Source organism: Colobus angolensis, unplaced genomic scaffold (genome assembly GCF_000951035.1).
Source record: "Colobus angolensis palliatus isolate OR3802 unplaced genomic scaffold, Cang.pa_1.0 Scaffold431, whole genome shotgun sequence".
In the NCBI taxonomy this organism is placed as follows: domain Eukaryota; kingdom Metazoa; phylum Chordata; class Mammalia; order Primates; family Cercopithecidae; genus Colobus; species Colobus angolensis.
The window spans coordinates 44,070-116,158 of NW_012117722.1; positions in this window are offsets into that span (position 1 = coordinate 44,070).

Sequence of the window (72,089 nt, forward strand, 5' to 3'; positions counted from 1 at the left end):
GCTTCGGTTTTAGGAGTCTTATCTGAAATGTACTAAATGTCACTCTAACTTAAAGGCTATTAGTAATCAATTCGTCTAAGAAGTCATATTTCACAACGTTCTTCTCTCAAATATCCTGGTTTCCTGGTTGCTAACAGCTTCCTCTTCATAATTGTCAGTATAACTTTCTCAAGAAACTAAAGAAAGTGCAAAGAAAAACACTGTATATGGGAAGTCTGGATTCTCTTTTATAAATGTTTTCTAGTGGTTGTTAATACAGTCATATCCTTCTAATCACACAGCACCTAGTTCAGTTCTCAGCATACATGGACACTCTCAACATGTCTTTGGTGACCAAGTCTTAGGAAGACAAAAGCCAGGACAACTTGTTCACATTCAGAGAGTTTTGCCTCAAAATAAAGTCTTTGATTGAGTTCATTGGGAAAAATGTGTGTAGTAGGCAATGCAGCCAAAGATAAAAGTAACTTATTACCTGGGAAGATTGAACATGGGTGTTTTTTTTTTTTTTTTCACTGCTTTAACATGAATCACTGTGCTCGACTTTGAACTGGTAAGTCCCTTAAGACTAGTGACTTAGAACTATCACTTAGGTATCAAAGGTCTTCCTTTGTTAACTCAGGTAGGGTGACTATGTCTCCTCGGAGACACTAAAGCTCAATGATGAGAAGAATGCATCTTCTGGGCTTTAGGGGTTTGACATTTGCTGTGCCAGCAGGAGCGGGTGGGTGGCAGCCACCTAAAAGCTCCCTGGGCTCTTTATCTTCTTAGGCGAAGTGATGATTAATATCAGGTGTCAACTTGACTGAATTGAGGGATGCCTAGACGGTTGGTGAAGCATTGTTTCTGGGTATGTCTCTGAGGGTGTTTCCAGAGGAGACTGACATTTGAGTCAGCAGACTAGGAGAGGAAAATTCAGCCTCAGTGTGGGTGGGCGCCATCCAATAGCTACCAGGGCCACTAGAACAAAGCAGTCAAAAGAAGAGAGGATAAGCAACTTGCTGAGACTTCTTGCTCTGTCTCTGTCTTTACGAGTGGGACTCTTGCTTCCTCTCTTCCTGCCCTTGGACATCAGACTCCAGGTTCTTTGGTCTTTGGACTCTGGGACTTCACCAGTGGCCTCCTGTGGGCTCTCGGACTTTGGTCTCAGACTGAGGGCTGCACTGTCAGCTTTCCTAGTTTTGAGACTTTTGGACTTGGACTGACGTGCGCTGTAGGCTTCTCCCTTTCCCCAGCTTGCAGATGGCCTATCATGGGACTTTGTCATGTGACTGTGTAAACCAGTTCTCCCTAGTAAACTCTTTTTTTTTTCTTTCTTTCTTTTTTTTTTTTTTTATTATACTTTAAGTTCTAGGGTACATGTGCATAACGTGCAGGTTTGTTACATATGTGTACTTGTGCCACGTTGAACTCTTTTTTACATATGCATGTATCTTATTGGTACTGTCCCTCTGGAGAACCCAAATGCAGGTGAGAATTATAAATGGTCATTCGACAGATTTATTTTTGGGTCTGCATGAGACCTGGGTTTTGGGACATTTCAGGGAGTAGAAGCCATTAGCTTAGATTGGAAAGATACTGGGCTTCCTGCCAAATTCAGCAAGGAGGCAATTGAGTTGGTGTACATTTGCTTTGGAACTATCAAAGAGGTGTGAAGATACTGGCTTCTTAATACTGCATACATTTCTTGTTCAAGAAGAAGGAGGATCGATTTAAAAATGCTAACTGATGACAGCGGCCCTCTTTACTCTCCTCCACCAGATGGGATATGCAGAGAAGGAGTAACTATTTTTTTTTAAAAAGGCCTGAAGTTTATTAATTCTTCTCCCACCCCTCCCCATGCCCTTGCTGGGATGCTGGCAGGAGTCACTAGGCCTCTGAGCATCTCAGAAACTCCCCTGTGCTCCAGAAGGTCTTCATCTTCTTGCTCATGGAAAAGATACAGCAGTCATGGCTGGCGTCGATTACCTTCTAGTGTGTGCAGCCTCCCCTGGCAGTGCTGGTATCAGGCCCAGAAGTGTGAGAAACACTCTTTCCGGGCATTCAGGTGGGACACCTACCTCTGATACAGCTCCAACTTCTGAGCAAGCAGAACATGCACCCGGCTCTCTGGTGGCTGATCACCGCAGCCCTTGCCTCATTTGTGCTGGTTGGTGACAGAGCTAGAGGTTGCCACCTTGCTTGTCAGAACCAAATTGTAGTGTGTGCATTCCCTATGCAGCAGCACAGCCTCAGGACAGCCCTCCCTCACCCAGGATGGGCTTCCAGATGTGCAGGACTGGCTTGGAAGCTATGGCCCCAAGAAGCACGAAGTGCAGATCCTCATACTTCCTGCAGGCAGCCAGGCTTTTGGCAGAAATGGTGATGATCACCTAGGGGACTTGGTGGCTCAGGGTAGTTGCACCCCCACAACACTGTTTTCTCATCTTCTCAGTCAGCTCCATTCAGGCCTGTTAGCTGTTGGTAGTTGGTAGTAGTGTTTGTTTTGTTTTTTTAAATTCATTATGAGATTTATTTATAACCTGTCAAAAGCCAAAATGTAATAAATCTCACTTTCCGGAAAGTCCTCTTACTAGAAATACACGAAGTGCATTCAGTACAAGAAAATAAATCAAGTTTCTCTGAACACCGGTGAGATGGACAAGCTGTAATTGGTACCCACAAATCAAAGTTTTCTCAGATTTCTTTCCAAACGGCCAGAGATGGTCTCAACCCAGGAAGGTTTGCGGTAACTTTTTCCAGAAACTACAATGAAAAAGACAACCTCAACGTGTGGGTTAGAAAAAGGTAATGTCCCAAACAGACCCAGTCTTCTGTAAGGAGAGGACAACAGCAGCAGTGTGCAGGCTGCAGGCCCAAATCACTGTTGCCATTTGCAACCTCAGTTACTGACTGGAAGAATGTTCATATTCAGATTAAAGATGTTTCTAATTAAAAACGGAGTCTAATTCCATATTTCTTTTGATCCATATTCCTTTAGGGAGTTGTAGATTGTGTTCTGTCTCAGTTCTTTCAGATTTCAGGCTTTCTTTTTATCTGTATTTTATGCCCAAATATCCTTGGGAATAGATTATAGAGAAAATCTATTATGATCTGAAATAGATTATAGAGAGAACGTATTATAACCCATAATAGATTATAGAGAGAAAAAAGAATGTTCCTGATTACTTAATTCTGACCCCAGCACCACTGTCTGTATTATCATGCAACAATAATCTATCTTCAGGAGCCCCTGGATGACTAAAGGCACCCCTTACCTCTCTTTGTTGCTGTTACCTCCACTGATAAAAACAGGTGATTCTGGGTTGAGTTTTATGGGAGGTCTAAAGGCATATATCTTCACAAGCATTGGGATGAGTAGTGGTTTTATATTCAGAAACACTGACAAATTCCAGAGAAAGCCAAAAATCCAAAACCTAAGTAGTGAAATCGTGGGTAACTTGAGGATGTTAGGAAGGGGAATCAGAGAATGGGAATCATATCTGCGGGGCAGTGTTAGCTGAGTTACTCTCCAACAGTTTGGGCATATATATGTGTGTGTGTGTTCACATGTGTGTGTGTGTGTTTATCAACCGAAGAAGTATCTGGTAATACTGAGATGTTTGATTATATATAAGAGAGCTAATTATAAGGTTTTTGTGTATGGATGGGATCATAGACCAGTAAACATTATAACGGGGATTCTGAAATGTTTGGATTTGTTGGTCTTTTCTCTAGGGTGGTTTAGCTTCTCTTGAGGATTGCTCACTTTCCTGACTGAAGGATATAATATTAGCGTACATCCTCTGGGGATCTGAGAAGCACGCAGGGGAAGAGGACTGGGCATGCCATTTCATTTAAGGAACCTGAGCATCCTCAGATGTTGGTATCTATGGGTGTCCTGAACTGAATCCCCAACAGATACTGACGGATGATTCTACTTATCCTGCCAATTATAAGATCATATTGCTGGATACTTTTCATTCATTTTATTGTTCTCTAAAATATGATGTTTAAAATAAGCAAATTAATTATAAATAGCCAAGTATTTTTAAGAAATTTAAAATTCATAATTTGGCAGTCATATCCCTTTACAATTACCTTAATCTGATTATCATTTTTAAATGACTGATATTTAAGCATGATAGTTACTTACCTGCACCCTCCTTTTCTGTGGACCCCATGGAAAACAACCCGACATGAATAGGAAGCCCAGCAAGCAACGGCAGTACAAATTCTCAGATGCATTGCTGTGATTGATATTTCTTGATCGAAGTCTTTATTGTGGGTAAATTAAGTTAAAATAAAATGTATAACATATACAACACTTCCATCAAAATAAATCTGTTTTAATCTGATAGCACACATTAGCTTTTTATCCTAATTTAATTTTTGAAGTACAATTAGAGATGTTTTCTGCCATGCGCCATGGCTCACGCCTGTATCTCAAGACTTTGGGAGGCCGAGGCGGGTGGATCACCTGAGATCAAGAGTTAGAGACCAGCCTGACCAACATGGTAAAACCCCCGTCTTTAATAAAAATACAAAAAAATTAGCCTGGCATGGCGGCGCACATCTGTAATCCCAGCTACTGAGGAGGCTGAGACACAAGAATCACTTGAACCCAGGAGGCAGAGGTTACAGTTAGCCGAGATGGCGCCACTGCACTCCAGCCTGGCTAACAGAGCAAGACTCTGTCTCAAAAAAAAAAAAAAAAGAAAAAAAAATGTATAGTGACTCCCATGTGCTACTTTGATTTTGGATTGGTAAGGCAAATTTACTTCTCGAAAATTCTGCATACAGTTTTTGTTGTTCACCTTTGGCATATAGAGAGATGCTGGATTCACCAGCAAGTCAACAGAACAAAAGAGCTCTAGGATGATGACAGCATGAGTGTTGGTGTTGAGAAATCCCTTCTTTGAGTTATCATGAAAAGCAATAAATAGTGAAAAATACGTTTCTGCTAGAAAGTAAAAATAAAAATCAATTATACTCTCAAATCTGTCAGTGCCTTCTTTCTCCATGCATTGGGAGCATTATGATGCAATAAAGTAAAGCAATTGCTAGGGTGGATATCACAGTTATCCCCAACAATTTCTTTCTTTACCTCAGGATGGAAAATGGAACCCTGAAATTCAGGTAATGGACAAATCACAATTATTCACATGGATTTATTTCCCTTTCATCTGAGCTTAACTCCATTTTAATACAAAACGTCATTAGATATAAAAAAGAACAAGTACTGATTCATACATCCTGCAATATGAAATAAAATTTCCTTCCCAGTGACTGGTAGAACCCAAAGAAATAGTATATACTGGACTGGAATGGTAGCAGCTGACCCAGAGATAAACTTTTTGTATACAAGCAGTTGTTTGCTAAATGGCCTGGGATGAAACATTCTACTCAAATGGGGTCAAATGAGACCAATTTTATTATCTTTCTTGGGAACATAAAATGGGTAAATAAAACATATGTTAAAAATTATTTTTTCCTGTTTCTTTTTACTTTTAAAATGAATTACTAGAAAATTCACAATTATATATGTCAACCCCCAAGCGAAATCCTATTATTTGTTAGTAGATGGCATTTATTATTTACTTATTATTTCAGTAGAGAAAAGAAAGCTCATTCAATGATTGATTATTAAATAGTTTAATAATTATTCAGTAATTACTCTCTAATAGATTTTTCAGTAAATAATGCCAGTGTAGTCCCACTCTCACTATCTTGAACGTAAAATAATTAAATGTTTATATGAACAACTATTTCAAGGGAGGATGTTCAGTGGAACACAGAGAAAGATTTATGACATCACAAAAATGGAGGTACCTGGCTGAACCTCAAGCTGGTGCTAACAGTCCTCCAAAATGTTACAGCATCCTAGAGCAGCAACTGCAAGAAGAAAAAGAGGGAAGCCACACCAAAAGAATCCAGGCAGATTAGAAGCAGAAAAGCAGAAGGCAGATTGTCAAGGTAGTCATAATTGCTGTGTAATGTAGTCAATCCTTTGCATAGAGCCAAATGCACATGCAAAGATTAAAACTGTAATGTGAACCTAGAAATGAACAGCCTACCACACACAAAATAGAGAATATAGTCAGGACAAGCAGAGAGATTATCCTCTTAGCCACACTAAGTGTCATCACTAGTTTCTCAGTGAGGAAGATTTAGAGACAGAGAGCTAAAATCAATATATATTCAAAAAAAGATTATTACATGTACATATATAGAACATATTGCATATAGTAATCCTTACAGTAGAGAGTTCAAATAGTCTGAAGGCATTAATTGGCTTCAAGTATTTTTAGGTTAATCAGTACTTTTGGATATATTGCACGTAGATACCTGAAATGGTGTATCTTTTCTCATTATTATAGTCAAGATCCTAGTGTACAGAATGGAGACAACAAATAATCATCTTCCTCTTAGGGAATTCTGTCTTATAGAGGGAGGCTGATTTCACAGGGCAGTGTTACATTTTCACTAGAACAAATGATCAGCTTTTTGAGACAGGCCTTATTTATTAGAAAACCTAAAGAATATAAAATCCCTAAAATCAAATTTAATGAAAATACAAGGAACATGTATTATAAAAAGTAAATGATTTACTAAAAAATGTAAAAGAAAACTTGCATCAATGGAGTGGCATACCCAATTCTGAAGGGAGATTGGAATAACTTTAAAGTGAAAAATTACTGAATTAATTTAAATTTTAAAAATATTTACATTCCAAATTTCAATCAGCTGTGTTTTCAACTCTGAAAAATAATTTTAGTGTTCTCTGGAAAAATTAATACATGTTTTAAAATTCTGACATAATAATGATACAGTGGTTACAATTATCATTCCTTTTTCACAGATGAAAAATTGAGATCCAAATAAGTTAAGTAATTTGTTAAGGCCACACATCTAGTAAGTAATAGATGTCTCAGAAAACCTATCTCAGAGCCCATGCTGTCTTTTAGGGAAATGGTCACTTAATGATTATTTTATGATCCAGAGCCTTCTCAGGGCATTATAAACATCTCTAACAATTCTTTCTGCCATGCGTTCAATTAAGGCACTTTTGTAGGAGAATTTTTTAATAGTCTGAGTGTTCAAAGCTGTTAAGAAATTACCTTCATCAAAATTTAAAACTTTTTCTCTTGAGGCTCTATTAAGAGAATGAAAAGTCAAGCCACAGACTAAGAGAAAATATTTGCAAACCATATACCTGACAAAAGACTTGTGTCCAGAAAATACGAAGGACCATCTGAACTCAACAGTAAAAGAAAAAGAAAACAACTAAATAAACTAATTAGAAAATCAGGGTGAGTGGAATGACTCCTGCTTGTGACCCCAGCACTTTGGGAGGCCGAGGTAGGAAGATCACCTGAGGCTATGAGTTCAAGATCAGCCTGCATAACACTGCAATACCCTGTGTACAAAAAATAAAAAAATTAGCCAGGCATGGTGGCATGTGCCTGTGGTCCCAGCTACTTGGGAGACTGAGGGGAGAGAATTGCTTGAGCCCAGGAGTTCAAAGCAGCAGTCAGCTATGATCATGCTACTGCACTCCAGCCTGGATGACAGAACAAGACCCTAACTCAAAAAAAAAAAAAAAAAAAAAAAAAAAAGGCAAAACTGTCAACGAACCTGATGAGGCGTTTCACCAAAGAGGATATATAGATAGCCAATAAGTACATAAAAGGACGTGTTACATCACTAGCAATTAGGAAAATGCAATTTAAAACCATAACAAGAGAAATTCAGTCTATCCTGGGAATGAGATGGAATAGATGCAATTCTTTCTATTACCTCTGCTAAGGAAGCTTAATACCTCAGACATTATATATTGAACAAACATTGAAAGAATTTGAAAAGTGGAGGAAAGAAGGCAAACTACTAGGCACTTTGGGACCTGAGGAACGACACAGTGGTGATGTCCCTGGATTTTCTTTTTGCTTCATATCCCTCAATGTGTGGTGGAGAACCAGGCACCTGGAAACTGTAAAGGGGCCAGACCAAATAAATAAACAAGTAAAAAGCCCTAAGAAAGGCCTTATCTCTCAAGTGAAATAACAAGAAAAGGGACAGCTTAGTAAGACAAAAAATCTTTTAGACGATAACATTTCTCCCTATACTAGCAAAACACTGGACAAAATTGTGACTATCTCCACACCCCTGATAGCAAAGAAAGACTGGGGAGACAAAATTTCCATGCTTGTGAAGCTGCAACATATTGCCCCCTCCATCACTGTGGTTGAATCAGTGAAGATGGAGTGGGAAGTGAGAAATTTTACTCCCTCCCTAAGACCCACCTCATCCTGACAGTGTCAGTGGAGGTTATATCCAAAGCAAAACTGAGACATTATCCCCACTCCAAGTCAGAATGGTTTCAGTAGAGGAAGAGAGTGGAGCCCAAACTCCCACATTCGCTTAGGAAAAGACATCAACTGCAGCTAAGTGCACGACTTGTACTTTCACTGCCACCTGGCGGTAATAAGGTAGTGTCCTCTTTTCCTACTGGCACAATGTCAGAGGAGGCCTGCTAAGACAAATCATTTAAATAAGATCCAGAGTCTCATGACAGCCAAAATGTCCAGATATAATGTTAAATGACTTATCATACAAAGACAGAAAAATTTTGCCTTGAATGAGAAAAGACAATCACAGATAATGCCAAGATTAAATAGATGTGGGAATTATATGACAAAGATTTTAAAGCAGCCATTATGAAAATGTTTCAATAGGCTTGAAGCAATTGAAAAAAATGGAAAGTACCAGCAAATCAATAGACAGACTCTGCAAATAGAAAGAATTAATGAAAAGAATATATATATATATAAAGAAATGAACTAGAAATTTAGAACTGAAAAACATAAGAACTGAAACTTAGAAGGTCAGTGGATAGGCTTATGTATAAAGAAGATGACAGAGGGAAGAACTTGAGCTTAAACATAGGACAATGGTAATAAAACAATGGAGATTACTCAACTTGAAAAACAGAGAAAACAGACTGAAAAAAATAAAGTCTTAGGGATTTGTGGAAACTCTAATGCAAGATTTATGCTAACAGAGTCCCAGAAGGAGAGAAGAAAGAGAGGTGTGATTGAAAAAGTATTCAAATAATGGGTAAAATTTCCCCAAATTTGGCAAAGGACATAAACCTGTAGACTCAAGAAGCGGAGAAAATGTCAAACAGGAAAAATCAAAGGACTGTTTGGCAAGACACATCATAATGACATTTCTGGAAACTAAAGACAAAGAGAAAAATCTTAGAAAACACCAGGAGAGGAAAAAAAAATCTTTTCAACAAGGGGAAAACAACTGGAATGACAGTGAAATTCTCATCAGAAACCATGAGGCTGGAAAAAAGTGAAACAATGTTTTTCCATTGACAAAGGAAAATTTTTTAGCCTAGATTTCTATAGTCAGTGAAAAAAATCTTTGAGAATGAAGGGGAAATCAAGACATTTTATGATGAATAAGAACTAAGAGAATTTATTACCAGCAGACCTAATTTAAAAGGATGATTAAATGATTTATTTTCCTAAACAGGAAGAGAAATTATTTATTTCTCCTAAACAGGAAGAGATGATTAAAAAAAAAAGATTTTAGAACAAAGAAAAATAGAAAGCGCAAAATCAAATAGACTTTCCTTTCCCTCTTAATTTTTGGAAATTGTATTTGACTGTTGAAGAAAAACTGTAATGTTGTATGTTTATAAAGTACATAGAGAAAATACTTAAGACAAATATATTATAAATGGGGTACAATAAGGGGAGATGAAGTTTCTGTTCTTTACTTGAACTGGTAAAATGATAATAACAATAGACTGTGACGCATTATATACACAAAATCTACTACCTACAAGAACCACTAAAAAAAAACCTATACAAATAAACACACTAAAAAAAGCACAAGATGAATCAAAATGGAATTCTAAAGAATATTCAAAGTAACCCTCAAGAAGTCAAGAAAAAAGAGAAACAGAAAAATAACAAAAGAACACAAAAACCAAAATGCCAGGCTTAAGCACTGAAACTTTGATCATCACATTAAATGTAAATGATGTAAGTATAGCAGTCAAAAGATGGAGATTGGCAGAGTGGATTAAAAACCACAACTATGTGTTGTCTACAAGCAAATAACTTCAAATATAGCAATACAGATAAACTGAAAGTAAAAGGACAGAAAGATATATCATGCAAACATCAATTAAAGCAGAAATGGCTATATTAAAATGAGATAAAGTATACTTCATAACAAAGAGTTGACCAGGGACAGAGACAATCGTTAGTGATAAAGGAATCAATCTACCAAAAAGACATCGCAATTTTAAATGTGGACATACCATAAAACAGAGTTGTAAAATATGTGAAGCAAAAAATGATAGAACTGAAAGGAAAAATAGACAAATTCACAATTATGATTAGAGACTTCAGCCCTTTTTTCAACAGTTGATAGAACAAATACAGAGAAAATTAGTAATCACATAAAGTCAACAACACCATCAAACAACAGAATCTAATTGGCATTTATAGAACACTTCATTCAACAACAGCAGAGTTCACATCTCTTCCAGAATTCATAAAACATTAATCACAGAACATCATATATTTGGCATCTACAAAACAAATTTCACCTCATTTAAAAGAATTGAAATCATACAGAATGTGTTCTCTGGTGGTAATGGAATCAAAACAGCAATGCATAACATAAATATTACAGAAAAAAATTCTAAACTCTTCAAAACTAAGCAATGCATTTCTAAATAATTAGTTGGTCAAAAAGGAAGTCCTGGCGGGGCGCAGTGGCTCATGCCTATTATCCCAGCACTTTGGGAGGCCGAGACCAGTGGATCACCTGAGGTCAGGAGTTCAAGACCAGCCTGGCCAACATGGCAAAACTCTGTCTCTACTAAAAATGCAAAAATTATCCAGGCGAGGTGGCATGCACCTGTAATCTCAGCTACTCGGGAGACTGAGGCAGGAGAGTCGCTTGAACCCAGGAGGCGGAGGTTGCAGTGAGCCGAGATGGGGCCACTGCACTCCAATCTGGGTGACGATGTGAAACTCCATCTCAAAAAAATGGAAGTCCCAAAGAAAACAAAATACATTAAATTGAATGAAAATGAAAAAAGCAACATATCAAAATTTGTGGGATGTAACTAAAGCAACACTGAGAAGAAAATTTCTACAACTAAATGCTTATATCAGAAAAAAAGAAAAGTCTCAAATCAATCATCTCATATTTAGAAACCAGAAAAAGGACAAAACAAACTAAGAGCAAGCATAAGGAGGAAATAATAAAACTAGAGCAAAATTTCAAGAAATTAAAAGCAGAAAACAATTGAATAAATCAACAAAACAGAAAGTCAATTCTTTGAAAAGAATAATACAATTATCAAGCCTCTAGCAACACAAACAAATAAAAATAGAATCAAGACGCAAGTTACCAATATCATGAGTAAAACAGGGAATATCACTTCAGACCCTGAAGACACTGAAGTGTATAAAACCACAATGAGATCTCACTGCACACCTATCAGAATGGCTGAAATGAAATATAGAGATAATACCAAATCTTGCCAAGGATGCAGAGAAACTGATTGCTCATATATTGCTGGTAGGAAAGGAAAACGGCCCAGCTATTTCGGAAAATAGTTTGGCAGTTCCTTACAAAACTAAACATGAGTATGTGTTATGATGTTAATAATTGCACTCTTGAACATTTATATCAGAGAAACAAAAAGTATGACCGGGCACAGTGGCTTGCGCCTGTAATCCCAGCACTTTGGGAGGCCGAGGCGGGTGGATCACAGGGTCAGGAGATCGAGACCATCTTGACTAACACGGTGAAACTCCGTCTCTACTAAAAATACAAGAAAATTAGCCGGGCGTGGTGGCGGGCGCCTGTAGTCCCAGCTACTCGGGAGGCTGAGAGGAGAATGGCATGAACCCGGGAGGTGGAGCTTGCAGTGAGTGGAGATCGCTGCACTCCAGACTGGGCGACAGAGCAAGACTGTCTCAAAAAATAAAAATTAAAAAAAAGTTATGTTGACACAAGACCTGTAAACTAATGTTCATCGCAGTTTCATTTGTTTGTAATAGTTGAAAACTTGAGACAACTCAACTGTCTTAACAAATGGTTAAAATAATGGTGTCACCTCTGTGTTGCATACACCAGTTGGATGTATCTCAAGGGAAACATACTGCATGTAAAAACCCAATCTGAGTGATTTTCTTTTCTTTTTCTTTTCTTTTTTTTTTTTTTTTTTTTTTTTTTTGAGTCTTACTCTGTCGCCAGGCTGGAGTGCAGTGGCACAATCTCAGCTCACTGCAACCTCTGCCTCCTGGATTCAAGCGATTCTCCTGCCTCAGCCTCCTAAGTAGCTGGGACGACAGGCGCACGCCACCGCGCCCAGTCAGTTTTTCTATTTTTAGTGGAGACGGGGTTTCACCTTGATAGCCAGGATGGTCTCCATCTCCTGACCTTGTAATCTGCCCGCCTCGGTCTCCCACAGTGCTGGGATTACAGGCATGAGCCACCACGCCAGGCCTGAGTGATTTTATTGATATAACATCACTGAATAGAGATAGGGTATAAACTCATGCTTGTGTATGTTGAGGGGGTAGTCAGGGAGGGTTGAAGAAGGTGGATATGGCTAGAGAGAGGCTGCATGAGAGAGCATCATAGTGAAACTGTCTGTGTCTTGACTGTCATGATGATTACACAAATCTACGCATGTGATAAACATTCTATAGAACTATACACACGTGCACATACACATACACATATGCATGCATACCTGGCAAAAACTAAATATACTTTATAGATTGCACCAATGTCAGTTTTCTTGATTTGATATTGTACTAGAGTTTTGCAAGATGTAACCACTGGGGCAATTTGCATGAAGAGTACACAGGACAACCCTACATAATTTTTTGTGACATCCTGTGACATAATTTTTTGTGACATCTGCTTGCTAGACCTCATCTTTTTGGGGGATATATAATGTCAATAGCTTGCTAGACCTCATCTTTTTGGGGGATATATAATGTCAATAGCTAACAGTTATCAAGCACTAACTATATGTCAGACACTCTGTTATGGGATATACATGTAGTTTCTTACATAATACCAACATTTTGAAGGTAGGTAGGATTTTAATACATTTTCAGATGATAAAGTAGAAGCTCAAAGGAGGTTAAATTACTTTCCTATGTTTTCACAAATAATTCTGTGCTGTATTTTACAGGGTAGGATGGAAATTGAAGTGCTTTCTGGGATAGTGGGAAGGTCTGCCTGCTTCTATAAATACGTCTTTCTCTTATCATTGATGCTGATATTTCCTATATCGGAAGTAAGATCTTTCAATTTCTTATTAGAAATGCATCTGATTCCATGATGGAAGGAAAAGGGACACCCTACAGAAGGAAAAGGGAGAAGATAAGGATATAAGGCTATCTACGACATATCAGATCCACTTTGTGACCTAAACAATAAATGTTCTAGTCTCACCTGAAGGGTAGGACTTTTCTGAAGACAAACCTTGCATACTTAAAATTTCTCTCAGCATTGGCCTTAATCTTGATATGTAAAACTGTAGTGTAGGAAATTTGATCAAAATCAGTCAAGACATTCGAAAGTTAGTAGGAAACAAACACATGTAAAACACTAAAAGGTCCAATCGATTTTACTGTGTTCAATCAATGTTTGTTAATGCCCAGTTCAGCGGGCAGCCTTCTTTTAAACATCCATATAAACCAAGAATGACTAAAAAAGCATTCGATTTTACCACATACTGTTAGCTGAAAATTAACCACAGAGAGGCAGAAGACTGAATTTTTAATAGCAAATTATTTCTCTTTCCAATATAAAATAGGTCTCTTCATATGGATCATGTAAAAAATAAAAGCTGTCTGTAATTTAGATATTAAGAGCTTAGGTACATTTTTTGTTTAATTTTTAATGAGTCCAATTTTCCAACTAATGATTCTTTTCTTGGATTAGAGTGATTTTGTGATTGAGCTTCAAAAGCAATTTACATAGCTGGAATCATTAATTTAATATACTTCACTGACTTAAATGCTAACAGTTTCATTTCTGATCTTAAAACACTAATTTTTAAATCTTATAATAATGAAGCCTTTATTTTTTATTCCTAAATTGGGTGGATAAATCTCAAACCCAGGTGTCAAGAGTAATTCTTCTCCTGATCCTGCCTTTTTTGGTAAATTCTATTTGTTCTTTCAACAACACATTATCCAACATTTATTAAGTGGCAGGTATTATGTTAAGTGCTGGAACACATCAAGTTGAATTACATGAAATTGTTATTATATGACCTGACCATTTTTAAGCCTAAAAAGAATAATGCTATACTATTCAATCTAACAGAAATAAAAATGTAGGTTCTTCCATGAAAACTTCACACTCTGATAGAAGGAACTTACAAATAAACAAAATTATAACTTGGAGAGATTCTGAAAGATGTCCTGAGGAAGTGCTCATGCTGATTCTGGAAGAGATGTAAGAGGAACCAAGTGGAGAAGGCGTATAGGAAAGAAGGTCTTTTCTATTAGAAGCAAAGTGTTCACAGAGAAATTCAGACTCTAGATGACAAAAATTATGAGTCTTGACTGAAGAGAAAGATCAAACCACAAAGCCTTTTATGAGATGAGATTTTTTTATGGCAATTGAGAAACATTAGGGAATATTTGCATTTTAAGAAGGTCACTCTAGCAACCTTATGAGTGTTGGGGTGTTGGGGGAAGGTATACAGGAGTTAGGACTGGAGCCAGGGGAGTGCAGAATAACTTCTGCACTCAGAAGTTAGTGCATCACTGTAAGCAAGAGTACAGTAAAGCAATAGCATTAGAAATGGTTAGAAGGAGCCAATGCAAGGGAAACAAGGGTGATGTTATTATACTGGCCTCATGTAGAATGAATCTGTGGGAGAAATTCAGATGGAGAGTTTTTGTTTGGGAAACGGTATGAAAAACTGAGACAGAAAATATAGAAGAGTCAGGTCAGGGTGGAGGCAGGGAAGAATGTAATAAATCCAGTTTCACACATTCTAGTGGACATACATGGTTGGGATTTGACATTGGGCTTTGAGACCACACATCTGAACTCGAAATACAGATGACAGAGTCAACAGAACACACATGGTAGTTCAGCAAATAGGAATGTATGGAGTAACTCAGGAAAAGAGTGAAGTGAATAGCCAAAGGTCAAGGGCAGAGTGCTGGCAACACCAACAACTAAAAGGTGGGACAAAGGAGGGAAGTCCAGAAAAGAGGAGGGATACAGAGAGGTGGGAAAGAAGCTAGAGTGTTTGGGGTGAAGGAAGCCAAAAGAAGAGAGAATTTGGGAAGAGGAGAATAATTAAGAATATTAAATAGCATGAAAAGGCTGAATAATAAAGAGAGAAGTGTATCCAATGGTTTTTGCTACTAGGAAACCATTTGTGACCTCAGTGGAGAGTAATTTTTATGAAGACTTGGGGATATAAATAGATTGCAGAGGGTTTAGGAGTAAATTTTAAAAAGTAAGCAAGTGGAGGCAGCATGTGTAGGCTACTTAAAAGCAAACAAAACACCATCACCAAATGTGTCTTTTGTATCTTTATCATAAAAATAATATATGTTCATGGGGAGGGGGAATTCAGGTGTTAAAAAAGCACTTGTAATTCCAGAGAAAAATATGAATAATATTTAAGTTGTAGTATACAATCCTCTAGAATTTTTCTATGTATTAAAAGGTGTGTATATATATAGAGAGAGATATCGTATACATGCACACACATACATATACACACACACTCAGTATACTTACTGGCAAATTATTATCTTGTAAACTGTTTTTATTACTTAAGATATTACGGGTGTGTCAACAAATAGTCTTGTAAGACATTTATCAGGCTCTGCGGATGGGCCTTGATTTATTTAACCATTACATATGATTGGACATATTAATTACTTCATACAGAACTACATGCTCATCCTCTATCCTTCTGTTCTTTTCTGCCTTGTTCTTCTTAAAACCTGAGGCACAGCTGCTATCTGGAGATTTTCCTTCACCTACCAGTTTGGGAAGATTGTTTTCCTGATTCATTGTTTGTCTGGTTTTCTTTTAATCCTATTGACTCATTTGGTAGAACTTTTGCATACAGAGCTGTAAGCCAGAAATAATGCTCTCTCACAACTCCCATGACATTCATTATCTTCCAGTATCCACTGTTGCAGATAAAACAAATAGGAAAACCTCATGCCTAGAATTCTCTCTTTTGTACATATCATGACTTTTACTTTTCAGAAGATTTAAAACCCTTATCTATGTATTTGTGCACCAAAATTTCAGAATTGAGGAATCCAGATGTGACCTATTTTAATTAATTGTTGTTGATATTCAGTAACCTTTTTCGATTTAAAGAGTCAAATCTTTTAACCCTGGAGATTTACCTTCAATCAGTTATTTGATAATTTCTCTCATCCATTTTTACATAGTAGCTCTTTAGAAATTCTATTCTGTTAGTTAGACATTTGAACCTCTTGAATTGTTTCTCTATTCTTCTAATATTTTCTATTACATCTTCAGTTCCTTTGTGGGTTTTTTTTTCTGTACATTTTGGTAGCAATACACTTCATATGCAAGAGCTCCTTTGAATTATCTGGTTGTTCCTTTTGTAGCTTCCTATTTTTGTTTTGTGGATACATTTTCTTCATGGGTCTCTGAAGATAACAATTAGATATATTTTGTTGTTTTCTTTTTTTGAGATATAGTCTCCTCTCGCCTAGGCTACAGTGCAATGGCACGATCTCGGCTTACGGCAACCTCCTCCTCCCAGGTTCAAGGAATTCTCATGCCTCAGTCACCTAAGTAGCTGGGATTACAGGCATGCACCACCACACCCAGCGATTTTTTGGTTGGTTTTTTTTTTTTTTTTTTTGGTATTTTTGGTAGAGACAGGGTTTTATCATTTTGGCCAGGTTGGTCTCGAACTCCTGACCTCAAATGATCCACTCGCCTGGGCCTCCCAAAGTGCTGGGATTTCAGGAGTGAGCAACCACGCCCAGCAATTTTCTTTTTAAAAATAGTTTCCATGTTAGTTTACTTTGATCACTGTCATATTGAAGGATTTCTGAAGGTTTTTAGTGCATCTTGATTACTTTTTTACAAAAAAAAGCTGGCAAAAAAAATCTTGGTATTTCTATATATGTAGACTGTGCTAATTGATAGGCAAGGGTTTCTTTAGATTAATGCATGGGAAGAGACCAAGGGAACTCTGCATTCAAGTTTCTTACTCTGGGGAAACTTTGAATAAGTTATTTTCTATAGCGCTCTTAAACTTCTTTAGAAAAGTCCCCTCCTGCCTGGTGGACAGAAGTCTGCTTTCCAGTGTGCTTTTCTTGAAGGTTGGAAAGATCTGTGTGTGGGGGGTAGTCAACTGTTCCAAATACAGACATTCTATTATCCCTCCTGTTTTTAGTCCCATGTCTGACTTTGCCTTCAATTTAATCTAGCATATTTCAGTCCCAAGTATTGCCTACAATTGTCATACAGGTGAATTTAAACTATAAGCCTTTCTATATACTTGGCTGGAGGTTTCCTCTGACCTTATTCACAATTTATCATTTTCAACCTCTTTTATATATTCCATACATTTGCTAAAATCTCTAATCTGTTGATTACCCATCTCCTTTTATTTTTCTAAACAGTGGGTGATATGGTTTGGCTCTATGTCCCCACCAAGTGTAATCTCAAATTGTAATCCCCATAATACCCATGTATTAAGGGTGGCACCTGGTGGAAGGTGATTGGATCATGGGGGCAGTTTCTTCCATGCTGTTCCCATGACAGTGAGTGAGTTCTCACAAGATCTGATGGTTTTATAAGCGTCTGGCATTTTCCCAGCTTGCACTTCTCTCTCCCGCCACCATGTGAAGAAGGATGTGTTTGCTTCCCCGTAGCCTTCTGCCATGATTGTAAGTTGCCTGAGGCTTTCCCAACAATGTGGAACTTTGAGTCAACAAACGTCTTTCTGGCTGGGCACAGTGGCTCACACCTGTAATCCCAGCACTTTGGGAGGCTGAGGCTGGTGGATCATCTGAGGTCAGCAGTTCAAGACCAGCCTGGCAAATATGATGAAACCCTGTCTCTACCAAAAATACCAAAAGAAAAAAAGTTATCTGGGTGTGGTGGCACATACCTGTAGTCTCAGCTACTCAGGAGGCTGAAGCAGGAGAACTGCTTGAACCTAGGAGGCAGAGGTTGCAGTGAGCCAAGATTGTCCCACTGTACTCCAGCCTGGGTGACAGAGCGATATGCCATCTGTAAATAAATAAATAAATAAATACATACATACATACATACATACATTAACCACTTTCCTTTATAAATTACCCAGTATTGGGTATTTCTTTGTATCAGTGTAAGAATGGACTAATAGAGTGGGTTCATAAAATGTTAAAGGGGATCTTTGACTCAAGATGTAGTATAATGTATTTTTAATGAAATGGTTCCTTAAGTGCAGGTTAATTCTGTCCCTATAGTTTATGAGCTCCATAAAGGTAGGGATGTGAACGTTTTCACTGCTGTATCCCTAATGCCTATTGTAATGTCTAGTAAAGTCTAGTAATGTCGTTGCTGAAAGAGCAATTAGGACTTGTGAGAACATCACAAGGGAATAAAACAAAAACAAAAATAAAGCCATTAAATTTTAATCCAGGTAGATTAAGTTTTAAAATATTAAGAAGAGATACAATCTTACATAAAGTTAACATGATTTATTTTTGTTTATTTGTAATCTACCTTAGCTACCTTTTTTTGAACAATGAAAACAGAGATATTAGAGCAAGAAGAAGCGGTAAATAATATGGCTTGTTCTATGATGGGTTGCCCTTTAAAATGTATATTTACTGTGTGTATGTGGGTGCACACATACACATATACACATGCATGCATGCATGATATCACTTCTATTACTTTTCTCTGAATCTCCTATATTTATTAGTCTTTGGACTTGTTAATTACAATTTTGCCAACTGAAGCGCTTAAGTAAGGCAATGCTTATGGTTGATGAGGAGTAACTGTGTATCACACAGATATCACAGTTACCATCTGCCTGGATCTCAAGTGTTTACACAAGATGAGGTAAATTAACAGTTCAGTTAATTAAATTGCGGGTTCTGGAGTGTTGGATACCTAGTTCCTATTGCTCATTCTCATTAGTTCACTCATCCATTCATCAAATAACTATGAAATGTCTACCATTTAAAAAGCAAATGAGGGAGGATGTGTGGTATTCAACCAGGTAAACAGCTATATAAAAACAGTGAAGGCAAAGCAACATGCAATTTCATAACCCAGAATACAACCTCCTCAGGCACCTAGCAGCTGGTATAATAGCAATAGGCATGAGGAAATAAAAATTGAGAAATATTATGGTTTGGGCCACATGCTCACTGAGGCATCAGTCCTGGGGAACAGAGGTTCAGATGCAGGGTAGACATATAGACTACTAGAAAATGTGGTTCAGCATGTCTGGACAAGAGCAAATTAATTTCATGGAACAACATGGAGTTGCCACAAGGATCCAAATAACACTTCTTAACTAAGCCAGAATTGATTTTAAACTTGTCTTTCCTGGAGGTGATGGTATTGGTGGACCAAGCTACAAGGAACTGGAGAAGGCAGAGCAAAGAAAATAGAACAGTGGCTAGCATAGAGGGTTGCAAAATGTATTAAATAAAAGAAATGACATCTTTGGACTATGTTCTTAATTTAAAAGGGGGTTTCACCTATTTCTTATTATTTCTGATGCTTGGAACTCTTCTCAGCAATTTTGATCTTGGATAGCTAGAGAAATGAAGTGAGGATAAATTCAAGCATGGCTCAAAGATTGCTAGAAATATTAACTATAGATTTTCACCAGCAATGAGAAAGGTGGTAACATGATAGCTCAAGTTAAGGTTGAAGGAATAAACTCCGACAAGGACAGCTTCTATAAGTTAAACACTCCTCCACATTATGGGATATGGACTAGCGTGAGAACAGCGAGAAGCATTTGGTACAGAATTTAAGGTGGCACTCATTCTCAGAGTCTGCAAATGCCACCCTACTCTCCTGAAAGACCCAGAGAGTGACTGACTCCTTAAATTTTCTGTATATGACCTCTTGCTAGCCTTAACCTAGCTCTGGTCCTACCACATTAAAATCTTTTTTAAACACTCTGCCCATTTCAAGCCTCATTCCCTCACCACCTCAACCCATCCCTCAAAATATGTAGTAAAAAAGTTACCAAGGTAAATGAGGGACACATGCCTGAACATGAGACCTTCACTCTCAATCTAAAGAAGTTTGTCCTTAGATGTCTAGTTTGGTGATTTTATCTTCTTTTTAGCTCTTGGAATCCTGTAACAAAACTGCACATGCCTATTAGCCATTTTTGGTGGCTTACGCAAGGATAGAGAGCATACTTAAGCAAGTTGCATTTGACGTGAAGTTGGCAGGGATAGTGAATAGATTTCATGCCAGAATCAAGATTTTAAAAGATCTCGACAGGCTGCAATGATGGGCCAGATATAATAAGATGAAACTTAACAGGGATGAATGTCTGTACTTTGGTCAAAGTTCCAACTAAATAAACACAGAATGAGAGAGATGCAGTTGAAAGGTAACTCTTGTGAAAGACTTGAAAGTTTTAGCTTGAACTGTTTCAATGAGTCAATTATGCTGTGTATTTAACCTAAAACTAAATGTAATTTTAGGCATTATTGACAGAAGTCATTCATTTAAAATGAGGAAGATGATAACTCTGCTCTATTCAAATAGGGTTACCCCTCTATCCAGGGGAGTGAATATTTCTTTTGTTTAGAAAAATTTATTAGTGGTTTCCTTGCAAGTGAGAAATGTAGACTTATTTAGGAGGAAGAATGTTATACAAGGGAAATTTCAGAATAAGAAAAAGTAGGAATTTTCTGGGAGAAATATCTCTGTAGGTGGAGGTAGGGGTCTAGCACCACAGTGGTAGGCTGGAGACTAAGGAGAGGAAGGGCTATGAGAGCTTTCTTGCTAGGGAAAGTCTGTGAGTTTTCAGAACTGCTAGTAGATAGTTTTCTGTTCTGAAATACAATTTACCTCAAGTTCCCAAATTTTCTTTATAAGTCAGTTACATACAACAGGTTTCTGTTTGGTAGAATAGCCACAGTAAGTAAGGCTACATAGAGATATAAAAAATGGAGCATGAGTCAGGGATTTGGAGCAAGAGTAAAAATCAAGCAGAAGAACGTGAAAAGACTAGACTGGCTTAGCCTCCCAGCCTACATCTTTCTCCCATGCTGGATGCTTCCTGCCCTCGAACATTGGACTCCAGTTTCTTCAACTTTGGGGCTTGGATTGGCTTCCTTGCTTCTCAGCTTGCAGAGATTCTATTGTGGGACGTTGTGATCGTGTGAGTTAATACTCCTTAATAAAGTCCCATAGGTACATATTTCTATCCTATTAGTTCTGTCCCTCTAGAGAATCCTGACTAATATGATCATCATGAAGAAAAATTGCAGAGAAGCAAAACTTCTGTCCAGGGCCCCACTTATGAGGCTATAATTCAGAGAAGAAATAACTATGGTCTGAACTGTGGTCCCACTAATGCAGTGGGAGAGGGAGAGAAATACATATATATATATATGTATATATATGGATTTGATAAATAATAAGAAAGTTTAAAAAGATCTTGTTTGCTGCTTCGCCTCCAGATTGATGGTGATGCACTTCACTGAGAGAAGAATAAGAGAGAGCACCAAGCCTGGTGGAGGGAACTTGAGAGAGGATGGGATTTGGTGATGAATTTGGTTTTGTATTTACTTATTCTGATATACCCAAGGGATACAAGTATGTATGTGTTTTTTTATGCAGTGGACTGTTCAGGTCTGTGCTTGGGAGTGATATCTGGATCCAACAGAGATTTAAGACCATCAGGACATGGGTGATGATCAAGACTTTGAAAAGGTGATTCAGGAAGATTGTGTAATGGAGGATGAGATGGGACATGAGAACAGAACCCAGAGGAGCATCAATATTTTAGGGACGATCAGAGGGAAAAGCATTTATGGATACTACTAAGAAGGGATTCCTAAAGAGGTAAAAGGAAGATAACAAAATCTTATCACAGAGTCAAGTGAAATAAGAGTTTCCAGGAGACAAAGGCTAAGAATATCTAATGAAACAGCAAGAAAGAACTAATAAGTGTCCTCACAGTGAAATACCAAAAAAAGAGATGAGTGATAGTAATGGTTAAAGCAGTTTTATTGAAGTGTTAAGGGAGTGTTTATTATATAGGGAAAGTTTCTGAAAAGAGAGAGTTATCCAAGAAGGAAATACAGGAATGATCTCCCTATGACTAGGTATATTCAAGTACTGCTACTGTGATAAGGTTTTTACATAATAAAAATTCAAACTTGAGATTTTTTTCTTAATTAAAAAATATGATAGAAATGTATAATATGAAGTGTATAGTTATTGCTGTCACTTCATCCTAAAGTAAACAGACATAAAAGTTAAGGAAATATTGTGAAAGAGTTGTATTCTAAAGGAAACAAGGGGTATTCCTGATTGCTAATGTAATAAAATGTTTATACAAATACATTTATGAAACAATTTCAAGCATGGAGAAAAGTTACAGAAAGAGAATGAAGAACTTTTTCCTCCAAGTTTGAGTAAGAGGATAATGTGATGCCGCATCAATCCCGAATACTTTAATGAGTTTTCTTTTCTTTTCTTTTTGAGATGGAGTCTCACTCTATCACCCCAGCTGGAGTGCAGTAGCATGCATGATCTTGGCTCGCTGCAATCTCTGCCTGCCAGGTTCAAGCGATTCTTGTGTCTCAGGCCTCTGGAGTAGCTGGGACTACAGGCGTGAAGCACGGCCGGCTAATTTGTATTTTTAGTAGAGACGGGGTTTCATCATGTTGGCCAGGCTGGTCTCAAACTCCTGACCTCAAGTGATCTGCCCACCTCAGCCTCCCAATGTGCTGGGATTACAGGTGTGAGCCACCACGTCTGGCCTAATGAGTATTTCCTATAACTGAAGACTTTATCTTACATTACTGTAAACCATCAATATCAGTAAATTAATGTAACTATATTACTCTCATGTAATCTCAGACTCCATTTACATTTTATCAATTATTCAAATAACATTCTTTATAGCAAAAGGATCCAGTTCAGAATCAAATGTTGCATTTAGTTGCCATGTATATTTATTCTCCTTCAATTTGGAACAGATCCTCAATCTTTCCTTAACTTCATGATCTTGACACTTTTGAAGATTAAAAGATCAGCTATTTTGTACAATGTACCTCAATTTCAGTTTTTTTGTGTGTTTCCTCATAGTTAAATTCCATATATGCATTTTATTTCTTGCAGGAGTACCATACAAGTTATATTGCATTTTCCTCATTGCATTTATCACCCAGCACCTGATTAGAATTGTCTTATTACTGGTACTACTGATGTTGATTACTTGTTTAAAGTAGTGCCTGCCAGGATTCTCCACTGGAAAGCTATGACTTTTCTTTGGAATGAATGAATAGTGGGGATGTATTCTGGGATTATGTAAATTTCCCATCTCTCATCGAACTTTCAATTAATTAGTTTATATTACCTTATATAATATACTTACATTAACAGCTAACATATTAACTTATAATTAATTAATTAACATATTAGTAAACTTATAACTCATACTCAGCCCATGAGTACAGACTCATGGATTCTTTATTTTATTTGATGTTATAATTTATTGATGTTGTTGTTATAATTTATTTTGATGTTCAAGTTGTCCTGGATTTGGCCGGTGGGAGCTTCTTTAAGCTGGTTCCTGTGCTTTTAGACATGTCCTCATTATTTTTTCAGCACTTTTTATGGCATAACAAAATGTTCCAGACTCATCTTGGACTTTCCCTGCCCAGCCTTGGATTCAGCTATTTCAACAAGGAGTCCTAATTTTTTTTCAAGAGAGAATAGCATTTAGTGAGCAAGATCTGGGTGCTAGGTATTTTAAACATAGACACACAAGCACACACTGTGATAGTTTGTTTTTGGTGTCAACTTGACTAGGACAGGGGGTAACCAGATATTTGGTCAGACATTATTCTGGGCATGTCCATGAGGCTGTTTCTGGATGACAGTGAAATTTGTATCTATAGACCAAGTAAAGCAGATTGTCCCCTGCCCCCACTGTAGGTGGGCCTCATCTAATCAGTTGAAGGCCTGAATAGAACCAAAAGGCTGACCCTCCCACAAGTAAAAGGAAAGTTTTCCTGCCTGATGGCTAACAAGCTGGGGTTTTTCCTGCCTTCAGTCTCTAAGTGAAACATCAACTCTTCTTGGATTTCAAGCCCTCTGGCCTTTGAACTGGAATGGCACTGTTGGTTTTCCTCAGTCTCCGGCTTTCTGATTGCAGATCTTGGGACTTGTTATCCTCCATAATCACATGAGCCGATTCTTACTGATAAATCTTATTGCTTCTGTTTCTCCAGAGAACGCTAACTACTATACACACACACATATTATACTCTAGAGTTATTGCTATATCTATCTAAATATGTTGAAAAACATGAGTTCACACTTAACATTTCCAATTTCAATGCAGTACCACAGATTCATCCTAGTTTTTTTTTTTTTCCGTTCCCTGTTTGTCCTTCCCTTCTCTGACCTTGAAAAACCTGACTCCTATTTTTCCTATTTTCTTTCTTTCTTTCTTTCTTTCTTTCTTTCTTTCTTTCTTTCTTTCTTTCTTTCTTTCTTTCTTTCTTTCTTTCTCTCTCTCTCTCTCTCTCTCTCTCTCTCTCTCTTTCTTTCTTTCTTTCTTTCTTTCTTTCTTTCTTTCTCTCTCTCTCTCTCTCTTTCTTTCTTTCTTAGATGGAGTCTCGCTCTGTCACTTAGACTGGATTGCAGTGATGCAATCTCGGCTCACAGCAAACTTTGCCTCCCGGGTTCAAGCGATTCTCCAGCCTTAGCCTCCTGAGAAGCTGGGAATATAGGCGCGTGCCACTAGATCCAGCTAATTTTTGTATTTTTTTAACAGAGATGAGGTTTCACCATGTCGGCCAGGCTGGTCTTGAACTCCTGACCTCAGGTAATCTGCCTTCCTGGGCCTCCCAGAGTGCTGAGATTACAGGCGTGAGACACTGTGCCCCACCCCTATTTTCTTGTTATCTATTTTCTTACTTGATCAGACCCCCTGTATGTAACTAAGCATTGATCCCTGCTGCTACCCTTTGTCTCATTGCACCAACATCCTTCTTGCTCTACTGGGGTCTGACACCACTTGCCAGGCCATCATCACCACTGTCCCCTGAGCAGTCCCCTATGTCCCCCACTGTAGCTACCACCTTCCGTATCACCCTCACTTTAAGCACTGACATCCTGCATTGGACTGATGCCACTGCAGTACTCCACACCCCTGGCAGCCCTGACTGTGTGGACACGCTACTCACCTGGCTTGTTCTCCCCAACCTGTGCGGGGCTGTCCTTCTATGCAAAGCCTACTCATCTGTTTGTTTGTTTGTTTTTTACTCCATCAAACAGTATGGAAAATTTACAACAAATACTTTGGACATTTCCTTGTTTAAACAATTCTCTAATTCATCAAATACATTTAGAAAAGTACCTATATAAATAAGGATATTTCACAGCCTCCCTCTTCTATGTACTATTCCCAAGCTTTCAGTTTTAGTGTCATCACTAAATGTAGGAAGGAAACTCATGGCCTTGAAACACGTCAAGAGGACCCCATATTCTACTTGAGAAATGGCATTCTATGTCCCACTTATACAAGTTGTGTATTCAAATTTAGGATGCATGACAGCTGTGCTACTATACTTAGAAGGAGGGCAGGGATAGAAATTTAATTTTGACAAATTTCTCATCACAGCTTAAGTCTTGTTTTGAGAAATGAATTATTTAAAAACAAAACACTTATTTATATAAGTGTGCTTTTCAAAATCTCAATTTAAAATATTCACAACTTTAGTTGTGAAGGCATATATCATGATAAATATCCTTATTTCTGGTATAGTTCTGTAACCAGTTTTTTTTTTTTTAAGAGATAAATGTTTTTAGAGCAAAACATTGGCAAAATCTCTTTATCCTTCTGAATTTTTTGCTCTTTCATTTAGAGAAACAATGAATAGTTTCTTCCTTATTGGGCACTGAAATGCTGACATATGACATGTAATATTTGTTACTTTCCATGAGGCAACATAAAAGTCAGCAGATATGTGTTCCTTAAAATTAAGGAAGAAACATGGCAAGTTTCCTTTCTAAACATCATGGTTATAGGAGAGTTACATGTGATTTACTCAGTGATAGAGTTGTCCAGAAATAGGAAAAAAAAATAATATTCTGGAATGATTCTTTATATATCTATTGAATTTATTCCTATTGCTAGCTTTATTTCCAAAAAAATCCCATAATCATATTTTACACTATTTTATTTAAAAAGAAATAAAGAAAGCACACCTAATAGAAATAGGGCACCATTGGAGAGTTTTAACTCTTTTACAGTAGGAAATATGGATTCAATGTCTAGACTGGACATAAAGACTGCAAATGGGAATTGGCTAATTCAGTGATTGCAAATCTTGCTTCAGGGTCACTCAGCCTGCTTCCAGTGATTTCAATGTGTGTGAAATATGTCAAAGATGGTCATAAGAAATTTATTATTATTAAGAAAATAACGGTGGAGTTAGCAGTGATAATAGCATATTTAGGAAATTGATGAGTTTTGAGTAGCCCTAAAAATTAGCAAAATTGCTTATTTAATTTTCATGTACAGGTTTACTTATTTACAGAAATTGTGTGAATGAAAAACAAATATGGTAGAGATACTAAAGCAGTATTTCCCCAAATGAGTTATAAAATAATTTTTGTGGTTTCAACCAACATCTAAAAACTAAATAGTTGTAGAAAAATATCAGAAGGCTTCATATGCAGGAAGGGTGAGGACTGTTTTGGTAAAATCTTTATTTATTTCCATTATTATACATGATTGGATGGTGGAGAATTATGGCGTAAAATGTATTTTTACACTTTTGATTGTGTAAAAAAATACTTGAAAATAATTCCGTTTGAGGAGTCCCATAAAGAGTTTTTTTTGCATTGACCTATTAATGTTCTAAACTCAAGCTTTAATTTGGTCTTCTTAGTGTGTGAGTGTGTATATGGTTGCGTATTTCTCCTACACTTGATAAAACAGCACATACTAAATATCAATCATTTTTAAGTATTATAATTATGTTTGTGGAATACTTATTATATATCATGTTCTGCGGTAGATTCAGGGGATAAAAAGATAATCTGTGCTCCAGAAGGCTTACGTGAGTGGGAGAATGAGAAATTAACAAATGATTGCAGGAAGCTGATCTGAGTGTCCCTAGGCATAGATCAACAAAGAGTAATGGCAGGAGTACACATGGGCTTGATACTTGAAATCCTATGCAGAGAAATAACATTAGAGCTGAATCTTCAAGGAGGAGAGTCACAGTAGAGGGAGGCAGAAAGAAGAGCAAATGCATAGGCGTGAACACTTTATGTAACTGTAGACAAGAGGTCACTGGCAATTAGAGTCTGAGGGTGGAGGGTTGGGGGTGGTATGGTATAGCTGAAGGGTTAAAAAGCATATTCCTAAGAGTTCTGTTTGCCGTACTAGGTGCTATGCTTTTATCCTGAAAGCAATGAAGAATCATCCTCCTTGAGATTTTCAGGTACAGAAGCATCATGATTTGGTCAGTCTTCCTGATAAGATGGCTTAGATTGGAAGGATGGATTGGCAAGTGGCTCCCAATCAGAGGAAGAGAAACTCAGTGTAAACTTAGAGATGACAAGGGTGTGAATTAAAACCCTAACAGTGAAGACAGAAAAAAAAAAAAACCCTAGAAGTGAAGGCAGAAAAAGGATAAATGTGCAAGAGTCATAAGAGGAAGAAGAGTAGGACTTCTGATGGGATTGTAAGGGCGGGAAGACATCAACATAGGGATAGAGGAAAACAATGGGTTGTCCAGCTAAATAAGTATATTTTCAAGGTTAACCTTGACCAAAATAGTGAATAGAAGTAAGAAATAGATATGGGGAAGTCAGATTGCTAACTTATTTTCAGATACATAGATTTGTGTCATTGGAGGACCCTCCATGGAGATATTTCACAGGGGCTCAGATAGAATTAGACTGTCAAAAAATTTGTTAATGGATATATGCACAGTTGGATGGGACTGTCAAAGGCTCAGAAGTGGCATCAGTGATTTGGGCATCACTGATTTGGAATAAGGGAAAATCACCTACAACGGGAGTAGAGAACACCAGTACTGAAGGAAGCAGGGAATAAAAGTAGAGGCAGAAAGAAAAATTTTCAAAGTACATAATCAGTCCAGCATTATTTTAGTCTACATTTAAATTTTTAATTCAGGACATAGCATTTTCTTCAGAAAAAATATCCACATAGCATGTTATGTCAGATCAGCTAACTTTACTGACTTGTAAACTACTTCAAATCATGTCAATGTGAAGATTTTATAAGTGGATATCTATAAACTACGATATGATTCAGAAAAATTCCAAACACAGAGGGACCCTAAATTGTTGCATCTTTTTACATTTTGAAAGAATCTATGAGTTCAGTCAAGAACAAAGAAACTTGAATTTACAGGATTGAAAATTTAGATTAACAGCCAAAAGATATTTGCAATAACCAGAAAGCTACAGGGTGTGAGCGCTATTGTTCCTTAGGTATTTCTATATCATTATAAATAAAGGAATGTGGCTGTCAAAGAATGGCAGTATTTACTGAGTCTCAGTAGGAAGACTGAAGCAGATTAAGGGGCCTCTCAGAAAGTACACTAGAAAAAGAAACAACTTGCTGGCATTGATGACTCTCAAAACTTGGTGAGAACTACTATGTATTTTAAATTTTAATCTGTCAGGTCTGTCAGATATTTCCTCTCCAATAGTGCCACTCTAGAGCAAGCCATCATCATATCATCCTCCCTCACCTCGCTCAACTATTAGCTTCCTAACTGTCCTCACATCATTTTTACACTAGTCTCCATGTTTGTTCAGGTCAACCAGAGTGATTTTTTAAAATGCAAACCTGATTATATCACCTTTTGCTAAAGGATATTTTAATTTAGATTTTAAGATAGACTTTAGGATGAAGACTGAAATTCTTACAGTCTACAAGGCTGCATGACCTGACCCCCTCATAATTCCCTCATTTTGCTCTCTGTTCCAGATGGGAGACTATCAAAGTCTTCAGTGTATGTGTGTAGCCCAGACTTTCATCCTTCTCTTATGCTCAGCTCAAAGGCAACTTCCCTTAGCCTTCAATTGAGCCAGACAGGCTCTGAGACAATGCAACAGGGACACTGAAAATTTCCTTTATAAAACAAACAGTATTTGGTACTAATGAATGTATTTGTGTAACAACATGATTAATGTATGTTGGCCTTACTGGACTGGAAAAAGCATGTGGTCATCCCTGTATACCAGCAGCTAGCTCAGTGCTAGGAATAAGGGAGTGAGTGGTCAGTGACACTTGGAATGAATGAAGGACTTGTGAAGGAATCAGTGAAGTTGAGATGCAGTCGTGTCTGCTTGAACAAGCAGAGAATTCTTTACAGAATGAGGCCTAAATTAATCTATTTCACAGAGATTCAGTAATGTGAATACGTCTTTCTGGCTGTCCTGTTTTATGGAGGAAATGGTGATGAACAGCATACCAAGAAAATATCTTTATTAGACAGTTTTAGGATGATATAATCTCTACAGTCCTTTTCAGTCATAAAATTAGTACTTAATATATTAAATATGAACGTATTGTTATATACTACTTGAAGTGTTTCTATCTAGTAATATGCTTTTCCCCCTGTATCCTCTACTCTTTGTAGAGCATTTTTTAAACTTTTATTTTAGATACAGGAGATACACATGCAGGTTTGTTACACGGGTGTGATGCTGAGGGTTTTGGGTATGAATCCTTTCACCCAAGTATTGAGCATAGTACTCAACAGGTAGTTTTCAATCCATTTCCCTCTTTCTCCTTCCCCTCTTCTAGTAGTCCCAAGTGTCTATTATTTCCATGTATACTTCCATGTGTGCTCAGGGTTTAGCGTCCACTTATAATTCAGAACATATGGTATTTGGTTTTCTGTTCCTGTGTTAATTCACTTAGGATTATGGCATCCAGCTGTATCCATGTTGCTGCAAATGACATGATTTTATTTCTTTTTTATGGCTGTACAGTATTCCATGGCGTGTATGTATCACATTTTTTTTATCCAGTCCACCATGATGGGCATCTGGGTTGATTTCATGTCTTTGCTATTATGAATAGAGTGACAATGAACATATGAACGCATATGTCTTTTTGGTACAATGATTTATTTTCCTTTAGGTATATACCTAGTAGTAGGATTGCTGGGTTGAATAGTAGCTCTGTTTTATGTTCTTTGAGAAATCTCCAAACTGCTTTCCACAGTGGCTGAACTACTTTACATTCCAACCAACAGTGTACAAGAGTTCCCTTTTCTCCACACCTTGTATGCATTCTTTTGAGAGGTGTCTGCTCATGTCCTTTGCCCATTTTTTAATGGGGCTATTTGGTTTTGCTTGTTGATTTAAGTTTCTTATAGATTCTGGATCTTAGACCTTTCTCAGATGCACAGTTTGTTAATATTTTATTCCATTCTGTAGGTTGTCTGTTTACTCTGTTGATAATTTCTTTTGCTGTGCAGAAGCTCTCTAGTTTAATTAAACCCTGTTTGTCAATTTGTTTTTGCTGCAATTGCTTTTGGAGACTTAGCCAAAAATTCTTTGCCAAGACCAATGTGGAGAAGGGTATTTCCTAGGTTTTCTTCTGGGATTTTTCTAGTTTGAGGACTTATATTGAAATCCTTAATCTTTCTTGAGTTAATTTTTGTATGTGGTGAAAGGTGAGGGTCTAGTTTCATTCTTCTGCGTATGGCTAACCAGTTATCCTAGCATCATTTATTGAATAGGGTGGACTTACCCCATTGCTTGTGTGGTTGGCCTCATCAAAGCTCAGATAGCTCTAGGTGTGTGGCTTTATTTCTGAGTTTTCAGTTCCATTCCATTTGTCTGTCTGTTTCTGAATAACATGAATAGCACCATACTATTTTGGTTACTGTAATGTTATAATATAGTTTACAGTCAGATAGTGTGATGCCTTTGGGCTTGTTCTTTTTGCTTTAGACTATTTTGGCTATTTGGGTCCTTTTTGGTTCCATATAAATTTTAGAATAGTTTTTTTGTTCTAATTCTGTGAAGAATGACATTAGCAGTTTGATGGGAATGGCATTGAATCTATACATTGCTTTGGGCAATATGGCCATTTTAATGATACTGATTTTTCCAATCCACAAGCATGAATGTTTTTCCATTTATTTGTATTGTTTCTGATTTCTTTCAGCAGTGTTTTGTAGTTCTTGTTACAGAGAAATCTTCTACCTTCTTGGTTAAGTGTATTCCTAGATATTTCATTTTCTTTGTGGCTATTGTTTATAGCCTTGTGTTCTTGATTTGACTTTCAGCATGGATGTCACTGGTGTATAGAAATGCCACTAATTTTTGTACATTGATTTTGTGTCCTGAAACTTAACTAAAGTTGTTTATCAATTCTAGGGGGCTTTTGGCAGAATCTTTAGAGTTTTCTAGATATAGAATCATATTGTCAGTGAAGAGAGATAATTTCACTTACTCTTTATTTTGGATGCTTCCTATTTATTTCTCTAAGCATATTGTTTTTAATTGACCCTTGCTCTTTTTATTTTTTGTATCTTTAATAGAAGAAATTAAATGTAGGACCATATAATGCCCTCATGGTAGGGAGGAAAGAGTTTAATGACTTTGCTTGCATAAATGAACTTATAAATTATACTAATATTTTTGATTCAAGTTGAATAAAATAAATTTTGAATTCTGAATTAAAGTTGCAAGTGATTGTGCATTGCAATATGAAGAACACACTTAAGGAGTGGCTAATACTGAATTAAATACAGTCAATCATTTTATTAACAATTTATTATATTAGTATTGCTTATTAGATTTATAAAGGTGTACCTCTATCTATAACTTTTTAAACATCCTTGACATATAAGGCATAATACTGCATGAAGCCATGTCTGATGAGCTGGTGGTAATGTGTTCCAGGAAGGTAAAGTAGTGAACGTTGTGGTTTCTGTCCTCAGAAATTGGCAAAAGGCTTCAGTTTTAGTTTATGGTTCCATTCTTCCCCATTCTTTTTCCCTTTAGTCTCGGGGGGCCTGCATCCCCAGCATTAAGGGTGAAATACGCAACTAAGGCCCACGTCTAAAAGTGCATTGTAGTCTTGTAGTCACCTGACCACAGTAATTGATGCTGACAATGACACAGTGAAAGCCAATCAGATATAATGAAAGTTTCAGATGGGAATATTGAGACAGAGGTAGGACCTCTTTCTATTAGACTTGAGATTGGAGGGATATGAGGTTGCAGGTGCTACAGACATATTGCTTCATGAAAGAAAACTCACATAAGGCACCAACTCAGAGGAAGAGTCTTAACAATGTCTACTGCCCTCTGCACCAATCTACGTCTGTAATTATATCCACACCTTCAACTTTCTCAGCCATATGAACCATATTTCTTTTAATTATTTTGTTTAATGAGCAATTCTATTTAAATTGATTCTTTATTACACACACCTCACAGTGCTAATGTAGGTGCATTTGAGAGTTTCTAGATGGAACTAAATTTATATCATGAAGACATGAAAATATTCTTCAAGTCAGTAGATCTTTAATGCTTGTAAGGTGCTCCTTACAGCTTCTTCATTCTCAGTTTGGAAGATTTCTTTAATTTTAAGAATGACTTCTTTGGAAATCATTTTCGCAAGAAACAATGGGTTTTTTTCACCTCATGAGAGTTATAGCTATGTACAATATGAGTCAATTTTAATTAGAGAATTGTCCACTTCAATGCATTCAACTGGACCAAATAACTTATTCTCACATATTAGCCTTGAAGAATCCACAATTCAACATTGTATTTAAGCGAATTATGAATTACTATGACTCTACATGGTTGCTTTAAGGCATCAGAACTGCAACCTAAACACCTCAAATACCAAGGAGAATTAAGAATGGTTTGATGTATGCTTGTTTATGCACATTCAGAATATAGATGTAAAGCATTGCCAGTCTTGGTATACATTATACCTAATCAAATTTACAGTGAATAAGTCGACGATATATTTTTAAAGTATAAGCAAAATTTAAATATGGAAGAAGATGCACCCTCTTGCTTTGGGTGGGGGAAGAATGAATTTAATCTAGAAGATGAAGGACTACAACTGAATTCAATCTGGCTCGATATCTGGAGCTAAGGGGATCTGGTTGCAATGTGGAAGCAATATGGAAGTGTTAGGAGGGAAAGATGGATTTCAATTGCCTTTTTAAAATGAGAAATGGTTACTAACTGGGAACTGTCTGCTCTGAAGGAAATTATCTTTCTGAACAGATGAACTCCTCTGAGGTAATTACTACTAAGATTAAGGTCCAGCTTTCTACAAGGAGTCTGACCTTGAAAATGTCCCCTGTTTATTAGCAGATGGGGTTTGTAGGGACTTTTAATTCTTCCATTGAGGACACCCTCATTCTCCAAACAACAAGAGGCAAACACTAACTCTCATTAGTCTGTCTTGCACTGCAGTATTTAACTTCCATAAGGGAAGAGAAAAGTTTCCACTGAAGGGCAAAAACAGAAAAATCGTGTTCAAGAGTAACAAAGGTAAATGTTCTCAAACAGTTGTTCATCTGTCTATATACTATAGAACCTCTATTTTCACACCAATAAACAGATACAAAGGATAAACTGTCCTGCACAGAATTTCTTGAGCATCAACTCACACCAAAGAGCTGTTCAGTTCAGTGAGGCAGCCAGGACCTATTCTGGGAGTTATTTCTAATCTTACCTTTTCCTGGTGCCAAGACACTATTTACATGAAACAGGGGTGGAGGGGGCAAGTAGGGAACTCACGGATCACGTAATTAAGAAATTTTATTAAATATATTATTCTCCTTGGTATATTTACTTCACTTTTTTCCCTAATTTAACTTTCTCCCTTAAGCATCACTAGGGGAGGAGACGAAACCCTAAATAGAACATTAGGTGTTAATTGTTTCATAACTAAAGAAATAGATTTCAGTGATTAGTACATTTTATTTTTTGTCCCCTACTTTAAAAATTGAGTCAAGCTCTCATTTCATGTTTTTCCAGAGCATAAATATTTAGACACCAATATTTTCATTAGTAACAATAATGAAAACACTGTCATTTATATTTTGTTTTATATATGACAACCTTGTCAGAAGCCAGTTATTTTCCATAACAGTTATCTGAGGTGGGTTAGCAAGAGAAATTCTTACGCTGAATTTTAGCCATATGAGGAATCATTCTGGTTATTTTTATTTTCATTTGAAGTATTCAATTATAAAATTGAGTTGTATGGAGAGGTGTCATCTTGATGCTATTTATGAAAGATCAGTTTCTTCCACTCAAGGAAATTTTACTCAAGTGAAGAGAAAATAAATGCACTCGCATGTATGTTCAAGGCTGCTAATAATTACTTTCTAGTCTGGAAGAAACTGTGTGTATGAATAACAAAACTAAATTGGAAAAGTTTTTTTAACTGTAATTTTTCAAAACCTGGACAATAAATAAGAAGAGATACTTGTTAGTATTACATTTTTGCTTTATTTTATTTTCTGATTCATATTTACTCAACTAAGCTTTCTGATCTTCTCCCTATTAAGAATGTGGTGATTTACAATGTTTACAAAGATGTAACTAAAAGGGACCCTATGTTCTTTTGGTAATCTGAGAAATCCTGTTGAATAATGGTGTGTTCTAATTTATTTGTTTACAAATAAGATGTTAAAGTACAAATGTTAAGTATTCTGTTTAATAATTTAAAGTGTTCTTTCAGATATAGCTGGAAGGTGCATCTCTACAGAAAATTCTTTTTCCTAATACTTCACATCCTTCTGCTGGTGAGGATATTTATAAAGAGTGTGTGTGTGTGTGTGTGTGTGTGTGTGTATGTATGTCTATATACACACATGTATATACACATATCTATATATATATAACATTTTGGTTTTTTTGTTGTTGTTTTCTGTTTTGTTTTGTTTTTGAGACAGAGTCTTTCCCTGTCACCCAAGTTGGAGTGCAGTGGTGCCATCTTGGCTCACTGCAAGTTCTGCCTCGTGGGTTCACACCATTCTCCTGCCTCAGCCTCCTGAGTAGCTGGGACTACAGGCACCTGCCACCAAGCCCAGCTAATTTTTTGTATTTTTAATAGAGACGGGGTTTCACCATGTTAGCCAGGATAGTCTCGATCTCCTGACCTCATGATCCGCCCGCCTCAGCCTCACAGAGTGCTGGGATTACAGGAGTGAGGGACTGCACCCGGCCTTATACATATATAACATTATATACATATAAATAGTTTGAGGTACAGATGTATGTTATTCAGTAGTTGCTCCCAAACTTTTAAGTTCCAACCATGTTAATATCAAAATTTCCTCTCCCCTACCTCCTTGGTGGTAACTGAAATCTATATATTCATTGATTAAGAAGTTAGAGAACCACGTAGTATTGACCTATATGTCAAATACATCTCTCCTTTACTCTTCACAATATAATCTAAATACATCTAAATAGCTATTGTCTGTTAGCTGTGTGAGATGTACTGTGCATTTACTTAGCTCACTGAAAATGTTATTTGCACACATGGAGTCACTGTCTAATTGAGATAGTTGTTAGTGCCCACTGAGGTTCATGGCTTTCAGGTTGGAAACAACTATTGAGCAGGGGTATTCAAACAATTTTTTGAGGGCCATTTGTAATGACTCCTAAGAGATTTCATAATGCAAAAAAGTATAAACTCATAAAACAAATGAGAATTCTGTATTGTCTTTTATATTTCTAAGAATATATTCCTCAGAATGTCAATTATTGTAAAAAATTGAGATGTTTTTTCTTCTGCACCATGACTCCCATACCGTTTCATCAAAAGCATGAGTAGGGAGTTATTCTTAGAGTTGATAATGGCTGAACTGGAACAGATAGAAATGGTGGGGTGAAATGGGGAGAAGTAAGGTTGAGGCATGGGGAGAAGGATAGGGGAGGCGAAGTCAATATAGATTCTTTGGTGTTCCTGGTTTGTAAACTTGCATGCATTGATACAGAGTTCACAGGGGGGTTGGTCATCTTCTAGGGGCTGAAATAACGTAAATATCTACTTATTAACAGAAAAAATAAGACCTCATCTCAATTATTTTTCTAGGAACAGAGTGGCCTCCTGTTTCCACCTTCTTCTTTCTTTATGTATCCATCCCTATGCTGATTTTCCTATAGTTCTTATGAACTAAGCATTTCTCCTTAATTCAGTCATACAACACAGCCTAACGCTGTTCTTCCAGTGGGCTTTACAGATATCTTGATACCAAGTCATTTAATACAAACTGAGCACAGTATTGTTTATTATGCTTAATTTATAGTCTGGAATCTAGGTTTCACAATGCAATAGGATTATGCCTTCTTTCATGCTCTATTTTTAATAGATTAGTTACTATTTTGAAAATCTATTGATAAACCAATCTGGCTTAGTAGAGTTGACAAGTGCCTATGCTAACTAAGATCCAGCAATCCCTCTCCTATGTATAAATGCTAGAGAAATTGTTGCATGTATGTAACCAGGGGCAAATGAATGTTCATAATTTGTAACACAAAAAAAAACCCAGAAATAATCTGCAAGTGCATTAACATTAGAATGGATAAATAAATTATGGTTTATTGATACCATGGCATACTATTCATCAGTGACACAATACCAACAGTTATACACTCTATATGGATAAATCTTAAAGGAATAACAGAAAATAAAAAACAGGAAATCATAGAAGAATTCATACAGTATGATTATTCCATTTATATACAGCTTGAAGATAGGCAAAACTAAACACTACATTGTTGGTATATACATGAATGGCAAAACTCTACAGAGAAGTGACAGAATAATTAATACAAAAGTTATATTATAGGTCAACCCAGGAGGATGGTAGGGGGATATGATCTGAGAAAGGCACACAAGGGGATTCAAAGATGCTGCTAATATTCTACATCTTAAGATGAATGATGTGCACACATTGTACACATTGTTCATATACATACAATACTCCTGTTCATATAATTCATAATTTTCAAAAAGAAATTGTAAGAAGGCACACAACAGTACAGTTTGTGATACCTACCACCAACCAATAGCATTGAAAATAGGTAGGCAGGCCGGGCGCGGTGGCTCAAGCCTGTAAGCCCAGCACTTTGGGAGGCCGAGACGGGCGGATCACGAGGTCAGGAGATCGAGACCATCCTGGTTAACACCGTGAAACCCCGTCTCTACTAAAAAACTACAAAAAACTAGCCGGGCGAGGTGGCGGCGCCTGTAGTCCCAGCTACCCGGGAGGCTGAGGCAGGAGAATGGCATAAACCCGGGAGGCGGAGCTTGCAGTGAGCTGAGATCCGGCCACAGCACTCCAGCCTGGGTGACAGAGCGAGACTCCGTCTCAAAAAAAAAAAAAAAGAAAAAAGAAAATAGGTAAGGACTCTTGGACTTCCTATACAAATTTTTATATATGGGGAAGGATTTTGTGGGTTTAACACAGGTTATGCTGTTTTGAGTCTGCTTTTTAGATTTTTAAAAGTTCCCATTCCCCAGAAACTATTATAGTGTCTCATACTAATTCCTAAATGTGCACAGGAGGTCAACTTGTGCAGAGTGAGGCTGGAACTCTAAATGTTTATCTCACAAACTGTGTGAAACCAATGGTACTTCCCAAATCAAAACTCACCATGAGGCTCAAGTTCAGAGATTTCTAACCATGTCTTATTTTTTTAAAGAAAAATAAAGTCAGGGTGGAAGAAGTCTGAGAGTTTGATTCACGCACATTTGAGAAGTACCTCAGGCCATGAAAACTCAGTACGTTCAAAAAAGAAAGAAATTTGTAAAGTGCTCTAGTTCCACCTCCTAATTTTACAGAGGAGAAAATTGAGGCTAAGAGAAGTTAAATCAGCTATAAAAGTAACTTCAGCGAGTTAGTGGAAGTCCAGCATCAAACTCAGCACACCTTTTAATCTAGTCTGGCATTGTAGTGGAGTGGTTAAGCTTGAGTGGTTGAGTCAGAGAGACCTGAGTTCAGATTCCAGCTTTCCCGCTTACTAAGTATGCACGTTGGGCAAATTAAATTACTTAACCGCCAAGTCTTAAAATGAAGACAGTAATAATCCTTATTACATAAGGATTATATAAGAATTCAATTAGATCACATATAACGTCATAATTTACACAATGCTTGGCTCTTAGTAAGTACTAGATAAATGGTATCTGCTATTACTTGTAATCAATTCTGAAACTGGTATTTGTTCTTAAATGTTCTGTAAAGTGTATAAGAAAAACTGTTTACCTTTCCCAATGATAAGGAAATAAAATTTTAACATTTCCTTCTAGAATCTTATTATATGTTACCTACAATTAAATCGGATAAACCTGGAGTTCTTATCTTGCTCTACATTTATTAGCCTGTTAACTTTCCTGAGCTTTGGTGTAGAGGAATTGTGTGAAGATTAAATAAATGATTGATGAGAGAATGCTTAGGACATTACACATGCACAAGTATTTTCTTGTTTGTATATCTATATTCATAAATCACTCTTTCAATTATAATCAAAAGAAGGGGGAAATTGTTCTGGTCCTAGAAATGAAAGAAATTCTCAAGGCACAATTGTACTATTAACAGTGGAGAGAGGAACTTGAAATCTACAGAGCACAATGAAAATATTAATATTATGATTTCTAGTCTGATGTGTGCCTGTATCATTTTAATCCCTTATTTGCAAGAAAAAAATTCTTGTCAGTTTATTGAGTGATATTTTCCTCTGAGGAAAAAGGAGATTTCTAGTCAACATTCATTTACTACAATGTACAAAATAAATACTCTTAGCCATTTGAGCAATATTTTAAATTCAATCACAAAAATGAAAGGTAGCTCACAACAGAAGTGTTTGACCTACACATAGATATGTATCTTTATATCAGTTAAATGTATTTTAGTTAAGATATACTAATGGTAATCCTCCTTTAGAGGTATATGTTAACAGAGCATGTACTAGATATTTTAAAATTAAACATCAATATTGAGTCATATTTGAAAACATAAGGAATACTGTGGTCCTATAATTGTCATACAATGAAATTCAATTTGATGAAACACCTTCGAATGCATAGACTCCCAAAATCATAACATGCCAGAGATGGAAGAACTCTTATAAATCATCTGACCAAAACCTTAATTTTTCGAGTGAATAAGCTGAAAACTCCCAAAAGCAAAATGAACTGCACAAGTCACACAGTAAGTTGGTAGAAGAGTCAGGATTATACTTGGGACTAACATTCTGTCTATATGGCTTCCAATAGCATCCAAGGCCCCTGGTGGGAATTATGCCATAGAAAGTCTTTCCAAAGATTTCTCTTTATATCTCAACACTTCTTTTCAAGTTGGGGATTGTGCAAGGAATGGATAAAAAGAAGAATAAGATTTTTTTTTTTTTTTTTTTTTGAGACGGAGTCTTGCTCTGTCACCTAGGCTGGAGTGCAGTGGCCGGATCTCAGCTCACTGCAAGCTCCGTCTCCCGGGTTTACGCCATTCTCCTGCCTCAGCCTCCCGAGTAGCTGGGACTACAGGTGCCCGCCATCTCGCCCGGCTAGTTTTCTTTTGTATTTTAGTAGAGATGGGGTTTCACTGTGTTAGCCAGGATGGTCTCGATCTCCTGACCTTGTGATCCGCCCGTCTCGGCCTCCCAAAGTGCTGGGATTACAGGCTTGAGCCACCGTGCCCGGCAGAAGAATAAGATTGATATCAGACATGAGATAGGTTGCCAATATTAAAGTGGCTCTAGTCACATAATTTTCCCCTACTTTTATCCCTATAAAATTTTTATAATAGTGAACTTATTAGGAGAACCACCATCTTTAGCTACACTTCCAAGGGTAACTCCAAATACTTGTGTTTTGGGGATATAAGGAAAATGAATGAAATGGATCAATTGTTGGGTGCTGGAGGTTTGAGATTGGAAAGACATATGTAACTACCATGTAGAAGCTATAAGATTAACAACAACTGCTGTATTAACATACACCTATTGAACCTATTAATCATCCTGACATTCTCCCCAATCTCCTTCACCCTTCCCAGCATGTAATAACCATCCTTTATTCTCTGTCTCCATGAGTTCAATCATTTTGATTTTTAGATCCCACAAATAAGTGAGAACATGCGGTGTTTGTCTTTCTGTGCCTGACTAATTTCACTTAGCATAATGACTTCCAGTTTCATCCATGCTGTTGCAAATGAGAGGATCTCAATCTTTTGTGGCTGAATAGTATTCCACTCTGTATAAATACCACATCTTCTTTATCCATTCATCTGTTGATGTACCCAAAAAAATTAAAATTAAAATAATCACACCTATTATTTTATCCATATATCTATCGAGTATCTCTTATGTGTAAGCCAGGCACTATAAGTACTTGTAACAGAAAGATAAATAAGAAAATAGTGTATTTAACTAGCATGGTAGTGTATTCAACTCAAGGAACTTAAAGGTTCCTGTGATGTGAAAACAGAGGGTGAGCTGGCTTTAGACATTTCTCTCTCTGGAACTTAGGTAATACTTTCAGAATTATTTCTTTTTTCTCTCCATCTCTAATTTTAGCTTCTCTTTGTAACCTTGCCTCATTATCTCAGACTTTTCTACAAACAGGAACTATTAAGTCACATCCTTGTAATATGTGACCTAGGTAAGAAAGAAAGAAATTCTTTTTTTTTTTTTTTTTTACCAGAATCATATATAAAAATCCCAGCAATTTTTTATGATTGGCTCTGATTGGATCACATGGCCAAAGTTTGCACAAATAATAGAAGTCAGGAGAGCAGGATATTAATAAAAGAAGTCAGAATTATAGGATATTATGATTTTTGCATCTCTAGCATAAGTGAGCAGAAAATACCTAGATGACCAGGTCTGTGAGAGGCAAACAATTTGAATGGTAGAGACAGTTTTCCAAAGGAGTTGAAAGATCTTATTCTTGAATGTGGGAGTGGATACCAAGAACACAAAAACACAAAATTTAACAAATTATCCCCACATTTTAAATCTGTATCAAAGAACTCACCATTGAATAAGGACCAACAGATGGTGACAACATAATGTTACAGATGTCATAGGGGATACACACAAAATGTGTCAGGCATGCAAGGATAGAGCAGCCGCTAATCTTTCCCAGGAGAGGGAAGATATTGATGCAATCTAATATGAATCATTAGGGATGAATATGATTTTGTCCCAAAGAGAAGGTATAAGAGAAGGGGTAGCATATTTCACGGGAAGGCAGGAGACAATGATAAATTTATATTGCTTTAGGGATAACTGCTTAATGGGCAACCCATAGAGACAGAAAGTAGACTTAGTGGTTGCCAGGGCCTGGGAGTGAAGGGGGAATAGGGAGCGACTACTAATGGATAAATCGTTTATTTAGGGGTTCTGAAAATGTTCTGGAATTATATAGCAGTGATGGTTGCATAATTTTGTGATTATACTAAAAGCACAGTTAATACTTTATTGTTCACTACTCTTTCTTTTTTTAGTTTTTATGAATACAAATTATATATATTTATGTGGTGTGTGTGATATTTTGATCCAATAACACAACGTGTAATGATGAAATTTTGATAATTGGGATATCACCTCAAGCATTTATCCTTTCTTTATGTTGTGAACACTTTCAAATATCATCTGGATGTTTTAAAGTGTAAAATAAATTATTGTTGGCTCTAGTTGCCCTATAGTGCCATCAAACACTAGAAATTATTTCTTCTGTCTAACTATATTTTTGTAGCCACTAACCAATTTCTCTTCATACCTCCCTCCCAACTACTCTCCCCAGCCTCTGGTAACTAGCCATCAATCTACTCACTATCTCCTTGAAATCAACATTTTTAGCTCCCACATGTGAGTAAGAACATGTAGTATTTATCTTTCTGTGCCTGATTTATTTCACTTAACAAATGTCTCCCAGTTTAATTACTGTTGCTGCAAATAACAGGGTTTTATTCTTTTTGATGGCTGAATAATATTCTATTTGGTATATACACTGCATTTTCTTTACCCATTCATCCATTGATGTACACTTAGGTTGGTTTCATGTTTGGCTGTTGTGAGTAGCACTGCAATAAAGATGAGAGTGCAGACATCTCTTCTATAAAATGATTTAATTTCTTTTGAATGTATAGCTAGCAATGGGATTGCTGGATTATGTGGTAGTTCCATTTTTATTTTTTAATGCAATCTCATACTGTTCTCCATAGTGGTTGTACTAATTTGCATTCCCACCAACAGTGTCCCAGCATTCTCTTTTCTCAGATCCCTGCATCTCTGCCACTTTGTCTTTTTGATAATAACTATTTTAACTAGGGTAACATAATATCTCACTGTGGTTTTGATTTTCATTTCCCTGATTATTAGTGATATGCACTTTTTCATATACTTGCTGGCCATTCGTATGCCTTCTTTTGAGAACTGTCCATTTAAATATTTTGCTCATTTTAAAAATTGAATTATTTGTTTTTTTGCTTGTGAGTTTTTTGAGTTCTTTAGATATTCTGGTTATTAATCCTTGTTGGATAAATACTTTGCAAATATTTTCTCCCATTGTGCAGGTTGTCTCTTGACTTTGTTGATTGTTTGCTTTGCTGTGTAGAGCTTTTCAGCCTGATGTAATTCCATTTGTCAATTTTTGTTAGTGTTGCCTGTGCTTTGAGGCCTTCCTCAAGAAATCTTTGCCTAGATCATTGTCCTGAAGCATTTCTCACATGTTTTCTTCCAGTAGTTTATAGTTTTGGGTATTCACTCAAGTCTTTAGTCTATTTTTAGTTGATTTTTTTCTTTTTCTTTTTTAGTTTAGACCGAGTCTCACTCTGTCACCCAGGCTGGAGTGCAGTGGCATGATCTCGGCCTCCTCCTGGGTTCAAGCGATTCTTTGCTTCAGCCTCCTGAGGAGCTAGGATTATAGGCGTGTGCCACCATGCCCAGCTAATTTTTGTATTTTTAAGTAGAGATTGGGGTTTGCCATGTTGGTCTGGCTGATCTTGAACTCCAGACCTCAAGTGATCTGTCCACCTCAGCCTCCCAAAGTGCTGGCCTTACAGGTGTGAGCCACCCCAACCAGCCTATTTTTAGTTGATTTTTGTATATGGTGAAAGGTAGGGGTCTAGTTTTATTCTTCTGCATATCCAATTTTCCCAGCTGTTTCCTGAAGACACTGTCCCTTCTCCAATTTTATTCTTAGCATCTTAATGAGTTTGCTGCAAATGCATGGATTTATTTCTGGGTTCTCTATTCTGTATAACTGGTCTGTGCATCTGTTTTTATGCCTGTACATGTTTTGTTGGTGTCTACAACATTGTAGTGTATGTATGTATACACACACGCACACATATATATGTTTCTGTGTGTGTGTATATATATATTATTTTAAGAGACTAAGATTTTATATATATAATATATACATATACATATATATATATATATATATTTGTTTTTAAGAGACTGAGTCTCACTCAGTTGTCCAAGTTGGAGTGCAATGGAGCTATCACAGTTCACTGTAACCTCAAACTCCTGGCCTCAAGGCAATATATAATATCAATATAGACATCTGTTTACCAACACAGTTATAAAATACAATTTTTAACTTTTTAAGGGGAGAAAAGGTCACACAAAGGTGAAAGAAGCTAAGATCTATGAGTGCCACCGTGGGCCTTGCTTACTGAAATGGTGGCTTGACAACAGTTGTGGCAATATTTAGCCTTCACAGAACTGTGCCTGACAAATTTCCTTGTAGTTTATCTTCGTGAGAATAAGAGCATTTTCCCATTCACAAAATTACTTTTTCCACACTTCTCATTGTGTCTCTTTGAAGACTGACAATTTATTATTCTTTATAAAAAGGGAGGGTTCTAATCTCAAACACAATATGCTTCTGCTTCACTCTGGAACAAAATCAGCACATGCGAGCAAAGCAGGGCCTGGAGCTGTGGCTCAGCCCTGCTGCTGTGGCCTCAGCCCTGCTTCCGTGCCTCATTCCTGCTTCCACACCACAGTAGGAGGGAAATCTCACTACTGGTTTGTCTGAGGCACTATATCCCTCCACTGTCATTCATCAATATGTCTCTTTCCCCGAGAAAATGATAAAATTATGTCTGCCAAGCATCCAGCGAAGCACTGTATTCTGAATCAGGTACCAAATACAAAAGGGAAGAGATAAATTTCTAAAAGGACAATGTTTTCCTCTTAATAAGCAAGCATCATTAACATCTTTCAGCTCCAGGGCTGCGGTTTTAATTTCATATTTAATTCCTTTCTCTTAAAGCAGTTCTTTTTTGTCAAATCTGTAAAATCAGATTTTTCTCTTTCTTCTTCCCTCTCCAAGTCCTTATGTATCTTACCTTGTTTATTTTTTCTATTATCTGAACTCTCACAGAATACAAGAAATGTCACTAAAGAAGCCAAGAAAATGAGTCCTAGGCCCAGCCTGGGGTTGCGGAAAAGTCCCAGTCTAGGGATTACATGTGACATTCAAACCAGTTTTTGAAGAATCAATAGAAGATACTCTAGGACTTAGGCCTTCATCTACAACCCAGTGGGTAAAGAAGCTGTGGGTGTTTAATAAATAGAAGCTGAGTGTTTTGTAGACAGAATAGTAATAACAATGTCTAACTTTTAAAGGTTGTCATAAAGATTAGAGAAAATGTACTACAAGCTCTTAGCAGAGGGCCTGGTATATAGCAGGTGCTGAAGAAAAAAGAATTATCATTAACATCAGTAGCACTGGCATCAGGCACAAAGAGCCTGTCTAACCAAAATCACTTGCATGTGTAATTTGTAAGATTTCATAAGTTGCCTCCCAATTTACAAACTGATCGCATTTAAATATCTTGCATATAATTATCTCATTTCCTTAAACTCTGTGGGGACCAGTATTTCAATCCCTGCTTTTAAAACTAAGAAAAACAAGATTTGAAGCATTTAAGTGACTTGTCCAAAACCACATACTCCCCTTTATTCCAAATCCTGTGTGATATTGCTTGCAAGTTAGCTGATAGTTTTGAAAATACCTGCTTAGCATGCATTATACATTGCATAACAGTTGTCTAAACAGTTACCCTTTTGCACCACCTGCCACTTTTCTTTTCTTTTCTTTTCTTTTGAGACGGAGTCTCTCTCCGTTGCCCAGGCTAGAGTGCAGTGGCGCGATCTCGGCTCACTGCAAGCTCTGCCTCCCGAGTTCACGCCATTCTCCTGCCTCAGCCTCCCAAGTAACTGGGACTACAGACACCCGCCACCACGTCCAGCTAATTTTTTGTTTTTTTAGTAGAGACGGGGTTTCACTGTGTTAGCCAGAATGGTCTTGATCTCCTGACCTCCTGATCCGCCCACTTCGGCCTCCCAAAGTGCTGGGATTACAGGCGTGAGCCACCACGCCTGGCCCATCTGCTACTTTTCAATTGGTTAGTTGAAGAGATTTTTTTATGACTCTCTTCCAATATTTTGTATTTCCTCTTTCCAGAGAGATACTTTAATTCTTGGCTGTCAACACAGTATTGAGCATTTTGCTAACATGGTAGATTCTAGCTAAGGTGTTATTTTAGAGTTTACAATGCAATAGAATGAGGGTTAACTTTTTAAAATCTCTACTTTATGTTAAGTTTCTAAAATTAAATTGATAGACCTTCTAATACTCTGTACTTTTACATTTCTCATAATGTTCCGAATAGATACAGAATCTTCTTCAATAGTCACTGAACTTGCTGTTAACACTTTACTTTTGTGTTAGACTCAGTACTTTTCATCGATTGCCAACTTCTAGCACTTACTTCATCTCCTATTATTGCTTTCTTTCTCATCTTCATTACATTTTAGGTGGTGATTGTCAATTTTCTAACGTTGCTAAAATGGTTAGTCGTTCACACAATGAAACAACAGCTTTCAGTGAAAGATCTAACTGAGCATGTGAGTGAAAAATTAAGACTTTGAGGTGTGACACTTGAAGAAAAGTTAATCAACAACTAGAAATGAATTGCTAAATTATAGTATGTTGGTTGTTCACTGGAAGCTACTGTGAAAACTAGAATAAGCCCTCACAATAATGTTAGATTCAACACTGGGGAAGCGTAAATGTGAAAATCACATTGATCAGATTAAACCTATCCAGTTCGTTAAAAACAATGTACTTGTTTTATCAAAAGGAAAATACTATTTTTTTCAATATTCAGGAAATAAGAAGCTGTATGCAAAGAAGGAAGATAGCTAGAAAAGTCTGAGTGAGTCTTGGTGCAGCTGCTCCAATTCAATGAACTGAAGGAATAAATTAGGTGATCCAATCAAAACAGATAGAGTCACGAAGCTGAGGGAGTGAAACAGTCAAGGGCTATGCTGAGGAAACCAAGCAATAATATGACGCTGGCCCCAAAGCCACAGTTGTCCCCAAAAGCTGTGTGTTCTGGTTCTCTAATGCCAGCTGTATTGCACAGAGACATTGTACAGACATCTGGGGGGCTGAGTCCTGATGTAAAGAACCAGTCCTTTGACTTAAAAGGGAAAATATGAATCCTAGTGATGTATATTAAAATATGCTCAAATTAGTAGATCTGCACAGCTCTGGGATCCCAAGTGAGGCTCTGCGTCATGTCGGAGACTGCAGATGACTCCCTGGGAGCTCTGCGTCTCCTTTCACAGCGGTGGCAGTTTTATTTGCTCATTCGATTTGTACTGTGATGCCAGTAAATATCTCAAGCTGCCATGGAAGCCTAAAACCATTTACATTGGTTCTGTTTTCTTGGTCTGTAGGGAATCGCAAATAAAATCAGATACTTCTTCCTTCTCTTCTGTTTATTACCACAGGGGGGCTGTATATTGAGCTATGATTGTCAATTAGTTGTCATCTGAATGGAAATATCATAGTTTTGTCAGAGGAATGCCTTGAAAGGGTCACTGGAAACACTAGTCATGCATGTTGGAACGGATGTAAGGTACCAGATTGGAGGACTAACACAGTAAACGTACTGTGGCTGTGCCCCTTGTTCTCTGGGGGGGACATTAAAGTCCTCCGTCATGGTTAAAGCAAGGCATTTTCAGGCTGAGGCATTAGCCATACTCTCCCATGTTTCAAATATGTATTATATGCTTTGTCTCTGACATTTTTCCTATTCTGGTTCATTTAAGGTAGCCTTTTCTCTGCCCCTTTCTCCTGCAAAGAACAGTTCCCCTTATTTTCTAAGGTAGTTCTTTAGCTAACATGCATTTATCCATTGCCTGACTCACTATAAATAGTTCAGTTTTATACGCTTGCCAGAATGAAACGCAAACAGGCACACATTCTGTAACTCAGTATATTTTCTCAAGCCTTGCAGGGATTTCAGGCCCACACTGTGTTCTTTCATGTATTATTTTACTTACTCACCCATATTTTTCTGCATAATTCAAAATCACATACTTTCAGGTACCTGTGTGAGAATTCTGGCATTACTGTCACAAACCAAAACCTTGTTAAAGGAAACTTTTGCTCTCTATTAGATAAATATAATTTTAAAAAATTGTTTGGCTTTAAAAAAGTGACTCTTGGTTTCATGTTCCAGGAATGCTATAAATCAGGGTTCACTAAACTTTTTCTGTAAAGGGCCAGATAGAGAATATTTTCACCTTTGTGGATCACAGGTCTCTGTTCCAGTTACACAACTCTGGTGTTGTACTGAAAGGCAGCTACGTAAATGAATGAGCATGACTGTTTCCAATAAGACTTTATTTATGGAAATCAAAATTTGGATTTCATATTGTTTTCACTTATCACAACATATTATTCTTCTTTTGCTATTTTCCCAACCATTTAAAGATGTAAAAATTATTCATAGCATGCAGAGCTCACACAAATAGGCAGCAGACCAAGTTTGGCCCATGGGCTATAGTTTGTTGACCCTTGCTATACATTTAAGTTTTTTTAATTAGACAAAAGCTATGCTACACAATGACACTAGTGATGTAACACTGTAGCTACATGGATAAAATGTTCATTTGCTATGAAAAAACTGGAAGATCACCAATAAATCTCTGAGGATTAACAGCAGAATATCAAGAAACTAGTTTTAATACTTTCAACCTCTTGCACTATATAAATGTTGTGTGCAATTGCTTGAATTAATCATCAGGGAACTTTTATGGATTATAACCAGTGACTTTATTATGGTGCAGAGGTTTTGGAATTAAACTTCTGAAGTTATGTAAAATCCTAATAATTCATTAAGAAGGGAAAACTTTGTCAATAAATCAACTACTTCCACTTTCCTGCATCCCCACTTCCAAAACTTTGATTTTAAGGGAAGGGATTCTTTATTTTAATGATGGCATCTCTCTTCTGACTTAGCTATATCATGGAGCCATAAGGGAGACTGAGCAGCTCAATACAAGATTGATAGCTTGTTTACAGCATGATTAGCCTAATTGTTCCTGTGACTAATAATATGCATTTCATTTGCAATTTTTCAGCTGGTATCACAGTTCATGGCCAACAGGCATATTTCTAGGTTATAAGGGATAACAGTTTTGAAAATTGCCACAATATAGTTCAAGATAATACCTAAAAAATAAGGCCATACAGAATCCTACAAACACAATTCATGATTGTTGTATAAACAATAAAACCATTTGGAGAAAATGGACTCCATAAACCAAGAGAGTTTGTTTCTAGACAGGGTTTATTTAACATTATATAATTCATACAACACAACCTTCATCTTTGCTCTATTCCAAAAAGGCAAAGAAATTGGAGCTAAGCAGGCATATACATTTCCTGGGTATTCATGGCCCATTTGTAGTCATTATCATTGGGTGTCATGTGGCAATTGCAGACAAACTGTGTGTCTATCTGCACTTGCTTTCAACATTGGAATAAATGATTATCAATTTCTTCACTCCCATTTCTCTACTTTAAGGCTATCAATTATTTCCTAAGCTTATAGCTTTTATATTTTCCTTAAAACTCAGGTCTGATCATGTTATTCATTTGCTCCAAAAATTCAACATCCAATCACTTAAATAAAGTTCAAACATCTTAGTCACTTGTTCAAGTGTCTCAATAATTTGACTTCCCCAATTAACCACCTTTAATTTTTGCAGTAGTTTTTTCTTACCATTCTTTCACAATTATTAAGTCACTCTTCCACAAATTAACCCTCTGCCCCATTTCCTCCACGTCTTTGATCCACTTGGTTATGTTAGGGCAACTTGCAATACCCTTCCCTTTCATAGTTGCCTGTCCACATGCTATTCATCTTTCAAGGTGCAAGTCAAAGCTCAACTCTTCCAATAATTCTTCCCCAAAACTCAAAGTTTTCTTTATGCTTTTCTTCCTTCAGAAAACCATGGGTATTTACAGATTGCCTTGGAATTGAAGGCATCATTTATATATGTCTCTATTTTCTTCTAGACTCTAAGACAATGGAAAATCACATGAGAACAAGGGGTCATGACTTCTAGAGTGTGGAAGGAACCATCATTCCAGAATCCATTGTCATCATTGAAGAAGTCAGGCCCTCATTCAAGATCATGTGTTATCAGAGACCACTGAAGAGAAGTACACGGTACCTTGAAGTGGTTTTAATTAGATCAAGAAACTTTATGAGGCAGTGGGGTAGAAACTTGGCAGAAAACTCCTGTAATTACAAAACTTCCAGCTATTTTCTATGTACAAGAGCTAAAGACTGAACACCTCTTTGCTTCAAAGGTTTTTTTTTTTTTAATTTTTGGTAAAAGATTGCAATCTTTCATGTGTGCAGGGGGTGGGGGAGGTTGAGTCACTTTATTTTGGTTAGGCATAGGTGAGGGCAAGCCCTCTGCTGAAATGGAGATTGCAGTGACTTTCTGGCTCTGAGGAGAAAAACATTTTCATTGGAGAAAAATGAATCACATTAGGGAGAAACTATTTTCAAGGGAGCTAAATCTGAGCTGATGGGAAAGATAAACAGTGTGGGAGAGCACACCATTCTTCACACCTCTTCAGATAACCCAGATTACTCTAACAATACAAAGACTGGCAGCTTTGGAAACTCTGAGACACACTATTTTGATGTTTACAATGGTGTTCTCACAATGGTCAGTCAACAATGTCTGTGGATCTGCAAGCAGATTTATAGCCAAAGAGAATGGACAATAGGAGCTGGAGGTAAAAAGCAAGATGGAAGGCACGGAATATGGATGGCAAGCTGCCAAACTAGTTTTGATTTTATGCCCAGCTTCCTTTTGGAGACTCTAATCTTTAGCTATTAGATGCTCTGAAGAGGCTGACATTGTGCTATCAGGAAAAATGACACTTGGGTCTTAAAAACTGATGTGCAATTATTTTGTAGATGTATGCCCCAACATACAGTTATTTAATAAGTTTTAGTTAATAAAATTTTGCCAAACCTAATTTGAATTTTGAAGGACCAGAATTCTTATTTCAGTGTAATTGGCTTATATAAGAAACTTTCCATCTACCATAGTCAGACAGACTATTGACACATCTGTTAGTTTTAAGCTTAAAAACAAATATACCAACTCATCCAAGAGTACAAACTTTGGCAATTTTGACATTTAAGAAGCAAACATTACACTCTACTTAATCTTAAAGTTTGCACAAAGTGTTCTTAGTACTAGGAAGAGGAGTGTCGTAATGACTACTTGTGGTATGAGTATTTACTGATATGTGTATTTATACTCTACCTTCATACCTAAAGGTTTGTGAATGAGTCTCATCTGCGACCTCAAGTTTAGACCTGTACTTTTGAAGAACAAGCATCTGTTTACTTCCCAACATAGGTGAGATAGTGTGGGCTGCACAGTATATACTTCCACCACATGTGATGCCAAGAGCCTAGTTCCCCACCAGCAACACCATATTTGCTTTTTGAAATTCTGGTCCCATCAGATGCATTAGAATTTCAATTCAATTTTAATTATTTAAAAATTCTAACCCTCTACTCACTTTCCCTACACATATACACATATGCACATAAACCAGGACAAACTTACTGTCATGCAGTGTTTTGTTTTATATCAGAAGAGACAATTATCTAAAATATCACTATTTTTCAAGGCTCCTACATGCATTTTTATTTCCATTTTTTTCCTGCCACTAGGCACCTAATAATAAGATAAGGAAATCTATCAGCCAGACCTATTCATCTCTTCCACTATGCCTTTAATTTTAATTTTAATTAGAATCAGTTTAGACTGTGTGTGTGTCTTCCCTTGAATCTTCTTTCCTTATTTTTATGTCAACCATGCATCTTAGAGAAAACATATATGTTTCTTTTTGACAGGATATTTACACACTATGAATATTCTCTTCACTTTTTTTTTTTTTTTTCAAATAGACAATCTCTTGTTCTGTCACCCAGGCTGGAATGCAGGGGCAGGATCATTTTGAGAACAAATTTTTTATCCAGTTACCTCTATTGTAGTCTCATTGCTTATTTTTAAAAGGGGTGGTTCTGGGGAATGGAAGAAGAGAAGCATAAGAACAATGCTGATTTTTATGATTTTTCAATCTCTTGTTTTCTGTTTGTTGAAAATATCAGTTTTGCTTTAAGGGATAGGTAAGAAGAGAAGAAAGTCTGTGTTTTCCCAAATGGGTTGTTCAATAAGTATTTTCTAGCAAAGGAAAAAGCAGCTTTAGGGCTTTACTGGTGTGTAAGGGTGTCTAAATTGCCTTCTGCAGCAAGGAGGCTGTGCAGCGTTTGGCTGCTCTGGTGGGTGGCCTTCCTCTATAGTAGGTGGCATATTGCTGGAGTTAGAGCAGCCTCATTCCTTTCCTCCTCTCCTTGGCCAGTTATTTCTTGATGAGGTTATTAAGTAAACAGATTCACTGATAGAGTTTTAGGTCCAACCACTTTCCAAATGCTAATTTGGATGACAGGTTGTGACGAACACAGTGGCATTTTCAATGTGGGCCACTTTTGTCCCCTAAGACTCAAGCTGCCGTTAGAAATGTTGTGCATGGGGGATGGAGAGAAATGTCAGCAAATCTTTTGGCTTGCTCCCTCAGGTGCATGAGTCATGGTGGTTCAACGGAAGAGAGCCTGCATTCTCGTGGTGCTCCAGTGGCACTCCAACAGTGCCTCAGCAGTGCCCTTGGCCTTGACTAGCAGCTTCTGGAGCCTTGGGGCTAAAGAACTCCTCAGTGCTCCCTGACTTGGCTCCCATAAGTCAGTTTGAAGGCATAGTGAAGACTAATGCTAGTGCTACTATAAGAGAATGAATCAAGATGGAGAAAATATGCAGTTTTCCCCCAATGTCTGGTATGTGTCAGTACCATGTACTTGTAAGTAGAGCCATTCCTGTAAAGCAGAGGTATTCCCAGAGGATTTGACCTAAGATTGTACTTTGGATTTAGAAATGGGAGTAAGACCAGAAAAACTTGTTAGAGAGGCCTGTTTATTGTACCAAAGAATGGGGAAAGACATACTGATTTCAAAGTCATAAATGGGAGAGAGAAAATTGTGGAAGTGGAGGAAAATCATCTTGTTGATTACGGCAAAATAGGAGAGATCACTTGATTGGGACGATAGAGAAAACCTCTTAGGAGATGCTGGAAAGTATGAGTTAAATTCTCAAAATAAAAATTGATAGAGAAAGAGGAGATTTTGTTTATAATTAACAAAATATTTCATTCAGAGTGACTGAAACAAATAATTAAATATTACTTATGAATGACATTAGGGACATATGTTAACCACTGCTTTGCCACCTCTGCCCAGACAGACGTGGTTTGGTTTAGAGGCCTTAGTGGTTGTTTTGGAGATTTAAGCTTCATGTTTATTTATAAAACCACAGCGGTAGTGCTGTGCTGTGAATGTCCAATACACTAGCAGCCAGTTTCCCAAGTGAGTTCCATGCTTCTGACAGAATCCAGATGTTTTCATTTCTTCATGTTACCAGAGATTCAGGTTTGATCAAGAAAGAAGTTACCAGTAAGCCTATTGAGAACACATTGTCTGAACAGCATTATTATTTTCATGATAAAACTTCTGAGGCTTGATGGACTATTCTAGGATAAAAGGGAGAGGAAAAATAGTAAGTGTAATTTGGATACACTCAACTCCAAGCAGAAGCATAATTATTTTATCTTATTTGTGATGAGGAGCATGTGATGGGAATTGATTTCATGGTTTTCCATGGGGTTCAAAATAGAAAAATAAACATATGCACATTCATTAGAATAATTATCTGGTGGTACTGTTAATGATCTTTATTTAGCAAATGGAAATAGAATTTTAGACCTGCAAATGTAAGAGTCAGAATTCTAGAACATAAGAGCTCAAAGAGAACTTTGAGATAATTTAACCACACTGAAGTCCAGGGAAGTCAACTGACACTTAGGTTCACATAGCTAGCAGAGAAACAGCCCAGGCTTGTTGAAGGATATGTTTAGAGCCCATTGTACACAGATTATGAATTAGCAAGTCTTTTTATCCTCTTCATTTTCATTGAATTGTATCTGGCGTGAAGGGAAAGATCATGAAGCATTAAGATGAAATGAGTAAAATGAAGAGCTGTACATTTTGCTTAGTCTATTTGTGGCACCTATGTATGGTTTGGTGTTAAAAGAGGTTGAAACTGGTATCTAAATTGAAATCTTTCTCTATCCATTGCAAATAATAAGTAGTTGATTATGTAACCACTGTGGAAGATTGTATTTTCCTAAGTTGGCAGTAACAATATCTCTCATCCCATGGTTTACAATGTGACCTTACCACTCCCCTCATCCTCATACCTCCTCTACTCCTCACCCTCGACCTCTGTCCCTGCCCTGCCTACACTTGGGTGGTCCTTTGTGACTCCTGCGTGAAAATGATGTATAACTTTGGAGGCTAGGGTCACACAGGGAGATACTGATTTCACCTCTATTTTGGGATGCTTGCTTTTGGGATCCAGTCACTATGCTGCAAGGGAAGACCAGAACACCTAAAGATGACACTGACAGGTGTTCTAGCTGGAAACTCCTGCTGAGGTGCCATCAAACAGCTGTGTGTGTGTGTGAAAAATCATGTAAAATAACTCTAGCAGCCACTGTCATCTGAGTGCAGCTGCTCACGTGACCCTGTACAAGAATTGCCTAGACAAGCCCCATTTCCCTGCCAAACAATGAGAAATAATAACACATGACTGAAGTTATTTTAATTATTAAGGTTTTGAGTTGGTTTGTAGAAAGCAATAGATAAGGAGAATACTACTCCTAAAAACAGAAAAGAAGAAAGGTAGGTAAAAGCAAGTTATTAATATTCTTTAAAAGACAAAAATTAATTTGGAATCAATCAGACTCACATTCTACAGTACAAAACAAATTGATTTCAAAGAAAATGTGAACTATTACCAAAGCTCATAAGGCTCCAGCAAAACCCATAGATAAGATAACATATAATGGGGTGGCGGTGGGGGTGGGGGTTCAACAAGATTTTCTAAGCTTGAAATGGGAAATTATGTAAACTCAACATTATTGCACATACATCTCTCTATTTGGCTTAAAAAAATAGGCAAGATGACCTTATGCATCTTTTCCACCTCTAACTTCCACCATTCTATCTTCATCGCGTGGGTGTACAGTTTGCTGAAAAAGCCAGATTTCAGAACAGCTTTCTTTCAGAAATGATGTTTTTAAAGTTAAGGAAAAAAGCTTGCCACACTGTAGAAGTGGCAGCTATAAAAATAGACATAAAAATAAATTGAAAATTCATAACAATTGTGCTGAAAAAGACGCACTGGGAATTGAATTGCAAAGTAAAATGAACAAAGTGGGCTTTTGATTAAATGAGTGCACCAAAGTATTTACAGTATGATAATACGTTGGAAATGGCTAGAGATATTGCAGAATAAATGAAGAAAACACTACGAGTATAGTGCTAGGAAAGCACCATCTCAAAGCATAAGGCAAGGGTCAGAGAGCTGGGTTAATTCTGTACTTTAACAGAAAGGACACTCAAAATTGTGCTTAGAAAATGCAGAAAAAATGGGAACACAATATGTCAAAAAAGTTTTGTACTAATAGGCGGATACTAAGGTAGAAAACCAAGGGATTTGGACCAGGTTGTGTAAGATAAAAGTACATTCCTTTCCTCTGCATGTATCCCACCCCCGCTGTCCTCAGACACATGTCAACACCATACGTTTTTAAAGAGCAAAAGTGACTCCATGTTCCTCACTTACATCTGCACAGACGGCAACAATTATTCATCAGTTTCCTAACAATTTATCTTCTCTTTCTAAGCAAAGGTTGGAGACCTTAGTTGGACTGCAGTTCTAATAATATTTAGGATTTCATTGATGTTCCTCTACTAGTAACTATTTTTGGCTAGCTTAACATCTACTCAGTGCTGCAAAGTATACAGAGGTCTAAAGCCTGTAAGCAACTTCTGCCTCGATAAGGAGACAGAATTAAATTAATAAAGAATAATGAGTGCTGGAAAAGTCTACACCATGTTAATGGAAAGAATGCACTGGATAGGAAGTTTGAAATATGGGTGAGAAATGACAGACTGAGAGACGAAAACATTCTTGACAAGTGCCATGCTTTATACCTGGTACATAGTAGGTGCTTTAGAAATATTTATTGAAAAATTAAGCAAATAAGGCAAAACATCTGAAAAGGGGACTTAAAACTGTGATAGGGAGTAGTCCATCCTGGCTAGAGAAGTCAAGGCAAGGTTTGATGTCAAGGAAAAACCAGATAAAGGAGGCCTGGAAGGAAGGTGATATGTTGATTTTCTATGGTAGAAAAATGAAAATCAATAAAACTGCCTGAAACTCAAGAGAGATTACTCTGACAGCAGAATGTGATATGGAACAGAAAGAGAAACTAAGTGAGGTAGCATCAATTTCAGTTCTTTCCTGCCTTGGCAGGCTCCTTGCGAATGTTTGCACTTTGTGCTTAGCCGAGGAAAACAACCTCAAAGCAAGATGTGTGTTGTGGAGGAGAGAGTGAGGCTCTGCAAGAATGTTAGGAAGCACAGCTGGAACTGGCTTTGTGGTTATTCTATGTGGCTGGGAAATGTTGACGTGTAGGCAATTCGTTTTGAACCAAGACTTCTAGAAAAATCTCATGAGAAGGCATATGAAATATAGCCTTAGAACTCAAAGGATGAACTGCACTGGCGCTATTGCAGCACAATTGTAAGGAGTATACGCTCTTTATATCATGATGAGTACCAAGAACCAGATTTTCTTGTCAGAAGAGAAAGACAACCATATACCTATATTTACCTTAGACATGACGAACACACCTTACTTGAAAAAATAAACAAGAAAAGCCTTTGGTAGGATAATTCCTACATTAAATTTTTTGCATCTTGGTTGATTCATTAAATGTCTGTTATTGGGGATAAGAATCTATACCTGCCATTTCACTGGAAATACAGCAATGTATATTTGTAAGGATTTGAGATAGACTGCTTGGGTTTGAGTCTACCACTTACGAGTCCCGTGACTTTAGGTAAGCTATTTAACTTCTTTGTTCCTCCATTTCCTTATCTGAAAATGAGATAATTCTAGAAGCTTCCATACAGGGTTATTAGTCAGATTAAACATTATTAATTACATATGAAGTGATGACATTAGCTTATAACTCCTAGGTGGTGATAAATATCAGCTATTATTATTACGATATTAACTTTGTTTTTCTGTGTCTTTTTGCCTAAGGAAGAAACTATTACTATCAATTTTTCTATGGTAGAAAACATAAATGGCTGATACTAAGTAACATAGTGAATTATTTGATGGCATTCAGAAAGTTCTCCCTTCTCAAACCCTTCTGATAAAGAGAGTCATATTTTTACTTTTCTGGAACAGTGCTTAAAAAACACACTTACTGAGTTGAACAAAACAGAATCATAAATATATTAGTTGCATTTTGCTTTTCCCATCTGAGAAAGCCTGAAAAATCATTTTCCTTTCCATCTGAAAAGATCTAAAATGAACCAGACCATTCAATGACACCAAGATGTCTGTACCTGAAGTAAAATGAATCGCAGTAGAAAAGGATAATGTCTGACAGGAGGCTTTAGATATTGTTTTGATTATCCAGTTATTTTCTATGTAAAAGCCACTTGTGTCTTGGAGTGGACTCTGTCATCCGAAAAGCACTTCATCTTGTTGTATTTTCAAAGATTTAAATGGAAGTTGTTGCTTTTGGGAAGCAGCCATAAGGCGAGACTTGGCTGTGTTTAAAAGCCTCAATCCATTTGTCCTCTATAATCAGTGGGTCCCTCCCTTGTGTTACAGGTTTGGCTTCCTCCAGAAGCTAATCCTAACCTGATAATCATAGAATATAAAGTCTTCAAGCATTGTATGCACACAATGTGCCAAGCATATTGTACAGTCACATACAAGAATATTGACATGTAACTCTCAACAGCAACCTTGCAATGCTGGCATGATTTTTCCAGTCTAACAGAAGAAGAAACAGAACTACAGGGGTTAAGTCCCTTGTTCAAAGTCACACAGCTGTAAAGGGAAGGAATAAGAATATTATTATCTCAATTATTATCACCAACTTCACTGGATGTTTTTCTAGCCCTTTCATTTAAACTAATACAACATTTAATAAAAAATGGAAACATAGATTTCAGGGAGTCCAACCTAAACTTGGTCAACATGAAACAAGATTCAAAGGCTTGTTACATCACTACCTTTTGTGCCGCCTGCATATCGATGAGTGTTGTGTGAACTGGTCTTATGCATTTTTAGTTATATAGTAAATTCACTGAAAATTCATTCTTGAGGGCAGGGGTCCCATTTTCCCAATTTTTCCTGTGAAAGATTCTTAGTTAGGCTGTAAGGTGAAAAGTGAACCCCGCTCTATTTGCAATAGTGTTAAACTATAAATGAATGCCAAAGTTAAACAAAATGGTGATCTTATATATTACCCTTCGATGCTTTTTACTGACATTTGAAATTCTAAAAATATGTTGTCTCTTGGTTCATGGGGGGAAAAAAATGGACATACCTCAGTTGAGAGGCTCAGTTGACCAAGGTGAAAAAATTATGTGCAGACACAATTTGCTCCTTCTTTTCCACATCACCAACAACTGCTTTAAAGACTCTAGGAGTATATGCAGCATAGGAAGAATGAGGGAGCGTTCCAATTATTTAGGTAACTCAGTTTTTTTGCTTTGATAGTATTATATGGCATCAGGATATATTTGTTATTTAAGTCTTTTTTACTTATATAACTAACTGCAGAATTCACTCTTTTCATGTACATACTGATATTCATAAAAATTGCCCATATATTGGCCATAAAGCATGGCTCAATATATTTAAAGAATTAAAGTATTACAGGCTCTGTTTTCTGACCACAAAGCAATTACGTTAGGAATGGAAAACAACCATAAAACCAGGAAATAGCAATATATTTGAAAATTAAGAAATAATCATCTAAATAGCATATGGCTCAAAGAGAAAATCATAATGGATTACACAATATTTCAAATTGAATGGTAATGAAAATAATACATTTCATAACTTATAATATGCTGCCAAATCATCTAGAGGGTATTAAAATATTTTGTTGTAAATAATTATTTTTATCATGTATAACATGATGTTTTGAAATATGTAAATATTATGGAATGACCAAATCAAGTTAATTAAAATATGCATTATCTCACACACTTAGCATATTTTGTGGTGAAAAAATTGGACTTACTACTTTGTATCATTCCTAAAAATAAATTGTAAATATGTCATAAATCTATGTGTAAAAATTGAAACTATAAAGATTTTACAAAATAATATAGGATGCTATCTTCATGACCTAAGAGTAGGGAGTGATTTTTTAAATAGGACAGAAACCCCACTAACCTTAAATAAAAGATTAATAAATTTAACCTCATTAAACTTAAGAATATCTGATCATCAAGACACAAGTGAAAGGCAACCTAGAGAGATAAAAAATATATATACAACACATATAATTGGCTATTAGTATACCTAGAATACATTGACTCAGAATCAATTAAAAACAAAGAAAAAAAACTGGACAGAAGTTACAAAAGAGGAAATTCAAATGACCAATAAATGTCCCAATCTGATTAGCCATCAGATAAGTGTAAAAAAATTCCATAATGAGGTACTACTATGCACCTAGTATATTGACAGACTTTAAGAAGTCTCATAATCCTAGGGGTTGGTGCTATGTAATGGGAGTATATGTCCATTGTTGGTGGAAGTGTGAATTGGTAAAACCATTCTGAACACATGTTTAAGAGTTAATTATATTACTAGAAATTCATGATCAACAATTTTAGTCTCAGACATAAATTCTAGAGAAATGCATGCTTATGTATAACATACCTATTCAAGAATATTCATAACAGCACTGTTAGTAACAAACAAACCCTGGAAATAATATCAATAACCATCAACAGTAGAACAGTAGAAAAACAATATAGTTTTCGTTGTCTAAATAACACAATGAATTGCATATTCACACAACAGCATTAATGAATTTTAGTGGTATAATATTGAGGAAAGGAGATAACAGAATGCATGATTCCATTCATAAAAAATTAAAAATAGATAACATCAAACAACATTGGTTAGGAATTATAATGTGATAGTAATACTTCAGAGAAAAATCAATAAAGTGATTAAAATAAAATTCAGAATGGTGAATCCCACTGGGGGTGGGAAGGACAGGGAAGAAACAGGAATTTCTGAGATACTGGTAATATATTTTTTGATCTGAGAGAAGTTTACAGAGTTTTTTTTGGCTTTGTCTTTAAATAAACTGATAATTTATTTATGTTTTAGATATTATTTAGGCATATTTATTCATTACACTATAAAATTGTTTTATTCATGATGAATGAAATGGAAGAAAATTAAATTTTATCTCAAATAAATACAAATTAAGGAAAGAATGTTCATTATACCTGTTAAAATGAGAATCACAAATTAAAACCTTTTGCACAGCAAAGGAAATGATCAACACAGTGAAGAAACAATATACGGAATGGGAGAAAATATTTACAAACTATGCATCTGACAAATGATTAACATCCAGAATGTAAAAGGAACTCAAACAACTTACTAGCAAAAAAACAAATAAACCCATTGAAAATGGGCAAAATACTTAAATAGACAATAGATATATGAAAAAATGTTCAACATCACTAATCAGGGAAATGCAGTTCAAAACCACATTGACCTATCATCTCACACCTATTAGAGTGGCTATTACTACAAAAACAAAAAATAAATGCTAGCATGGATGTGGAAAAATGGGAACACATACATTGTTGATGGGAATGTAAATTAGTACAGCCATTATAAAAAACACTATAGGAGTTCCTCAAAATATTAAAAATATAATTACTGTATGATCCAGCAATCCTACCACTGAGTATATATTCAAAGGAAATGAAATCAGTATGTCAAAGAGATAAATTGACTCCCATATTTATTGCAGCACTCTTCATTAATAGCCAAGATATGGAATCAGCCTAAATCAACAGATGAATGGATAAAATAATACTTAGCCATAAAAAAGAATTAAATCTTGTCTTTTGTGGCAGCATGAATGAACCTAGAGGACATTACGTTAAGTGAAATAAGCCAGGCACAGGAAGACAAACACAGCATGATCTCACTCATTTGCAAAATTTAGAAAAGCTTATCTTATAGAAGCATGGAGTAGAATATTGATTACCAAAGGCTGGGGAGAAAATGGCCAACAGAGACAAAATTACAGATAGAAGGAATAAGTTCTGGTTTTTGATTGCATAGTAAGGTGATTATAGTCAAAAGCATTGTAATTGCATATTTCAAAATAACTAGAAGAGAGACTTTTTAATGTTCTCAAAACAAAGAAATGATAAATGTTTGAAGTGATGGAGAAGTAAATTATCCTGATCTGGTCATTTACTATGTATACATGTATTGAAACATCATACTGTACTCTATATGTACAATTATTAGGTGTAAATTAAAAATAAAATTAAACTTTAAAAGTTCAAAGTTAAAAAAATAAGAACCAGTGATTCTATTTTGCCATTTTTTTTTTTTTTTTTTGAGATAGAATCTCGCTCTGTTACCCATCTTGGAGGGCAGTGGCGTGATCTCGGCTCACTGAAACCTCCACCTCCCTGGTTCAAGTGATTTTCCTGCGTCAGCCTCCCAAGTAGCTGGGCTTACCAGTGCCCACCATCATGCCAAGCTAATTTTTGTATTTTTAGTAGAGATGGGGTTTCACCATGTTGGCTGGGCTAGTCTCGAACTCCTGTCCTTGTGATCTGCCCACCTCAGCCTCCCAAAGTGCTGGGATTACAGGGGTGAGCCACCGTGCCTGGCCTTACTTTGCCAATTTTTAATAGAACTTTGCAATTTATGAAAATGCTGTTTAGAGTCCTATGGGGAAAAAAAATTCATTTAACACTCATAGTATAGCTTTGCTGATGTCTTTGGTTTGGTCAGATAAGTGAAATAAAATATTTTATTCAGATGAACTTAAATTTTGATATTAAGAATTTAGATTTTTCAGTTAGTGCCTAGACAAGTGATTAGAAAAAAAAAACAACAAAAAGAGATGCATTATCAAATACTTAAGAAAGCAGGATATTTTAAATAATAAAAAGTACTTCTAAGTGTTCATTGGCATTCACTTAATAACTCATAGTGCCATAAAAAATGAATCACTTCAGTTAGCATTCCTATTCCTCCTAGATGTATAATAAAGTAGAATGAAGAACACCTCACTAGTGGAATTTGCCAACGTTTATTTATCAATATATATAATCAAAAAGTATTTATTGAGTGAATTCTATGTATTCTGTGCTGTTCTAAGTGCTGTGGTTAGAGCTATGGATAAAACAGTCAAAAACCCAGTCACCCCTGAAGTTTGCATTCTTGTTTGGAAAAGAGGTAATCAACAAATAACTAAAATCATGTCAGGCAATGATAAGTACTACGAGGACAAAGCAGTATGGAGGGGCAAACTCAGAGTGAGGATGCAAATTCAGGTAAGATGGACTGCTGAATGCTGGTCTTTGTGCAGTCAGTTTGTTGGTTTGCTGGGTGGATGGAGGAAATTCCTGAGAAAGCAAATGAATTTCCCAACGCTGAGGAAGTCCTTTGGAGTATGGAAGATTGGGCACTATTCAGGTTTGGGGCAGTACAAAATCTGCTTATGGGGAACATTTCTATTAGAGCCTCAAATAAACGTGAAGATATAATGAAATAATTCACGTTCCCATTTTCAATTTAGATTTTCCATAAACTAGTTTCAAATCAGAGGTTGTGGGTCTCATTTATATACTCATATAAACTCATGAGCTTTTTATTTGCTAAGGAAAGTAGCTTAGAAGTAGCATATAACACAGGAGTGAACTAAAAACTTTTTTGTCCTAACTCTTACTGTTGAGATTATTTCTAAATAATGTATTTTTTCCTTATTCCTGACTGAAAAAGAACAGGAAACTGAGATAAATGTTTTGTAGGGATGTGAGATCCTCATATGATGTAACATGATTTTTCATTTTACTGTTTTAACTTTAGAATTTGGGAATACATGTGCTTGTTTGTTACATGGATATTACATGCAAAAGAGAGGGGGTTGGGGTTCTAGAGTACCCATCACCTGAATATTGAACATTGTACCCAGCAGATAGTTTTTCAGCTCTCATCCTTATCTCACTAGACCTCGTCCCTTTTGGAGCCCCCATAGTCTATTATCTCCATTTTCCCCCAATCCCCATATTGATCAAATATTCTCTCCATTTTTATGTCCAACTGTACATGTTGTTTAGCTCCCACTTGTAAGTAAAAATATATAATATTTGATTTTCTGCTTCAGAGTTAACTCACTTAGGATAATGTCCTCCAGCTCCTTCCATGTTGCTGCAAAGAACATAATATCATTCTTTTATTGGTTGCATAATATTCCATAGCGTACACATCTATATATGCACACACATACACACATATATACACACATATACGTGTTTGTGTGTGTGTGTGTGTGTGTATGTATATATATCTCTGTCACGTTTTCTTTATTCAGTTAACTGTTGGTGGACACTTAGGTTGGTTCCATGACTTTGCTATTGTGAATAGTGCTCCAATAAGCATGTGAGTGCAGGTGTCTTTTTGATAAAACTATTTATTTTCCTCTGGGGAGATACCCAGTAATGCGATTGCTGGGTCAAATGGTAGCTGTGTTTTAAGTTGTTTGAGAAATATCCAAACTGCTTTCCACCATGGCTGAAATAATTTACATCCCCACCAACAGAGTATAGTTCTCCTTGTAGAGATCTTTCTCCTCCTTGGTTAAATGTATTCCTAGGTATCTTACTGTAGCTATTGTAAATGTGATTGAGTTATTAATTTTGTTCTCCGCTTGAACATGATTCACATATAGAAATACTACTGATTTTTGTACATTGTTTTTGTATCCCGAGACTACTAAAGTTACTTATCAATTCTGGGAGTCTTCTAGAAGAGTCTTTAGGGTTTTCTAGGTATATGGTCATGTTGTCAGTGAACAGAGATAGTCTGACTTCTTCTTTTCCAATTTGGATGCCTTTTATTTCTTTCTCTTGTCTGGCTGCTCTGGATATAGGACTTCCAGTACTATGCTGAATTAGAATGGTGAGAGTGGACATCCTTTTCTTGTTCCAGTTCTTAGTGGAAATGATTTCAACTTTTTCCCGTTCAGTATAATGTTGGATGTGTGTTTGTCATAGATGACTTTTCTTATATTCAGGTATGTTCCTTTGATACCTAGTTTGTTGAGGATTTTTTTATAAAGGGATGTTGAATTTCATAGAGTCATTTTTCTACATCAATTGAGATGATCATATGGTTTTTGTTCTTAACTCTGTTTATGTGGTGAATCAAATTTATCAATTGCATATGTTGAACAATCCTTGCATCCCTGGATTAAAGCCCACTTGCTTATGGTGAATTACCTTTTTGATGCATTGTTGGAGTCAGTTTGCTAGTATTTTTTTTTTTTTTTGAGAATTTTTTCATCTGTATTAACCAGGGATATTGTCCTGCAGTTTTCTTTTTTTGTTTTGTTCTTGCCTGATTTTGGTATTAAGGTGATACTGGATTCATAGAATGAAAGTATAATTGATCTATTTCCTTAGTTTCCTCTCAAAAATTGCCATCACATTTTGTTTTGTCCTCCATAGCTACTAAGTTCATCTGGATATAGGAGAGTGATAATGTAAAAGAAAGTAGTTATAATTCATAGTGAATATTATCTGTTGTGTGACTTTGACGGACATCAGGAGTTTCTTTAGTTAAACAAAATTTTCTAAACACTTGAGACTGAGTAGGACTGGGCTGATCAAAGCTACAAATGGAAACCAAAAAGGCTCTTCTGAACTAGATTATGGGAAGTGTTCTATTGGAAAGCTGAGAGTTGTACAGATCATGCACTGTACATCAATGACTCAAGTAGCTATCCAGTTTCTATCCTCTCTGCTCTCCATGGGTCCCATTGCTTCCCTGGTGAATCCCAGCATGATCTCAAACAATCCAGTTAATGTTAGTACTTACTTGGTGCTTTATTTCCTCTATGTGAGAGAAATGCACATTGTCTGCTTCTAGTCAGCCATCTTGAGCTGGAACCACACCATTGTTTTAAATAGCATTCAATAAATCTTTTGATGTGATAGTGCAGTAAGCTGAATATGTAGCAGGTTCAGAATTTCCTCTGAAATGTGTCAAGATGATCTTTTTTTATAATATGCCTCTTTCTCCTAAAACTGGAATACAGCAAATGAAACTAGACAAATAAATGAATATAAGTATTTTCAAAATCTGATTGAGTAAAGAGTATTTGTAGTTCCAAAGTTGAGGCTAACATGTGGGGCCTAGAGGCAATGCACATACATGTTTAAAAACTTTTTAGATTTCATTTCCTTTTTAAGAAATATTCAGATTAATATCTTGACATCTTCATTGGAGGATTTATGACTTAACTGGGAGTCTAAGTTAAACTAAATTCCTTTAGATGAAATTAAATCCTATTTCTACTTTTTTAGCACTTAATGAAGACTTACACAACCAGAAAGAAATAATTTCAGTAATTGAATACATTCTTGAATTTATTAAATCGACTAATCTCTGTTTTTTCAGTTGCCTCTCAAAAATTATCATCACATTTTGTTTTGTTCTCCTTAGCAGCTGAGTTCATACTGGATATAGGAGAGTGATAGTGCAAAAGAGAAGTGGTTACAATTCTGCTTACATATGTTGGACACTATTAACCTTGTACGTAGCTGCTTTGACTTGATGAGAAAATATCATAATCATTGGGTCAAGAAAGAAAGAAGGACATTGAGAAAGAAAGGAACCGAATAGCTACAGCTCTCAGTATAAGAACATATTTCTCAGCATTGAGGATGTCCCCTGGGATACAAGAATAATGGAGACTCTACAGGCCTGGGGAACTTAAAGGATCTGCTTATGCAAAGCAGTTCCATTTGAGCATACATGAGCAAGTGGTTTTTACATAAACTGCTACCATTTCTGGATGGTTTTTCCACTTTGGCTCCCTATGGATGGGTTCTATGAGACCATCTTCTCATACTCCAATACCTCAGAACAGCTCCTTAGTCTTTGGAAAGGGATGCATATGGAGAGAATAAATCTTAACTCATGGCTTCTGTTAACGTACTGGGAGGTGAACAACTGCAAGTTATTCAATTAATATGTAACCAAGAACCTGAAAATGTATCAGCATGGAATTCAAGATTGTACTGTTAATTGAAGTCTTGCATTTTGCTCATACCTACAAATTAAAACTCTTCAATTAAGGCATTTGAGGATAATAGAGAACAAAATCCAACTGAAAGGAAAGAGATGCTTTCCTCAGCCATAGCAGTAGGCATGTTACAACATTTGGACAATGGATTTGGCTTTAAGCTTTCGTATAGCTGGGAGTGACAGTGGGGTTCTAGAGTTTTTGGTTTCTGACAACAGAAAACATACAAATTTATTTGTAGCAAAAAATAATTCCTAAATTGAAAGGGCAACAAGAATCTACCGTATGTATAGTGGCATCACAGGTCCTAACTTGGTCTAAAAAAATCTTTTTATCTATGTGAAAACTGGTGCTTTGAGAAATTAATTAATGATGAATGAAAATATTTGCACCTATTCTTGATTATTTCTCTGTGAGGGATTTCTAAAGATATATGTAACAAGGAGAAAACACTGATTTGCTAATAAGGTAATGAGAATTTTGGAGTTAGATGTGACTTTATGAACTAGATAGTCAAATATCCTTGATTCCCCAGATGAAGAAACTAAGACCCACAGAAGTTGAAACAACAAGAAAAGACCAGAAGTTAATAGAAGAGGTCAGAAGAGTAACAGGATTGTGAAAAGAGCTTTTTTATTTAGCACAATTCTGGGAGAGTGAACTCCAAACTCAAATCTCCCTTGACATACCCCTAAAATCCTCTAAATGTACCCAATCAAAATGGTCAGTGCTGGGCATGTTGGCTCATGCCTGTAATCCCAGCACTATGGGAGGCTGAGGTGGGAGGATTACTTGAAACCAGGAGTTTGATACCAGCCTGGGCAACAAAATGAGGAACAATCTCTACAAAAAAATAAAAATAAAATACCCAGGCATGGTGGCAAAGCACCTGTGGTCCCTGCTTCTTGGGAGGCTGAGACAAGAAGGTTGCTTGAGCCCAGACATTAGAGGCTGCAGTAAGCTATCATCATGCCACTGTACTTCACCTTGGGTGACAGAGTGAGAAAGTATCTAAAAAATAGTGTGTTGGGTTTTTAAAAATATATGTATATAAAATAGAAAGCAATTAATTATTAAGCACATTACCACTACATTTAAGTTGTCAATAAGACATTTGCTATCAAAATGTGAAATTCTTTTTTTTTTTTTCTGAGACAGAGTCTCACTGTCTCCAAGGCTGGAGTGCAGTGGCATGATCTCAGCTCACTGCAAGCTCTGCCTCCCGGGTCCACGCCATTCTCCTGCCTCAGCTTCCCAAGTAGCTGGGACTACAGGCGCCCACCACCGCGCCCGGCTAATTTTTTGAAGAAAAATGTGAAATTCTTAAAACAGGCCATTACACAGAACAATAACGTAAAAGGACTAGAGATCTGAGAAGACCACCTTTGTTGGAGGAGAAAGTTAGAAATAGAGAATCAGTATCACTTAGAATGAGATTGAGAGCAAATGACAGTCTCCAATTAAAGCCTTTGTTAGAATAATCGAATTTGATATTCACATAACTATCACCATGTGGCTGCAGGTCTGCAGGTATAATAGAGAGGGAGTGTCAGAAGGGACTGAGTAAGGATAATTGGGCTAATTGTTTTCAATTGAAGCCACATGATTTAATTACCTCCCACTGGGTCCCTCCCATGGCTCGTGGGGATTATTACAATTCAAGGTGAGATTTGGGTGGGGACAGGGAGTCAGACCATATCAGGGAGTTTGTCTATATTATAAAGTCATGAGACCGATGTTCTTTATGATCACTGGATACATCTTTAGAATGAGTATACATGTATTCTGATAAATCCACTTAGAAGAAAAATATTCATCTGGTGAGGCAAGTAGGTTAAAGAAAAATATTCTCAGTATTTTAGTATAAAAGAATTGATTCTTGACGATGGCTAATTAAAGTTATTGATCTTCAAACAATTTTATTTCCTTATAAATGTGGGCCTAAGAAAGAAGCATGTTTAGTGTTACAACTGCAGGGTCAAAATCAGCAATTTGAGTTTGGTTGTCATTCAGACAAAAACTTGGAGGACTTTTTATTGTGAATCTACAATCAGGGAAGGACCACAGGATGAAGAATTTAGTGCAGGTTAGGTAACTTCACACATTTTAGAGTCCAGTATATCTTGTACAAAGTTGGGGTGCAAGTACAAACTGAGACTACGAGTGCTACGTGAGGTAAAAACATAAGAAAGCAGAAAATATATTTTTAAAAGCGAAATTGCCAACTATTCCATGCCTCATATCTATTCTTGCAAGAGATAAATCTGCGTGAGCAAAAGATGGGAGCAGACCCTCTCTGCATTAATTGCTCAAAAAGTAGACTTAGAGGCCCTAATAAAGAAGTTGTAGACATCTGAATTCTATAGGCCTAATGAAGATTTTCCTTTACCACCTGATTTGTATGAGCAAGAAATTTGGAAGGAATGAATGGTAAACAGTTGTCCTATGGCTATTTGCGAATAACAGAAACATATTCAAATGAATTTATTAAACAAAAAATGAAGAGGTAATTAGTCATCAGGATATAAGGAACACAAGGAGAACTTGGTGAACTAGAACCAAGAACAGAAAAGCCTTCTAGAGGAAGATCCCACTTTATCAGTAAATACTGCTTCTGTGCCGCATGGTTACTCATTTACACTTACTTCCCTTTGTGGGTCACCTTTATTATCTTCTCTTTACTGATTGACCTTTATTCTCCACGTGCACACGGCCAAAATGGCCACCTTCGCCACCCCTAACTGGTTTTTGTCTCCCTAATCAGCCCAGATATTTAGGGGCAATGGACAAAAGTTTGGGTTACGGAATTTAAACAAAATTTTCAGGGTTGATTGACTAGGGTGGGTGAGCTATTTGCAGTAGGCTGAGGAGACCATCAAAAATATGTGGACCCCAGAGTAGATTAGGTTACTGCATCACATTATGTTGTCAACTAGTTACCATGTTGCCTTGTTTTCTCAAGTTAAATATACTCTAGAAAATGTTATGTTGATTGTCATTCATAGCTTGTTAAGGAAGGTATTTCACCCATATATAGACTCGGGAAGGGGAACATCACACACCGGGGCCTATTATGGGGAGGGCGGGGGGAGGGATTGCATTGGGAGTTATACCTGATGCAAATGACTAGTTGATGGGTGCGCACGAGTTGATGGGTGCAGCCACCAACATGGCACAAATATACATATGTAACAAACCTGAACGTTATGCACAGGTACCCTAGAACTTAAAGTATAAAAAAAAATTGAGAACAATTTCAATTTTTAAAAAAAGTATATTTAAAATTAATCATCAAAATTATAACACTTATTGTATAAAAATGCTTATTTGGGAATAGTGCATCTGATTTCTATGGTTTTGCATTTCAGTACTGGAACAGATAATTATACTTTAAGTTCTAGGGTACACGTGCACAACGTGCAGGTTTGTTACATATGCATACATGTGCCATACACCAACATGGCACATGTATACATATGTAACAAATCTGCACGTTGTGCACGTGTACCCTAGAACTTAAAGTATAATAAAAAAGAAAAAAGGAAAAAAAAAAAAAAGACTTCTATGACAGAGCTAGCCAAAGGATGATTTCCCTTCCACAGTGTGAAATTGTTTCTAGGAAGGAGCTGTCCAGCAAGGGACTGACTATCCCAGGAGCCTGGCATCTAGGTGAGACTGTATCCTAGTTCTTGCCACTGTTGAAACACAGTGCTACTCTTAAAGCCACCGTTGATACACAGTGCTACTTGTTAAAGATGACAGAGCCACTGTCAGCCTGGTCCCGTGAGTGCGTACATGAACCAGGGACATTAAGAAAATAATTCTGCTCAAGAACATAACTTTACCATATTTTTGAAAAGCAAAGAATGAGTCTTAACATGCAAGTAAACTTGGGAAAGTGAGAATTTGTTCTAAAATCATATTAAAGTAGAAAATCACTGTTATTTAAAGTGTGGTCTGAAAATCACATGAGGACTGTTTGATGCTAGCCAGTGAGGGATAAGGAGGTTGCCCTGGAATGTAGATCAACTATATCACCAAGCACACTGTTTAGTTCAGCTGACTTTTTTTTTTTAATAGGGAGACCGTTTGCTGAAGGAAACAATGTGTTGATTTACATTCTGACATACACACCTGAGTTTGTCATGGACCAGTACTTTGAGTAGCCTTGCTATAAATGACCCATATTAGAAGTGCTATTGAAAGCAAGTTTATTTTATTCTTTGAACCAATGGAACATATGGACATACTAAAAAAATGAATAGCATATAAAGGAGGCATAGACTGAAAAGAAAAAAAGTTTCTTTTCTCAGAACCCTCATACACTGTTGGTAGGAATGTAAATTAATTCTGCCACTGTGGAAAGTAGTTTGGAGATTTCTCAAAGAACTAAGAATAGAACTACCATTTGACCCAGGAATTTCATTACTGGGTATATATCCAAGGAAAATAAATCATTCTACTAAAAAGACACATGCACCTGTATGTTCATTGTAGCACTATTCACAATAGCAAAGACATGGAATCAACCTAGGTGCCCATTGATGGTGAACTAGATAAAGAAAATGTGGTACATATATATCATGGAATGCTAATAGCCATAAAAAGAATGAACTTATGTCATTTGCAGTAACATGAATGCAGCTGGAGGCCATTATCCTAAGTGAACTAATGCAGAAACGGAACACCAAATACTGCATGTTCTCACTTATAAGGGGGAGTTAAACACTGGGTACACGCAGACCTAAAGATGGGAACAGTAGACACTGGGGACCATACCAGGGTGGTGAGAGCAAAGGGAAGGCAAGCGTTGAGAAACTACTATTGGGTACTGTGCTCACTACCTGGATGATGGGTACAATACACCCCAAACCTCAGCATACACAATACAGCCTTGCCTATGTACCCACTGAATCTGAAAAAAAAGTTGAGAAGGAAAAAGAAAAAAGCTTCTTTTCTCCTTCGTCTCACAGGTCACTCAAGTTCTTCTCCCCAAATTAATCACTGTAACCAATTTGTTGTGTATCCAGAAAATATCATGGGTATAACTGCATATATAAGTATATACTTATAAAATGTACACAAACAGAATTACAGTATGCACGCTCTTTGGTGCCTTGCTTTTTCATTTAATAATATGTCTTAGAAATATTTATATATTAGCAAATATAGACATATTTCATTCTATTTGAGGACTGTGTAGTATAGGTATTCCATTGTGTATGTGTATCATCATGTAAGTAACTAGCTAGTCTCTGTGGACGTATAACATGTTTCTAGTTTTTTAATATTACAAAAAATATTGCAATGGAATAGAACTGTACATTGAGAAAATTGTTTACTTTTGAGAGTATGTAACATGGAATCTCTATGTCAAAAGGAATGTACATATGAAATGTTTACAGATGTTGCCAATTTTCCCTTCAAAAAGATGGTGCCTATATATATTATTTTCCAAATAAATATGAGAATACTTTTTCTCTACCTCCACATGGAAGCTGTTATTTAATGGTAACACTTTAGCCAAGCTGATAAGTGAATAAAGTTACTTAAATTTGAAGTGCTTAATTTATGAGTGTGGGTGAACTTTCTTCCCTAAAGAATTGTATCACAGAAGTCCAGCTCAGGTAAACAAATTACAGGCAGAACACCCAAGGAAATGGACCGAGAACTGAAAACCCATTGGGAAAAATAGAGTTCTCCCTCATGGACGTAAAGGCTCTCATTTCTGTTTCTGTCTGCATATTTGCATGCTTTCTGTCTCTCTCTCTCGATCATTTTTTTTCTTCTGCTGAACAGGCACATGTCAATGATAATGCTCCACAGCACCAGAGTTCAAGCCAAACAGAATGGTTGATATTTTTATGTCAGATTCCTAAAATGAGAAACTGATTGGTCCAATTGGTCTACGGTAACACAGTGTCATGAACATGGACATAGGGTCTGTCACCTGCCCACTGTGGCTTCAGGAGTAAGAGAAAGAGTGTGAGTGGTGGATTACAAATATACCTGAAAGGCCATCTATTGCAGGGATTTTCTGCAATAGTTGTACACAATGTTGACTCATCACCTAGGATTGTTCTGCCTCTTATATTTT